The sequence below is a fragment of the Oreochromis niloticus genome, linkage group LG7, assembly GCF_001858045.2.
Source record: "Oreochromis niloticus isolate F11D_XX linkage group LG7, O_niloticus_UMD_NMBU, whole genome shotgun sequence".
NCBI lineage: Eukaryota > Metazoa > Chordata > Actinopteri > Cichliformes > Cichlidae > Oreochromis > Oreochromis niloticus.
This window is the reverse complement of record NC_031972.2, coordinates 35,551,234-35,623,322: the sequence shown is the minus strand read 5'-3', so window position 1 is coordinate 35,623,322 and position 72,089 is coordinate 35,551,234. Positions and strand designations below refer to the sequence as shown.

General features: G+C 41.8%; 2 protein-coding genes, 2 long non-coding RNA genes and 1 pseudogene across 4 annotated transcripts in view; 3 read left to right on the top strand and 2 right to left on the bottom strand.

Moving 5' to 3' along the window:
* Positions 1-2,917: 2,917 nt before the first annotated feature.
* Positions 2,918-3,772, bottom strand: LOC109202862 (uncharacterized; annotated as a pseudogene).
* A 9,470-nt stretch (positions 3,773-13,242) lies between these two features.
* On the top strand, positions 13,243-18,441 carry LOC109202992 (uncharacterized). The gene is made up of 5 exons (XM_019362009.1): positions 13,243-13,310; positions 15,235-16,167; positions 17,245-17,819; positions 18,090-18,226; positions 18,418-18,441. The coding sequence occupies exons 1-5, from the start codon at positions 13,243-13,245 to the stop codon at positions 18,439-18,441; spliced, it is 1,737 nt and encodes a 578-aa protein (XP_019217554.1).
* A 3,807-nt stretch (positions 18,442-22,248) lies between these two features.
* Positions 22,249-23,287, top strand: LOC102082663 (uncharacterized). The gene is made up of 4 exons (XR_001223491.3): positions 22,249-22,328; positions 22,440-22,659; positions 22,774-22,864; positions 23,243-23,287. It is a non-coding gene; the product is annotated as an uncharacterized LOC102082663 (long non-coding RNA).
* A 12,563-nt stretch (positions 23,288-35,850) lies between these two features.
* Positions 35,851-43,486, top strand: LOC109202875 (uncharacterized). The gene is made up of 2 exons (XR_002062851.2): positions 35,851-36,778; positions 39,401-43,486. It is a non-coding gene; the product is annotated as an uncharacterized LOC109202875 (long non-coding RNA).
* A 21,869-nt stretch (positions 43,487-65,355) lies between these two features.
* Positions 65,356-72,089, bottom strand: part of LOC100700790 (high mobility group protein B2) — a 9,930-nt gene continuing 3,196 nt past the window's right edge. Inside the window, exons 3-5 of the mRNA XM_003459248.5 lie at positions 68,235-68,386; positions 67,719-67,893; positions 65,356-66,251 (exon numbers count right to left, since the gene is read on the bottom strand). Of these exons, the coding sequence (XP_003459296.1) occupies positions 66,126-66,251; positions 67,719-67,893; positions 68,235-68,386 (453 nt within the window). The 3' untranslated portion in view covers positions 65,356-66,125. The remainder of the gene's footprint in view (positions 66,252-67,718; positions 67,894-68,234; positions 68,387-72,089) is intronic.

Genomic DNA, 72,089 nt, shown 5'->3' with positions numbered 1-72,089 from the left:
ACTATATGCTTTAGCAAAAAGGAAAGTTTGAAGCCTAATCTTGAAAGTAGAGATAGTGTCTGTCTCCCGAATCCAAATTGGAAGCTGTTTCCACAGAAGAGGGGCCTGAAAACTGAAGGCTCTCCCTCTCATTCTACTTTTAAATACTCTAGGAACAACAAGTAAGCCTGCAGAGCGAGAGCGAAGTGCTCTAATGGGGTGATATGGTACTACAAGGTCATTAAGATAAGATGGGGCCTGATTATTTAAGACCTTGTATGTGAGGAGCAGGATTTTGAATTCAATTCTGGATTTAACAGGAAGCCAATGAAGGGATGCCAAAACAGGAGAAATATGCTCTCTCTTTCTAGTCCCTGTCAGTACCCTTGCTGCAGCATTTTGGATCAGCTGAAGGCTTTTCAGCGAGTTTTTAGGACATCCTGATAATAATGAATTGCAGTAGTCCAGCCTGGAAGTAATAAATGCATGAACTAGTTTTTCAGCGTCACTCTGGGACAGGATATTTCTAATTTTAGAGATGTTGCGCAAATGGAAGAAAGCAGTCTTACATATTTGTTTAATATGTGCATTGAAAGACATGTCCTGGTCAAAAATGACTCCAAGGTTCCTCACAGTGTTACTGGAGGCCAAGGTAATGCCATCCAGAGTAAGAATCTGCTTAGATACCATATTTCTAAGATTTTCAGGGCCGAGTACAATAACCTCAGTTTTATCTGAATTAAGAAGCAGAAAGTTAGCGGCCATCCAGGTCTTTATGTCTTTAAGACATTCCTGCAGTTTAACTAATTGGTGTGTGTTACCTGGCTTCATGGATAGATAGAGCTGCCTGTCATCTGCATAGCAGTGAAAATTTATGCTATGTCTTCTAATGATGCTGCCTAAGGGAAGCATGTATAATGTAAACAGAATTGGTCCTAGCACCGAACCCTGTGGAACTCCATAATTGACCTTAGTGTGTGAAGAGGACTCTCCATTTACTTGAACAAATTGGAGTCTATTAGATAGATATGATACAAACCACTGCAGTGCAGTACCTGTAATACCTACAGCATGTTCTAATCGCTCTAATAGGACATTATGGTCAACAGTATCGAACGCAGCACTGAGGTCTAGCAGGACAAGCACAGAGATGAGTCCACTGTCAGAGGCCATAAGAAGATCATTTGTAACCTTCACTAAAGCTGTTTCTGTGCTGTGATGAGCTCTGAAACCTGACTGAAACTCTTCAAATAAACCATTTCTCTGCAGATGATCTGTTAGCTGTTTGACAACTACTCTTTCAAGGATTTTTGATATGAAAGGAAGGTTGGAGATTGGCCTATAATTAGCTAAGACAGCTGGGTCTAGAGATGGCTTTTTAAGTAAAGGTTTAACTACAGCCACCTTGAAGGCCTGTGGTACATAGCCGACTATTAGAGATAGGTTGATCATATTTAAGATTGAAGAACTAATTAATGGCAGGACTTCTTTGAGCAGTTTTGTAGGAATAGGGTCTAAAAGACACGTTGATGGTTTGGAGGAATTAATTATTGAAGTTAACTCAGAAAGATCAATTGGAGAAAAAGAGTTTAACTTAACATCGATGGTACTAAAGGTAGCTGTAGATAATATTACATCTGTGGGATGATTATTGGTAATTTTTTCTCTAATGATAAAAATTTTATTTGTGAAGAAGTTCATGAAGTCATTACTAGTTAACGTTAAAGGGATTGTTGGCTCAGTAGAGCTCTGACTTTTTGTCAGCCTGGCTACAGTGCTGAAGAGAAACCTGGGGTTGTTCTTATTTTCTTCAATCAGTGACGAATAGTAAGATGTTCTGGCTTTGCGGAGGGCTTTCTTATAAAGCAGCAAACTATTTCTCCAGGCTAAATGATGATCCTCTAAATTTGTGACACGCCATTTCCTCTCCAGCTTACGAGTTATCTGCTTTAGGCTATGTGTTTGAGAATTATACCACGGAGTCAGGTACTTCTGATTTGAGGCCTTAGTTTTCACAGGAGCTACAGTATCCAGAGTCGTACGTAGTGAGGAGGTAAAATTATTAACAAGATAATCGACCTCTGTTGGAGTAGCGTTCAGATAGCTGCTCTGCTCTATGTTGGTACAGGGCATTGAAGATGATAACAGTGGGTGGATTATATTCTTAAACTTAGTTACAGCGCTTTCAGAAAGACATCTACTGTGATAAAGTCTACTCTCCACTGCTGTGTAATCAATTATTGTAAATGTAAATGTTATCAGGAAATGATCAGACAGCAGAGGGTTTTCAGGAAACACTGTTAAATGTTCAGTTTCTATGCCATATGTTAAAACAAGATCTAGAGTGTGATTAAAGTGGTGGGTGGGTTCTTTTATATTTTGAGAGAAGCCAATTGAGTCTAATAACAGATTAAATGCCAGCATCAGGCTTTCAAATGAATTAAAAGTCTGTCTTGGTCTTTCGTTAATTATTAGGCTGGTGTGAAAAATTGCTGCCACACCGCCCCCTCGGCCTGTGCTTCGAGATTTCTGGTAGTTAGAATGACTCGGGGGTGTTGATTCATTTAAACTAACATACTCATCCTGCTGCAACCAGGTTTCTGTAAGGCAGAGTAAATCGATTTGTTGATCAATTATTAAGTCATGTACTAACAGAGACTTGGAGGAGAGAGACCTAATATTTAATAATCCACATTTCACTGTTTTACTCTTTGGTTCAGATGTGGATACTGTATTGTTCTTTCTTTGTGATTGTTTATGTTTAAGTTGTTTGTTGCTGGTTTTTGGTTTGTTTTTTGTCTTTTTGGGAGCTGACACAGTCTCAATGGAGATGGGTTTTTGGGGGGGGTAGCAGGAGGAGAGAAGCTGCAGAGAGGCGTGTAAGACTGCAACTCTGCTTCCTGGTCCCAACTCTGGATAGTCATATTTTGGGGGGTTTAATAAATTTGTCCATATTTCTAGAAATGAGAGCTGCTCCATCCAAAGTGGGATGGATGCCGTCTCTCCTAACAAGACCAGGTTTCCTCCAGAAGGTTTGCCAATTATCTATGAAGCCCACATCGTTTCTGGGACACCACTCAGACAGCCAGCAATTTAAGGAGAACATGCGGCTAAACATGTCACTCCTGGTCTGATTGGGGAGGGGACCAGAGAAAACTACAGAGTCCGACATTGTTTTGGCAAAGTTACACACCGATTCAATATTGATTTTAGTGACCTCCGATTGGCGTAACCGGGTGTCATTACTGCCGACGTGAATTATGATCTTACTGTATTTACGTTTACCCTTAGCCAGCAGTTTTAAATTTCCTTCAATGTCGCCTGCTCTGGCCCCTGGAAGACAATTGACTATGGTTGCCGGTGTCTCTAGCTTCACATGTCTGAGAACAGAATCACCAATTACAAGAGTTTGACCCCCGGCGGGTGTGTCGCCGAGTGGGGAAAAACGGTTAGACACATGAACAGGTTGGTGGTGTACCTGGGGCTTCTGTTTAGGACTATGCTTCCTCCTCACCGTCACCCAGCCGCCCTCTTTCCCCAGCTGCTTGGGGTGTGCCGGGGAACAGCTAGCGGGGCCTACGCTATCTTCGGCTGCACCAGCTACAGGCGCCTGGCTAGCTACGGGTGAATGAAGGGTGCGAAGCCGAGTCTCCAATTCAGTAATCCTGGCCTCCAGAGCTGCAAATATGCTACATTTGTTACAGGTATCATTACTGCTAAATTAGGCCGAGGAGTAACTAAACATCTGACACAGTGAGCAGGAAAGTGCAGGAGGGACAGGTGAAGTAGCCATGGTGCTAACGAGTCGGCTACGAGCTAAGCTAGCGAAACAGTACAGAGACAGTGAGTGAATACTTTGGCTATAAATTAGGTAGTGAGTACAAAGAAAGGGTGATTCAGATGAAGCACGTTAAGATTATACTATGAAAAAGGGATGTATCAAAAGATTTAAATTAAATTGCTAAGCAGAAAAGCTACTCAGAAACACCACTGTGTTTGAGCAGGAACAGGAAGTGATACTCTACCACAAAGCGAGCGAACACCAAGTGACAGCGCCACCAACACCAGGAAAAGAATTGTTTAGCGGGAGGCCGATCTCCCATACACATACATATACATACATATATATATGTATGTGTATGTATGTATGTGTATATATGTATGTATGTATATGTATATATATATATATGTATGTATATGTATGTGTATATATGTATATATATGTATGTGTATGTATGTGTGTATATATATATGTGTATGTATGTATATATATATATATATATATACATATATATATATATATATATATATACACGTATGTCTGTGAAGGTTCTCATTCATCCAGGTCATCGTAGTCAAAGGAGTTTGCAAAGAAAAGCGTCTGGACTTCTTTAAGTTGCTTGAAGACGTTTCACCTCTCATCCGAGAAGCTTCTTCAGTTCTAAGGTCAAATGGCCGAGAGTCCCAGATTTAAACCCAGTGGGCCCCACCTTGTCATGTGAATTCACATGACAAGGTGGAGCCAGGTTTCACAATGAGCTCACCCGAAACCCTGGCTGATTAGGTCCCACACCCGCTTTCACACCTTGGCGCATGTGATTAGAGGATCACCAGGGGGTCCTTTGTCCCTCCTTGGGGGGATACTCCCACTGGGTTTAAATCTGGGACTCTCGGCCATTTGACCTTAGAACTGAAGAAGCTTCTCGGATGAGAGGTGAAACGTCTTCAAGCAACTTAAAGAAGTCCAGACGCTTTTCTTTGCAAACTCCTTTGACAATATATACACACACACACACACATACGCAAAGCCGTCAAGTTATAAGGTGTTAACTACAGCAGCCTTTGATACCTTAACTCTTGCTTCAGCTAAGGTAAGCGCCCCCCCATCCCTTATATTTTCTGTGTGTCTTCAGCTGATATCTAGAAAATAGATGTGTGTTTAGCGCTGGACGCCACTTTATTCCAGAGCTTTCGTTTGTAATTAAAACTTTTAAGACTCGATGGTACAGTGTTTTTACTCCCTTCCAAACAATAAAGTTCCATTGGAACAGCCTCTTTGTCTCTCACTAGGAAAGTTAAACCAGACAGTACAAGGCTACATTCCACCTTTGCAAGCCAATCAGTTTGCTAATTGTTCTTGTGAGATCTGTTTGAAAAGTTTAAGGTGTTAAGTAGAAGCTGTGAACATCTGGGTCTGCTTGCTGCTGGCATTCTGCCAGAGCCCCAGCAACAAGACCGCCTCCCAGCAACAAGACCACCTCCCAGCAACGAGACTGCCTGTCAGCCTTGCAAGGTACCCAATTTTCCAATTACTCTATAACAAAACTGTTGTGGGCAACAAGACCGCCTCCTAGGTTTGCAAGCCAATCACTTTGCCAATTGTTCTTGTAAGATTTGTTTGAAAAGTTTGAGGTGTTAAGTAGGAGCTGTGAACATTTTGCTTGCTGCTGGCATTCTACCAGAGCCCCAGCAACAACACTGTCTCCCAGCTTTGCAAGGTAATTACTTTCCCAATTACTGTACACCAAAACGGAGTAACTGCCGTGGTCAACAAATCTGCCTCCCAACTTTCAAGGTAATCACTTTCCCAATTACAATATACAAACTGTTATGGAACTTTAATTAACAAAGCCTTAAGACCGGGTAGTAGCACTATCAACATGTCTATTTAAAGAAAAGAGATAATTTTTTTTCTTCTTGTAATCATCTTGTCTATCAATGTACCAGAGGGTTAAAATAACAAATTGCTAGTATACATCAGAAGTAAACAGTCTTTTGGCTACCAATGCAGCTACCTGGTTATTATGCTTGACTTATAATGAAAGCTGGGTCTGATCACATGCTTGAAATGCCAACAATTAATATTATGTTTTTATGCTGACATTTTACCAGATGCCGAGAAAAAATAAAAGATCCCAGGCACAAAAGAAGCGCTGGAAACCACTTGACCTTGTCGATCCTGCTGTCCCAATGCTTACTGGCCACAACCAAGATGAGGCAGTCAGTAGTTTTCCATCTGACCAGGTAATGAAGATATGGTAGTGATCACAGACAGTCGAACAGTTTTCGAAACACGTTTGAGATAGTTTAGAACACCCATACAGTTGAGGGGTTTTTTTTGTTATGTCACACAACTGCCATAACAGTGCATGGTATGCAGGGCATTTAAATGAAATGAATGTGTCAGGTCACTTAATGTCATTCTATACCCTTTTTCCTGGGTTAGCAGACAGCACCAGCCAGGTTATCCGTGGAAACACAGGATAGACCCACCTCCTTATGTTCCCCAGATATCAAGGTAAATATCAAAAAAATATTCCTCCATTAAGAATTTAGAGCAGACAATTACACTACAATTACATGTTATAGACATATTCATGGTTACATGTCAGCATTATGCAAACAGCAAGGATTTTTTTTTTTATTGCTTTGTAAGTTTAGTAACCACTACTGTTTCATGTTTTCTTTAAAGTATCCAATGTTCCAGTCTGTTTCAAATCTGTTAGTAGGTTTTATAGTTTTTACTAACTGTACATAACCTCTTATCAGATTTCAGACACACGTCCACTAGCAAAACGATCCTGGGGAAATGATTTCCACACGCCATCAAATTCTCCACCTAAAAAGGTATGTGTATAACCAGTCTGTATATATCTGATCTTTGGTTTCTAATAACCACGGTTGATATGTAGTCTTTCACTTAAAGCATGTTTGCTAACTCAATTTTTGTCTAATTTCTATCCAAAACAAAAGACAAATATGACAAAAGTGTTTTTTATAGCTCTGAACAGGTAATCCTGATGTGGTAGTGAGCACATACAATAGATTATTATAACACTTTCCCATACAGTTGACCATTTCTATCTTGTAATGTTACCCAACTGGCATAACAGTTCATGCTATGCATTGCATTTTAAAGTGAAATTAATGTGTCAGGTCACTTAATGTCTTAACATTATATACTGTTTTTCCTGGGTTAGCAGACAGCACCAGCCACATTGTCCTTGGAAACGGAGAATAGACCCACCTCCTTATGTCCTCCAGGCAGCAAGGTAAATTTAAAAAAGTATTCCTCCATTAAGGATTTATAGTGGACAGTTACATTACCATTAAATGTTAAAGACATATGGTTTAGAGATGGACCGATCCAATATTACGTATCGGTATCGGTCCGATACTGACGTAAATTACTGTATCGGAATAATTACTGTATAGAAATAAAAAAAAGTAATCCAATCCATTAAATATCAAAAAAGCACCTCACAAAACGTGCGACATGGCGTAACTCGGCTCATAACCGTAGCAAGTCGGAGCAGTATGCGTCACGTGATAGAGCGCCTGTGTGTATTTGTAGCCTCGCTACCAAACCGGCCTTTCATCTCCGAGGACGTTATCCCAGAAAGAAGTAAAGCAAATGTGTAAGTTCATCTCTGAGTGTTTGTAAAGCATTCCCACGTTAAGCTTAACAACCGATATATGGAGCGACTGCCTCTTCTCTCTCCCTCCCTCTCCTGCTGCTACTTCAATCATGAAACTGATTAATGATCAGCTGATCGGCTTTTCTGTTGCGAGTCCGTCTCTCTTCTTTGTTTTTGGCCCACTTTGCACCACAAAGAGGAAACCAGCGGCTGAACAACAGCAGCACGTTTAACCTTGATAAGCTGTTGTTAGAATTTATTTAATATTACTTTCTGGACCAGGATCCTTTTCTACGTAGCTGACCGCTGCTAACTGTGCAGGGGCGGATCTAGCAAAGTGTAGTCAGGGGGCCGATAGGGCAAGAACAGGGAAAAGGGGGCACAAAGACATACTTTTCTTTCTTATTCTCATTTAAAATGTCTAGCTTTTAATAAATATTTATCTGAATCTTACACCCAAAGTTTTAATCTTATGTAAAATATATAGAAGTCCATTACTGTATATAGTAACTGTTAAGTCTAATTTACCCTAGTAAACTGTACTACTTTTTCTTTCGGAAGGTACCATCTGTGCAGTCTGCAATTCTGTAGAAGAAAGATGTTGAATCTATTTAATTTTTCTTGAAAAATAATTGATTTCTGTCCATTTTTTTCACCCTGCATCAAATTAAAGTTGATTACGTCGATTAAGCATCATGAAGTGGAGGGTGGGGGGTGGTTCTCTATTTTTTTTTTTTTTTTTTTTTTTTTTTTTTTGCTGGTAGTTTGCAACCCTATTAGTTAGATTGCTTAATATTTCTGCTAAGTACTCTTTAAAATACCAGAATAGGGAGGATGGTGCAGCTTTAAGTTTATTAGATTGATCAGTATTGATGAACTATTAAATATTTTGGGTGCTGTGTATTTTTTACATACAGGTATAACAGAACAGCTTTAGTGTTGTTGTTTATTTAAACTTGAGTATGAACTTATACAAAATGCAGCAAGATATTAAAAAACAGTTTTATTGATTGAAAAACACACTATATCGGATTCATATCGGTATCGGCAGATATCCAAGAAATAAAAAAAAGTGGTATCGTGCCATCTCTGATATGGTTACATGTTAGCATTATGCAAACAGCAAGAGTTTTGTTGTATTGCTTTTGTTAGTTACGTAACCACTACTGTTCCATGTTTTCTTTAGTTTCTAAAGTTATACTCAGTTTCAAATCTCTTAGTAGTCATGCAAACAGCTGTGATTTTTTTATTGCTTTGTAAGTTTAGTAGAATTAGAATTCAATTAGAATTCAACTTTATTGTCATTGCACATGTCACAGGTACAGGGCAACGAAATGCAGTTTGCATCCATCCAGAAGTGCTTTAGTGATATAGATATATTACAATATATATTAGCAATAATATAGATATGTAAGTATATTACAGAAATGGGTCTATTATGGTATGTTATAATGTACACGGTATGAAGTATGTTGTGAATATTCTATAACTATAGGTATGTACAGGCTGTAGTGAGTACAAGCTATGTACAGGCTATGAACAGGATATAAATATGAAAAACTATACAGAATATGAAATAAATAACTTTACAGAAATCTGAGTTATACAGCTATACAGAAATGGGAACTATGCAAGTTGTAAACAGTTGTAGGGTTAAAAATTATTGTATGTACAGAATGATTATTTACACAGAGCTATACAGTAGTGCAGTTAAGATAAGTGAGGGTGTGTATAATTTCTACAGAGGCTATATAAAGTGCTAGTGGTTGTGAGTGGTGGTTCAGTCCATGTTATTATTGTGTGTTTGAGGGTACGGTTGTCCATTGTGGGTGTGTGTGTGTTCAGTCCATGAGTTTAACGTGGGTCAGATGTCAGGAGGCAGAGTTCAGGAGTCTGACAGCTGTGGGGAAGAAGCTGTTCCGGTACCTGGTGGTCTTAGTCCGGAGGCTCCTGTAGCGCCTCCCAGAGGGCAGGAGGGTGAAGAGTCCATGTGATGGGTGACTGGGGTCTCTGATGATTTTCCCAGCCCTTTTCAGACACCGCTTCCTGTAGATGTCTTTTATGGCAGGAAGTGGTGCTCCGGCGATGCGCTGGGCAGTTTTCACGACCCTCTGCAACGCCTTCCGGTCCGAGGCAGAGCAGTTCCTGTACCAGACTGTTATACAGTTGGTCAGGATGCTCTCGATGGTGCAGCGATAGAAGTTCACCAGGATGTTTGAGGACAGGTGGTTCTTCCTCAGAGTCCTCAAGAAGAAGAGGCGCTGGTGAGCCTTCTTGACCAGCTTGGAGCAGTTGGTCGTCCAGGTGAGATCCTCGGAGATGTGGACTCCCAGGAACTTGAAGCTGCTCACACGCTCCACAGCCGTCCCCTTAATGTGGATGGGTGGATGTGGGTCAGCATTCCTCCTGTAGTCCACGATGAGCTCCTTGGTCTTCTCGGTGTTAAGCAGCAGGTTGTTTGTGTCGCACCACTCAGCCAGACGATCCACCTCCTCCCTGTAGGCGGCCTCATCATTGTCACTGATGAGGCCAATCACCGTGGTGTCATCTGCAAACTTAATGATGGTGTTGGAACCATCAGCAGGTCTGCAGTCGTGGGTGAAGAGGGAGTAGAGGAAAGGGCTCATCACACAGCCTTGTGGTACACCGGTGTTCATTGTGATGGTAGATGAGCAGTGGTTATCCAGCCGGACATGTTGGGGGCGGTTGGTCAGGAAGTCCAGTAACCATTTGCAGATGAGGGAACTGATGCCCAGGTCTGTCAGTTTCCAGATGAGTTGTGAGGGGTGGATTGTATTGAACGCTGAACTGAAGTCTATAAACAGCATTCTGGCGTAGGTGTTGTTGTTGTCCAGGTGTGAGAGGACAGAGTGCAGTGCGATGAAGACTGCATCCTCTGTGCTCCTGTTCTGGCGGTATGCAAATTGGTGGGGGTCCAGGGTGGGTGGGAGACAGGATTTGAAGTGTGCTAAGACCAGCTGCTCTAAGCACTTAGTGATGATGGGGGTGAGTGCTACTGGGCGGTAGTCATTGAGGCAAGATGGGTTGGAGTTTTTGGGTATCGGGACGATGGAGGTGGATTTGAAGCAGGCCGGTACCACAGCGTGGGCCAAGGACAGGTTGAATATGTCTGTCAGCACTCCTGCAAGCTCCCCAGAACACGCTCTGAGAACACGCCCGGGGATACCATCAGGACCTGCAGCCTTGTGGACATTGATCCTGCTCAGCACCGCTCCTACATCGGTGGGGGAGAGAGTCAGAGGTTGGTGGTCTGGCGTCACATCTGCTTTGGTTGTGGTTGTGGGGTTCCCTCGCTCAAAACGAGCATAAAAGTTGTTGAGCTCGTTGAGGAAGGAGACATCAGAGGATGTGGGGGAGGGTTTGGTGGTCCTGTAGTCTGTAATGGTCTGGAGTCCTTGCCACATGCGTCGAGGGTTGGAGTTGGAGAAGTGCTCTTCTACCTTCTTTTTGTAATGGTGTTTGGCTTTTTTGATGCCCTTCTTTAGATTAGCCCTGGCTGTACTGTAGGCGTGTGCATCTCCTGACCTAAAGGCGGTGTTGCGGGCCTTCAGGAGGAGACGAACATCACGGTTCATCCAAGGCTTCTGGTTGGGGTACATGGTGATCCGTTTCTGGGTGGTGACACTGTCTGTGGTTTTGGAGATGTAAACCAGTACAGATGAGGCGTACTGGTCCAGGTCTGTGTGGGTGAACATATTCCAGTCTGTGTTTTTAAATCTGTCCTGGAGCACTGCGTCTGTCCCCTCTGGCCACACTTTAATTGTCCTCACAGCAGGTTTCACACGTTGGATGAGTGGTGAATACCTAGGTGTGAGGAACAGGGAGAGATGGTCCGATTGTCCAATGTGGGGGAGGGGTGTGGCTTTGTAGGCTCCAGCCAAGTTGGAATAAACATGGTCTAAAGTCTTGTCTCCTCTGGTGTGGCAGGAGACATGTTGGTGGAATCTGGGGAGGACTGTCTTTAAGTTGGTGTGGTTGAAGTCGCCAGCAACAATAAAAGCAGCCTCGGGGTGTTTATTCTGGTGTTTGTTAATGGCTGCAGAAAGTTCTTTCATGGCCAACCTAGCATTAGCGTCAGGGGGTATATACACGACAGTGAGTATGATCGAAGTGAGTTCTCTGGGGAGATAATAAGGTGTGCATTTGACCATTAAAAACTCCGCATTAGGTGAGCAGTGACTCTCAGTAGTAGTGGAGTTCATGCACCAAGCATTGTTAATATAAATGCACAAACCTCCACCTCTGGTCTTGCTGGAGTCATCTGCTAGCCTGTCGGCTCGGTGTGTGTGGCATCCTGCTAACTCGATAGCATTGTCCGGGCAGCTGTTGTTCAACCATGTTTCGGTGAAAAACATGACATTTGATTCCATAATCCGTCTGTTGTTAGTGATGGAGAGCCGTATCTCATCCATTTTGTTTGCAAGAGAACGGACATTGGCGAGGAAAATACTGGGTAAAGGCAGCCGGTGTGGTGTTAGCTTTAGCTTAGCCCGTAGCCCTCCCCGCCTACCTCGCCTTTGTTTACGATCTCGGCGCCGTCTGCGTGCACTTCCTCCCGGCCGGGGAGAGTGGGCAGCCTCCGGTGTTCTGGAGATCTCTGGGATGAGTCGGAGATCGGCGATAAAACTGTTGGAGTTATGAGTCCAGATGTCCAGAAGCTCTTGTCTGCTGTAGGTCAGCAACGCACAGCAATTCTGGACGAATAATCCGGTTAAAAGTAGATAAAAAACCGCTAAATAGCAGATTCTGGAGAGACACTGAGCCTCGCGTTGTTCACGCACCGCCATCTTGGAACCATCGTGCCATCTCTAATATGGTTACATAGTAACCGCTACTGTTTCATGTTTTCTTTAAAGTATCCAGTGTTACACTCTGTTTCAAATCTGTTAGTAGGTTTTATAATTTTGACTAACTGTACATAACCTCTTATCAGATTTCAGACTCGCATCTACCAGCAAAACGATTCTGGCCAAATGATGATTTCCACACACCATCAAGTTCTCCACCTAAAAAGGTAATAAATACAGATATTTGTTTCAAAACGTAAAAGGTTGTCAGAAAAATAGCACTCAAGCAAAGTACAGATACATTAAATATTTTAATTTTACTTTACTAATTTTTAGTCATCTGTTCTGTCACTCTATCACTCTGTTTCTGTCGCTCTCTTTTTGCTTGTCTCTTTATGGCCTATCTGATGCTGTTTATCTTCAGATTATGCTATACTATGATTGACGAGTGATATAATTTGGATTAATTTGCCTGAACATTGCTTAATTATTTTAACATAATTAAAAATGGTAAATGGCCTGTATTTGTATAGCGCTTTACTTAGTCCCCAAGGCTCCCAAAGCGCTTAACACTACGTTCAGTCATTCACACACTGGTGAATGTCGTTGCCACTTAAAAAATCAAAAAAACAACATTTCTCTACATTATTGCAGCAACACTTAAATGTATTTTATTGCTCAACCTTGAAACACATATCATAAAATGTTTAACAATAATATGTGTCACCTTTGCATTTCTTGATCAGCCTTTCCATGACACAAATGAAGACCTACTGACGGAGGAGCTACAGAGCAACACAGCTCAGCCCTTTTGGAGTGTCAGTACAACTCATTGTCAGAGTGATGAAAGGTACACAGAATTCTCTCGAAATCATCAGTGCACATGTAATGCCCTCACATTCCTGGCCTACCTTAATGAGGAACACCAGTTCAACACAGCCCGACTTGATAAGGTGCTTGAAGAGGGAGATGCACTCTACTGTAGGATTAAAACAAATCTTCAGCAGGAAAAGCGTTATACACAAGATCATCTGACCATGGTGGACCTGCCCAAAGAAGTTCATGCTGACATAAATGTCTACAGTGTGAAAATGGACAACATAAGGTATGGATACCTGAAAGCAGCAGACAAAACTTATCAAAGAAAAGAGTGGTGGTTGCCTCTTGCTAGTCGCCTTGTATGTCTGTCAACAGATGTGAACTATGCTTTGCTCATGGTGTCACCTCAGTGCATTGCAGTTTTCCGTGACAAATCAGGGAGGTATGGATTCTTTGATTCACACTCAAGAAGTGCAACAGGTTTACCCCAGCCAAATGGAACAGCAGTAATGTTCACTTTCACTCATCTGAATGACCTGATCACCCACCTGCATAACCTTTTTCAAAATCAAGGCAAGTATGCAAGTTATGAGTTTGTGCCTGTTTCTTTCAAAACAGCACTCACACGGATCCCCCTGGACAGTCAACTCAGTCAACACCAGGAGCTACAGCTACATCATCAACACAAAATGATGAACCACAAATCACGAATCCCACTGCGCAAATGCTTGAACCAGAATCAGCCCAAACCCACATGACGATGTTAGACAGTACTTTAAACTCACCACATGACAAAATGGCTAACACCCCCCAAAAAGCAAGGAATGTGAGCAAATTAAATAAACGACGATGCAAGAAAGCTATTCGTCAAGCTCAAAGAAGTCAGAGGGAGTATGTAAAAGCTAAAGCCAAATCTTCAACTAAAGAAGTGGCAAAGAAGACACGAAAGAGAACGATATGCCTGCTGTCGTGAATTTCGAATGAAAAGATTACAGACTATGAAAACTCAATATGCTGAAAACTGTCATTACTGTAAACAAAGACTGTTATCAGCCAAAACTTATTATGCAAATCCTCATATTCAAGAAAAAGTAAAAGCCCACAAGGTGAAGAGATACCAAAGTGATCATCATTTTCAACAAAAAATGAGAGACTACATTATCAGAAGATATACTACGGATCCCGACTTTCAAATCAGACAGAAAAAATATGTGGTTCAGAAGTACAACACGGATGCCAGCTTTAAAACCAAACAGAAGCAGTATCTGGTCCAAAGGTACAACACGGATACTGACTTTCAAACCAGACAGAAGCAATATCTGGTCCAAAGGTACAACACGGATAGACTTTCAAACCAGACAGAAGCAATATCTGGTCCAAAGGTACAACACGGATACTGACTTTCGAAGCAGACAGAAAAAATACATGGGCCAGAAATACAGAGAGGATGATGTCAGAGAAAGGAAGAGGGCATACATAAGAACAAAATATGCATCTGATCCAAACTACAGGCACAAACAACAAAAATCAATTCATGCCAGGTATCGTAATGACTCACAATTCAGACTGCACCATATACAGCGCTGTGCCCAGTACCAGAGACACATAATGGCTACCGATGCATCTTTCGCCATTTATAAAAAGTTGTGTGCACAGAGAATAAAGAAGAAATACAGACGACTAGTAACACAATTCCAGCAGGGTCCACAGTCTGAAGCACAGCCCCAGCTTGTAGTGAATAGTGTGATGCAAGCAGCCACATTAGCTTTCCGTGAAACAATTAAGTTAGGACCCACCCATGTCTGTACAGTGTGCCAGAGAACTCTGTTTCCTAATCAACTTAAACACTGCAAAAGATCAAAGTATGTTAAAAATAGTCACATTGTTGACATTTACTTGACAGGAAAATTTGTCCATGTTTGTGATAGTGAATGCACAGCTAATTGTACCTTTCCAAAACAAAGAATGCAAGAGTGGATTTGCTACAACTGTGACAGCCACCTACAACGAGGAAAGATCTCTTCCATCGCAGTGGCAAACAATTTAGCACTAGCACCCATTCCAATTGAACTGAGTCAATTAAATGTACTAGAATGACAACTGATTGCTAAAATTCTCCCGTTTGCCAAAATCATTGCATTACCAAAAGGACAGCAAAGAGCTGTACATGGGGCTGTTGTTTGTGTACCGTCGGTAAACTGTCTTCCCAGACCTAGCAATGATGCCCAGCTCCTGCAGGTACAACTGAAAAGACACATCAGATTCAAAGGATACCAACACTTCTACACTGTGAACATGAAGAATGTGTTAGCAGGCTTATCAAAGCTAAAAGAGGTGCATTCAGAATACAAAGATGTACATATTGATGATGACGCTACTTTTGCTGATCCCACAAATAATCAGATAATCGAGACGGAACATGACACTGCTGATGCAGATATTCAAGATGCACTGCCCAGAAACTTCGACAAACAAATTGTACCAGAAAGAAGAACCACTGAGGATACAACAGCTGGAATACTTGAGCCATGTCATGATGTAAACGAACTATTGGAGCCTGAACAGTCAAATGGAGAGCCCTTACAAGATACGGAGAAAGAAAAGGAAGAACTTCGCCCTGGTCTTGTTCTAGACACCTGTATGCAACCACCAGATATAGCACAGGACATTTTATCATATGGTGAAGGAATATTTAGCATTGCACCCGCCCAAGGAAATAGACCTGTTGGCTTCTTCTCTGTTCCTAAACTTGAAGCCATGGCCTTTCCTGTGCAGTTCCCAACTGGACAGAACACATTAGATGAAGCCAGACAAGTCAAACTGTCCCCAAGCATGTATTTTAATACACGGCTGTTCTCTGCAGATACACGGTTTGCAACTGACCAAAGCTACCTATTCTTTGCACAGTTTGTAACAGAAACACACATGGCTACAAACAGCATGTCCATCCAATTGCGCAAAGGTAAGGCAATCACCAAGGATGGACGTAGAATTTGTAACAGAATGCTTCAAAATAAAGACAAAGTGGAGAGACTGATAAATAACAAAGATGCAACACGCTTCATGAAACCTCTGAGAGGTACTCCAGCCTATTGGGAGAAGGCACTGAAAGATCTCCATGCTATGGTCAGACAGTTAGGAAAGTGTTAAGGTTCAAAAATTGGAGAAAAGGAGTACGGAGGGCTCACAAGCAAATAACCACTCTGGTCCAGAAGATGTGATCAAAGCAAAGATTTATTGTTCACACGCGCGGAGTTCCACCACTGGGCAAAGTCAGTGATCGAACTAAACTTACAATAATTAGACAAAGGTTTTATATGGGTAAGACAACAAAGCCCCCCCTTTTGCAAAGCAGACAATACAACATACGTCAACCCAAACCACAAAATGTTCCTGCTAACTTTTAACATAGTTTTAAGAACATTGCGTCTCATCTCCATCCCGGTGTCGCACCATGAACGCAGCCTTATCTCCCAGAACATCAGGTGCACTTCCTGTAACCATCTGACAGTACGCCGACAGAACTTGCACTTGCAGCAAAAACACATCTTAACTTTTTACCTACTAAAATGAATCTACTATGGTGTGTACGTGTGTGTGTGAGTGTGTGGGTGTCTGCTGTATACTCTATGTGTGTGTCATGACCTCTCCGGCACCTCGGCTCACCTCACACCTCTCATCCTAGCCAGACATAAGGCCTGCGCTCGTACACAGCTGAACTATGTGTGGCTTCTAGGCTAAATGTCGCACTCAAAAGATGCTCCTCAACCCATGAAGGAAACTTACTTAAAATGAACATCAAATGAAACTTAAACTTACTCAAAAGGCTATAAAGTATAAATGATAAACTTAAATCTTAGCTCTAAAGGATATAAGTAATAAAGATAAACATCACTCTAGGGATATGTCATGTAAGCAGGTGTATTGCAATTCCTTTCAGAGCTCCGGTCATCCCCACCGTGTGTTGGCTGATCATTAACGCCCGCCAAGAGTTTCTGACCTTCACTTGACCAGGAGCCACAGCTCTTTAATAAGCTCAAATGCAATCATGTATAAAAGATTAAAATCATTTTCATAACAAAGGTTCTCTCTTCTCACACCTGCCAATCTGTTTGCTCGTCTCTACTACAGTTTACTCATTGAAAACTACACTGATCAGCATACTATGTGGAAGTTACAGATTACATAATGGCAAAAGCATTTTGTCAGACCCCTCAAAAGCCAACTTTTTTCCTGACATTTTCAGCTGCTGAAATGAGATGGCCTGAGGTTGTTGAGGTCATAAAAACTCAACAAGGTGAACAAGTGGATTTTTCACAACTTGACTGGAACACAAAGTGTGAAATTCTCCGAAGCAACCCTGTGACTGTGATGCGATTGTTTGATAAAAGAGTCGATGCACTAATGACAACACTAATCCTGTCCCCAGCACAGCCCATCGGTGAAGTAGAAGATTACTTTTATCGAGTGGAGTTTCAGGCCAGAGGTAGCCCTCATATCCATTTACTGGTTTGGGTCAAAGATGCACCTAAATTTGGAAGCGACCTTGAAGACCACGTGAACAAATTTATTGACAAGTACATAACATGTAAGATGCCTGACCAAAATGCCGATCCTGAACTTCACAAAATTGTGTCTGAGGTTCAAGTCCACAGCAGAAATCACTCCAGATCCTGTAAAAAAGGTAATGTGTCATGTAGGTTTGGGTTCCCCAAACTACCCGTAGACCAAACAATGATCACTTTCCCAAGCCCAGATGATGACCATGATCACAATGATGAGCGGCATAGCACAAGTAAGTAGAAAGGCACAAATGAAAAACAAAAGCAAAAAAACAGACGAATGGCTCTCGCAAAAAAACAGAAAGAGGCCAAACAAAAACTCCAGCCATTGAGAGATTTGCTCTGTGACCCAAATTCCTCGTTTGAAGACTTGTCTGAGCTGCTTCACAAATGCAAATTAACTTATGAACAATACTTGGATTGTGTCTTCAATTTAAGCAATGGCCATGTTATCCTCTTAAAGCGTGAACCTAATGACTGCTGGGTGAATGCATACAATGCAGATCTGCTGAGGGCCTGGAATGCGAACATGGACATCCAATATGTCATTGATGACTACAGCTGCCTGATGTACATGATGTCTTATGTCTCTAAACCCGAATTTGAGATGAAACAATTTCTTAATGGAGTCATCCAGGAGGTAAAAAAGTCCAATGTCAATGAAAGAGATGAAATAAAACAGATAATGCAGGCATATGCTAAACACAGAGAAGTCAGTGCCCAAGAATCCGTGGCAAGGACATGCAGCCTGCCACTAAAAAAGTGTTCACGCAGTGTGGTGTTCATACAGACTGATGATGATGCCCTGAAAATGAGTCTCCTGATGAGCAGGTTGCAGAGCATGGCACCAGATGATGAAAATGTGTGGATGTCCGGATTGCCAGAAAAATATGCAAACAGACCCAGAACACCTGAGTTTGAAAGAATGTGTTTGGCTGAATTTGCTTCAGAGTACAGGATTCTCTACAGCTGTCAAACAGAGTCAAAAAATGCCATCCCTCTTTTGAATAACATGGGTTATATTCAAAAGAGAACAAGAGGGAAACCTGCAATAATCAGATATCCTCGGTTCTCAGAAAAGAAACAACCAGAGAAGTTTTATAGCAGACTACTAAAACTTTATTTTCTACATCGATCAAATGATGACCTTAAAAACACAAAATACCCTACATCCGAACAGTTCTACAAAAGTGGACGAAAACATGGTTTTGCAGTACGGCCAATTGTTACCTTTAACAAAAAGCGTTATGAAAGCCATGGCAAAACAATGGAAAGGGCACTGGAACAGATTGAACAACAAGGCCCACTTATCAATGCATGGAACACCTTTGCACCTGAGGTTGAAGTAGATCGTTTAGAGTGTGTGGCCCAACGACAATCCAGACATGACAATGACAAAAATGAAATGGACATTGTTCCAGACTACCAAGTCAGTGGAAGCAGCAGTGGAACCATGCCAGCAATCATAGCACCAAAGCTGAGCCCTGACTTTGTCAGAAAAATGTACCAAAGTCTGAATGAAACCCAAGCATCTATATTCTACGCAGTGCATGAGTGGTGTTTCAAACTTGTGTGGGGTCACTGTCCTGAGCAGTTCTTTTATTTTGTCTCTGGAGGAGCTGGCTGTGGAAAATCACATGTTATCAAGTGCATATATGAGGAGGCAACAAAGATTTTGCACCAACTCCCCAGATTCCGTGACCAAGCAGACATGTCCTACCCTGCAGTACTGCTGACTGCATTTACTGGCACTGCAGCTTTTAACATATCTGGGAAAACACTGCACTCTCTGCTAAAGCTGCCAAAATCTTTAAAACCGCCGTATCAGGGACTGGGGAATGCACTGGATGAAGTGAGAGCTTCACTTTCAAATGCAGAGATTCTGGTCATTGATGAGAAATCTATGGTTTCTAAAGACCTTTTTGCCTACATCCACTGGAGACTGTTAAGGTTCAAAAATATTGAGAGAGGGATCTAAAAATAACACAGATCCAGCCTGGTGTACTTAGACGGCATTTTAATAAACACATGTGTGAGCCCGACCGCTGTGCAGATTTCAGCGTCGAACTGCACTTACAATCATTAGACAAGGTTTTATAGGATAGGACAACAAAGCATACGTCACTCCAAAACCACAATGACTTTTAACATAGAACATCATCTTCGCGTCGACGGCAGAGGCTTCCTGTCTCCATCCTGCCCAGGCTTATCTTCCTGGAACATCAGGTCCACGTTCATGCAGGCACAACTTTGCAGTTATAAACTCTTACCTACTAACTGAGTCTATCTGTGTGTGTGTGCACGTGCGGGGGCGCGTGCGTGCTGTGTACTGCGTACGTGTCGTGACCTCTCTATTTGTGCCTGTGTGTGTGTGTATGTCTCGTCTGTCTGTGCGCAGATGCTCTCTGAACCTTAGTTGACCTTAACTCAAGCAACCAGGCTCAAGCCATCCTGTGTGTAATGATCTTAACTTCTCTTTAACTTTGCAGTTAAACTCTGGTTTCAGTTTCACTTCTGCAAGAGCATGCAACTTCAAAAGCCTATAACTTCCTGTCCCTGCAGTCTACACAGAAACCTTTAAGATTATCAAAGCATTAGAAAAGCATTTAAAATTATAGATTCAACTCAACAGTTTGAAGTGGTTCTAACTGGACTTGTAATAAAGACTTAATTGGGTGGCCATACGTTTAAACATTTGAATGCAATATTAATACCTCTTGTATCAATACTTCTTGTATACATATGCTTGCTATATGTTTATGATGCAACAGTAATGACAGTAATCCCAATAATAACAAAATAATAAATCAAAATGACAAAACATAATACTTCCTTCTCCACAAGACTTCAGCAGATCAAAGGAAACAAGAAGCCTTTTGGTGGGATGTCTATCCTTGCAGTAGGAGACTTTTACCAGCTGCCACCCCTTGGAAAAGCCAAACCACTTTGTGTGTACGAGGACAATGTCCTTGATCTCTGGAAAGACTATTTCCACATGGTCAACCTGACAGAAATCATGCGACAGAAAGATGATCATTCTTTTGCTGAAGTTCTGAACAGGATAAGAGTGAAGCAAAAAACAGATTCTCTTGAAGCCAATGATAAAGCCTTGCTCACTCAGGCTATCCATGACCTAAAAGACTGTCCATCTAATGTATTACACATTTATGCTACAAACAAAGAGGTCGACAAACACAATTCAGCAACTGTAACTGGTCTTCATTCTGATATCATAAATATTCAGGCCGAAGACTACAGAAAAGACCCACGAACGGGTGAGATGGTCCTCCTGGCAGAAATGATGAAAGGCAACAAAAGAGATTTACCTGATAACATACAAGCTGCACCTGGAGTGCGTGTTATGATTATTAGAAATTTGGATGTTGAAGATGGGCTTGTTAATGGGACATTCGGAACAATCACGAACATTGTGACAACCACACAGGATGGACCAAAAACTGTGAATCTCATTGGACTTACGCTGGACAATCAAAATTCTGGGCAAAAATTTCGCAGAAAAATACAAGGATCCTCAGACAACCTGGTATATATTGAGAAATGTGAAGAATCTACAAGTAAAAAAGGAGTTCTTCGCAGGCAATTTCCAATGAAGTTGGCCTTTGCATGTAAAGCTCACAAAGTACAAGGCATGACAATGGAGTCAGCAGTAGTATGCTTGAAGCGTGTTTTTGAACCTGGAATGGCCTATGTTGCACTCAGCCGCACAACCTCACTTAAAGGACTGTACATCAAAGACTTTGATGAAAGGAAAATCTATGCTGATCCTGCCATCACAGATGCACTCAAAAATATCAGACATGCATCATTTGAGAATGCAAGACCACTGTTGCAATTCTTAAAATCAGTTGTTCCCACAGTCCCCACGTTGACAATTATCCATCACAATGCGCAAGGTCTCCCAACTCACATGGAGGACATGAGATGCCACCATGAACTCAGCCTTGCTGATGTTTTATGCATAACAGAAACTCACTTGTCTGGATCATCTGTTTCTCCCTGCTTCCAGCTGGAACAATACAACATGGCCACACACAACAGACACGTCTCTTACACAAACCATACAGACATGGCAAAGGTAAATGGCGGTGGAGTTGCGATGTACTACAAAACAGTTCTTACAGCAGAGTCTCGAAAATACCTGCAAAATGTGACTGACCTTGAATTTGTTGTTGTCAAGGTTGAATCGCCAGTCACAGCTTTGATAGCAACTGTATACAGGCCACCAAATTACAGCCACGTGAGGTTTTTACCACAAATGCAATGTCTTTTGGACTCATTGGAAATAATGAATTGCCAACCAATTATTGTTTGTGGAGACTTCAATGAGGACCTTATGAGCACAGCAAAAAAAAACATCCAAGAACTGTTTCAGTTAAGAGGATATTCACAACTTATTACTGCTGCAACTACCGAAAAACACGCATTGATTGATCACCTTTACATATCACAGCCATACGCCTGCCTCCAATCAGGTGTTCTGAATACCTATCACAATTATCACAACCCCATTTATTGTGTAATTCACTAACACAAAATGACTGCCCATTCCTTTCTACCCTGTGTGAATGACGACCTGCTGTCTCAGTGCAGCGTGACAAAGACCCTGCCAAATGAAAGGAAGATTGTACGCCATTTAAACACTCCCTATTGGCCTACTGTCGCCTAGAAGTCATACAGATGGACCTAAATATGGATATCAACATCTACAGCAAGATGTACAGGTGAGTCCTCTTGTGACATTCTTTAATGTACTTCTATTTTATTATTAATTCCTATACACTCTGAACCAAATTTGTTGAAAAATAAAGTCAATCATGTTCTCTTATACGCAGACACAACAGAACAGCAGCCTCTACATGTTGCGAAGCCTACTGCAACAAAAACGTGATCTTACTGTCTTTGCAACTGAGCACACTCTACCAGCAACACTGACAGCTCACCAGTGGGAGCTGATAGATAAGACTGCTCATGTGCTCTCATCCATTGAAGAGCTGACCAGAAACGTGAACAGAAAGACTGCAACTGCACCTGATGGGATCCCTGCCATAACAGGTAATTGTATTTTTGTTTCTTACTTTATATTGTAACATTTGATATTGATATTGTTTGAAACAAACTATAACCTCATCCATTCATTAAGTCATCCATTCATTCATAACTCCTCAGATGTGTTCTGTCCAGTGAAGGCAGTGGAGAAGCCCTACACTGATGTTGAAACTGTGCCACTCTTCTAGAAACCAGCTACAAGGATGGGCAGGTATAGTGAAATTAAAATGCACCTTTTGTTCAACAGGTTTATATATACAGTCAAGTGATCAAAAGACACCAGTATTAAACCCATTTAAACCAACTACATGCTTGGATTGGAACTGTATACAGGCCACCAAATTACAGCCACGTGTGGTTTTTACCTCACATAGCAACTTACCTCATTAAAAGACACCAGTATTAAACCAATTTCTTTTTTACTTCCTTTTTAATTGAGTTTTGGGTAATTTAGTTCTAAAGTTACATTTGTTTTTGCAATTATTTATTAGAACTTCATTACTTGCCAGTTCACTAACTGAAGAGCTGCGCTTTGTGATGTCTCTTGTTTTATTTTTTTAAATTGTGTTTTACTTTTATCTGTTTCTAGCTGTTTTCGCAAAGTCAGCCAACCTCTTGCTTCCAAATGACCCTTATCCAGAAGTATCCGTGAGTACCTCATCAACAGAAACTAAAGTGGAGACCTACCTCTCAGAGGAAAAACGCACACATAAGAAAAGCCGACCCACTTCAGTACTGGGAAGAACATCCTAATCTGTTTCCCTCTATGGCTGCTGTTGCGATCCCAGTGTGCCCCCTGTAGCTCTGTGGACAGTTTTGGATTTGTTTACATCTCACCCCAACCGGTCGCGGCAAATGGCTGAACCTCCCTGAGCCTGGTTCTGCCGGAGGTTTCTTCCTGTTAAAAAGGAGTTTTTCTGAACACACTCTACCAGCAACACTGACGGCTCACCAGTGGGAAGTGATAGATAAGACTGCTGATGTGCTCTCATCCATTGAAGAGCTGACCAGAAACATGAACAGGGAGACTGCAACTGCACCTGATGGGATCCCTGCCAAAACAGGTCATTTGTATTTTTTTTGCTTCTTACTTTATATTGTAACATTTATTGATATTGTTTGAAACAAACTATAATCTCATCCATTCATTAAGTCATCCATTCATTCATAACTCCTCAGATGTGTTCTGTCCAGTGAAGGCAGTGGAGAAGCCCTACACTGATGTTGAAACTGTGCCACTCTTCTAGAAACCAGCTACAAGGATGGGCAGGTATAGTGAAATTAAACTGCACCTTTTGTTCAACAGGTTTATATACAGTCAAGTGATCAAAAGACACCAGTATTAAACCCATTTAAGCCAACTACATGCTTTGATTGGAACTGTATACAGGCCACCAAATTACAGCCACGTGTGGTTTGTACCTCGCATGGCAACTTACCTCATTAAAAGACACCAGTATTAAGCCAATTTCTTTTTTAATTTAGTTTTGGATAATTTAGTTCTAAAGTTACATTTGTTACATTTGTACATTTTAAACGACTCAAAACTGTAAAATCTAAATTGTAACTTCTCTTGAACACCTGAGACTTAAGCATAATTTATTTTAACTACTTTTGTAATCTTGTAACTGGAGCATCTTTCTCTCATCTCTGTATGCTGCATATAACAGAGATCACAATACAGCTTACTTTGCTTTAACTTGAAAATCAGCTGTATTCCATTTCCCTCCCTCTTGTGGTATAAATAGCAAACTATGCTCATGTTGCATATTGCTCCCTCTAGTATTATAAATGGCAACCAGCACTAATTGAACCACATTAAAGGCAAAAAACTACACTCATTGGCAGTAGCATAGGCACACTTAAAATTTCTTCTGAAATTTTCGCTTTCTAGTTTCATTTTACTGCTCTTAATGTAATGGTACATTCTAATTATACTTTATCAGACTTAACCAAAATATATATGCTTTCCTCCCTTTGCTCCTGCTTTAAATCAAGAAACCTTAGTCACTTCGACAAGCGTTCGTTGTTCTGTAACTGCATTTTATATGATAAGACTCATGTGGAGCTGCATGTGTTATCTCAATATTTTACATGTCACACAGTTTCATTACAAGCGAAACTCCTATTCAGTCCCTCTTTTCTGTCACTTGTTGCTAGGCCAGGCTCAAATTCAGTTAGAAGCTAAGTGAGTTTGAGGCCTTTGGCCTGAAATCAATACTGTCATGTGTGTTTATGGACTCTATATGTCTGTAAGTGTGTGCGGCCTTCCATGGTCTGTTATCTTGCACAATAAATTGCTTGGACATCGCGCCAAACAAAGCTTCTGACCTTCATTCATTGACTTGAGCAACATTTCCTTAATAGGCACAAAATACAATGTGTATGAAATCATTTCTATGTATGTTATCTATTCATTTGGGTCAGCGACACTTTTAACATCCTCATAAAAAGCTCTCCTGTACCCTAGAAATAAATTTATTTAATATCTGTATGTGTAATCCTGCATTATAACCTTATTCTAAAAATCAAAAAGAAATCAAACATTTTCTACTCGTAAAATCTTCGCTAATTTTCCCCATTATTATTATTATTCCCACAGTTTCCCTTTAAGTTTGGTGTACAGCTTCTTATGAACACCGGCATTTTATCTTCTAAACAGAATTCAGTTCCTTTATTTAAAAATAACAATTTCTGCATCAGTGCTACCATATCTAAATTATCAACAAACCCCAAAATGTCCTTAAATGATCCTAAAACTCATTTCAATCCCCCCTTTTTTATTTGAACACATCACATGTGTGTCCAAATAAAAACTCAAAATGCATCACTCGGGCTTAGGAAATTAAAGGAAAAAGGTTAGTCTTATCATCTCTCCAAACACTTCAGCCATCCTCCTCTCAGGTATATTTCTCCGGCCCTGAAAACCTGTGTTTAAGGAACAAAATCAATTTAATCATCATGTCACATCTCCTTGAACTCCTCGCTCCATCCAGAATCTGCATCCTTGGAACTTCCTGGAAACAAAACCTGTACTTTACATTTCATACTCAACTCTCCCCCCTTATGATCCAATCTGTTATAACAAAGAAAACTTAAAACAGAACAGTTATCAATCATGTGTTTCTTCAGTTAATGGTAACATGAGTTATATCAAAAATGTTTCCCCTTTAGCATTTGGCATTCTCCCAACAATATAATGTAATTCCATAATCTAACCCCAGTCAGTAAAACAGAAATTTTCTCAAAGCAAACATCAGCAACTCAAAAATCAACATCCTCTTTCTCTTGCTGGCATGACAAATTGTTTGTCCACATTTATTCATCCCAACCTTGGTCCAGTCACACACATTCACTCACCTACAGTCACACAAGATATTTGCTGATAGTGGAGCCTCCCGCACAAATAATCAGATGCTCAACTGATTATAAAAAGATTCAAAAATTAAGGAAGGGATACAGGAGGGAATCCAAATAACACACTGACCCTGTCAGGTGGAGTCAAACGATGATTTTAATGAACACATGCGTGGGAGATGCACCCTGCAGAACATCAGAGGTGGATCTCCCAAACAATGCACAAAACAAAGGTTTTATAGGGTTGGGGTAATACAACGCCCCTTCATGCATTAAGCAGATATAATACTTGCATACGTCAAATCAAAACCACAATGACTTTTAACACAGTTTGAAAAGATCATCTCCATCTCCACGGTAGGTGCTTCCCCACAACTCGCCTTCGCTGTCGCTTATCTCTGGAACAAACTGTCACGTACGCAGGCACAACATGCAGTTGCAAGCAAAACATGATTAAACTCTTACCTATAAATGAACCCACTAACTGTGTGGTGTCTCGTCCTTAAATGCTCTCTCATCTCACCCATTGCACTTCTGACCTTTCACCAGAACATTGGCGCCACCTACTGTTGTAAAAGTCACCCTGCAACATTCACAAAGGGCAAGGGATTCTGGGTAATCCTCAGAATAATGGAGGATTCCCGCGAAGTAAGGAATGCGCAAATGTCGTGGGGAAGAAAACTCATATTGCAGGTTGTTAAAGTAATACAATCTGACCCGATTATTTTTTGTTGTTTATACATCATTTGTTGCGGGTCATTTCTCCAGTCTTTATGTTGAATTGAGTGCACGTTTATGTGAGATTTCTTTATTGGGAAGAGAGGAAAAAAATGGAAGCATAGTTAGCTTACTCTGTTGTTGCTTCCCCATTTAGATCTTGTGCTGATTGCCCACGACATTAAAAGAGAGCATTCTAACCATTGCCTTTTTGTTGCGAATGCAGGTATGTGACTGTGCCACACTGTTTAGAGAATTCACATTGTTTCATGTACAGCTTTGAAATATATTTCTATATTCCTTTCATTTGGGAAATGTAACATGCAATGTTAATGATGAGGTTTTTCTATTTTGGTTGTATAAATTTACCACTATATGATCGCACTGCAAGTGGAAATGTAATCCTCAGAATAATGGAGGATTCCCGCGAGATCTTGTGCTGATTGCCCACGACATTAAAAGAGAGCATTCTAACCATTGCCTTTTTGTTGTGAATGCAGACCAGAGAAGACACTACACAGAGGTCACATTGGTGCCGTGACTCGCTCATGACGCTGCTGGATCGGGCTGGTGTCTTCTCGTCGCAGCATCATCGTGGAGCATCAGCTTCCCTATTGTTTAGACTGTTGGGTAACTTTGGGGACTGTTGGATATACTTTCATATTGGCTTTGTATATTGCCATATTGTACTAAGCCCGTCTTAGCTCTTTTCATATCCTGCTAGATATGGATCTGAGTGACTCTGATGACACCCCAAATGTGACTCCCCTTGGTGTGGGTAGGGGTAGAGGGTTCACAACTGTTCCTTTTTCACTGGGTGACTGTCGGGTGGGGCAAACAGAAGCAGATAGTTCTTGTGGGCTTGTGGCTGAGTCGCAGTCAGTACAGTACACTAAGGCATCTACCTCAGACCCCCCAATAACTGATGTGAGTCTAGTTGACCAAATAAACGACATTGTGCAGCAAATTGGGCAACGCCTGGCTGATAGCATTCTGTCACACCTGACTACGCCACACACTTCGAGCCCTGCATCTGCTACATATACATGTCCTGAGGTGGAGCATGAAACAACAGATCTCCCCTCCAGCCGCTCACTGGATCTCTCTCAAGTCCAGCTGGTGGCTCCACGACAGGTTAAAGACCCACCTGTGTTTCGGGGGGAGAGTTCGGACTCATTGTCTGTTGATGAGTGGCAGGAAGCCATGCAGAGTTACATAAAGAAGAGTGGCATTCTCCCGGAAAACCAAGCTGAGGAGATTTTGATGCATCTGAGAGGCAGGGCAAAAGATGTTGTGAAATTTGGCGTGAGGAATGGTGGAATTGATGTTCAGCATAATCCACAAGCTATCTACAGACTTCTGCACAAACATTTTAGTTCCACCCAGTGCTCGTCTGTGCCCCTGGCTGACTTTTATTCCACCCTGCCGAAGGACCGGGAGGATCCATATGAGTATTGGCTGAGGCTGAACAAGGCTGCTGATGTTGTTGGCAACTGTCTTAAGGAGCAGGGGAAATCTTTTGAGAACTCTGGTGTGGAGGTTGCACGTAAGTTCATCAGACACTGCCCCTGCAGAGACTTGGCAGCTGGTTTTGGTGCCGTTTTTAAAGAGTCAAAACATTTTTGAGGTATTTCAATCTGGTTTTAAAGCACTTCACAGCACAGAGACTGCACTTTTGAGAGTTTTAATGATATCTTACTAACTGCAGACTCTGGGAAGTCTGTCTTACTTGTGCTTTTGGATCTCACAACAGCTTTTGATACAGTAGATCACAATATTTTGATTTCTTGCCTAGAACATCATGTTGGAATTAGAGGCACTGCCTTGGAGTGGTTCAAGTCAGACCTGTCTGACAGAAGTTTTTGTCTCACTTGGTAAATTTCATTCATCTTCCGCCCTCCTCCCATGTGGTGTACCTCAAGGATCCATCCTTGGGCCCCTTCTTTTTAGTATTTATTTACTTCCCCTTGGCCATATTATTAAAAACATAGTCTCATTTCATTTTTATGCAGATGATTGTCAGATTTATCTCCCCCTGAAACACAATGAGCTCCTCAGGCCTATTCCTTAAGACATTCTTAAGGATATCAGAGCATGGCTGGCTCTGAATCTTTTAAACTTTAATGAAAAGAAGACTGAGGTCGTTATATTTTGGCCGAGTGGACCTGGTGTCCCTCCATCTGACTTGGGTCCTCTTATATCCTGTGTCAAACCAATTGTCACCAACCTTGGAGTAAAATGTGACACAGCTCTTAAAATGGACAAACAGGTAAATACAGTGGTGAGAAAAAGCTTTTTTCAGCTGAGGCAGCTCTCTAAAGTCAAACCTTTTATTTCTTTTTGTGACTTGGAGAGAGTTTTGCACACATTTGTGACCACTCGCCTTGATTATTGTAATGGACTTTATATTGGTATTGATCAGGCTTCACTATCACGCTTGCAAATGGTCCAGAAAGCTGCTGCTCGCCTGCTGACAGGGACATGTATACGTGAGCACATTACCCTGTTCTTGCCTCCTTACACTGGTTTCCATTTTAGAATCATTTTAAAATGTTATTGCTTGTTTTTAAAGTTTTAAATGGCTCCTTCTTACCTGTCAGACCTTCTGCACCGATACACTCCACAAAGGTCTCTCAGATCATCTGACCAGTCACTCCTTGCTGTCCCCATGTCGAGACTGAAACACTGAGGGGACCGAGCTTTCACTGTTGTGGCCCCCAAACTATGGAACAAACGGCCCCTCCATGTTAGGTTGGCCCCACACTTGAAATGTTTAAATCACTTTTAAAAACACTTTTTTCAAAGGCTTTTTAGGAGTCGTACCAGAGTCAGTTTGTAGTCAGTTTGTAGTCAGCTGTCGGCCACTCTTAATGCTTTTATTTTGTTAATCTTATTGTTTATTTTACTCATGTTTTAATATTTAATTCACAGACTAATTTATTTATCTTCTTTTTCATTTATGTCTTTATTTTATTTATATTAATTTCATTGTTTGCTTAATGGATGGTGTTTAACTGCTATCTCTGTTTTATTATTGGAATCACTTTGGTCACGTTGTTGTTTTTAAAGTGCTGTATAAATAAAGTTGGATTGGATTATGGGCTGTAACAGGCTGACTGTGTTACAGAGGATTTCATCCTTTGTCCATCAGGACAGTCAGACAGAAATCTGCTTCCTGTTCCCAGTGTGAGCATTTGTCAGCCTCACTGATAGAGGACGGCTCTCTCACAGTGTGCAGACATATAAGATAAGATAAGATAACCTTTATATTTAATGAGTTACTGCTAACAGTCACAGTTCAGTTGCAGCAGCTGTTTAATATGGACGTGAAAGAATCAGAGATCCAACATGTCCTCTGATCTGGACCCACAGCACTGATCACTGATCACAGAGTCTGTTACACAGACTGACCGTTCTGTGGTCAAACATGAAGGCATCAACGTGACCTCTGACCTTTATCTACAGTGTTTCAGTCTATTTGAACTTTTTACATTGAGCCTCACGATCACTGTGATAACATGTGATCATTCAGCCCCACGAGTTCATGGATATACTGGAGGAAATGCATCTTTATTAGAAGGACCAGACCTCAGACCTCACACTTCCTTTCTTCTATTTGTCTCCAAACACCTTCTCACATTCACGTCTCTGTTCTAGTGTCCATGTCCCGCCCTCTCTCTCTTTGCTCGTTTATCACTTCCTGTCATTGTAACCAGGGAGATCTGCCTGACCCAGGATCAGACACTGAACCTCAGCCTGAGGAGCTTCAGCAGCACGTCTCAGTGTTTCTACAGGACAAGGACGGCCTCTCCCAGTCACCACGGGGGAGAGGTGGGCTTCCCCTGGACAGCTCTTCAGTCTGTCGCAGGGCGCTGTAAGACTTATTTAATATATTTAAAGTTACAGAAACTGATGCCCTGCTTCATATTTTCCAAAGCTGTCCAATGGGCTGAAGTCTTTGGCCGATTCTGGTCCCCGGGCCTTATGTTTGACAGCTCTGCTCTAGAGGAGGCTGACACTTTAAAAACATTTAGTGTTGCAGAGTTTTCATTGGACCTATAGGATCGTGGCCACGTCCTGTAATGTAAGCCGAGTTAAGGCAGCAGCACAGTTACACTAACAACAGTGTGAAACTACAGGCTCAACAAACACAGTCACGCAGCAGGTTCACACACACTCAGTATCTGCAGCTGAAGGCAGCGTATCAGGGCTGCAGCTGGACTGTGGTTGGCTCCAGAGAAGAAGAGACAAACACATCTTCTCTTCCTCCTGAATAAATCTCAGACGCAGCAGGAAGCAGCTGCTCGACCTTCTGCACAGTTACACGACTTCTCAGGGTCACAATGTCAGCCAGGGCCGTGCAGAGACGTTTATAGGGGCGGGTGCTCAAAGCTAAAAAGGGGCACATTGAACCAGGCTGAATAACAATAACACACATTCATCAAGAATCTAATATGGGATCGCATCATACTATATCACTGTTGTGAGGCAAAGCAAACGTAGCCTATATTGCTGCTGCTCCTGCTGCTCATAGTGCTGGAGGGCAGGGCTGTGTTGATCTGTAGACATTAAAAAGTCCATAGGAGAGATGGTAGCTGACTAAACAAGTGTCATGAGATAATAACAAAATGCAAAGATTCTTCTCCTTCTATTTCCTCATCTCATCTATCACTCTCCACTTGCTGTCCATCTGAGAACAAGGCACAACTTGCTATTGCAATAAACTATAATTTAATTATCCACACTTAACAACTCTTACACTTAATCTATAACAAAATGATGACAGAAAAATGTTATAGAAGCAAAACATTTCAGTTGTGCTTATTATTATTTTTATACTCCAACAACTGGTACATGTGTTAATGTTACCTGTGCTCTTTGTAATCCAGCTGCTGAGGGATTCACTGCCTTTAGTAGCCTCACACAGTTCCTACTGTTTCCTCCTCATGTCCTTACCAGCCATGTCTGGATAATGTTATATCATGAGTAATAATTTAAAAAATCCATATACATAAAACACACACATGCATGCACACACAGTGACATTTTAGACCTTCTTCAGAATACTGTATATACTGTGGGCACAAGTTTGCATCGTGGTGCTGATCCAGAATCCTTCCCTTTATTACTAGAGCTACAATAATAAAGCAATGAGGGAAAAAAAGTAATAAATATGAAATAATGTATTTATGATGATTCCATTTGTTTCACTATCCACACTGTAAAATGTAATATTGTGTTTAATTAAAAATATTAAATAGGCTGAACTCAATTTTTATCAATTTGTTATTAGAACTCAATTTAAATAAGTTACCAGTACTTTTTATGCAAAAACGCTGATAAACTCCATTTATTTGAGTTGTCTTAACTTAGAAAAACTAAGTAAGCTGGAAGTTTTGCTTCTCAGTGCGGAAGGATGAAAGATGTGTTTTGAAAATGCCACGTGACTACCGTCCTCCTCCCTCGCGGATCAGTCCGCATGTTCATGGTGCATTTTTTATGGAATATGTTGAGCAAACCTGGAGAAGCGTCAGCTCAAGATATTATTGTTGTCATTGCTGTGGATCTTTACCTGATACACTGACTTGGTGAGTAAATGTTTACTCTTATTCAAACTGATTTTGTGGCTTCTCTTAGTTTAGCACCAGGTTTAAAATCTTGCTAGCTAGTTAGTGTTAGCCTAGCGTTGCTGCTGCCGCTGGGCTCGTCTTACTTAAAAATTAACACCACAGCCTTAAAAACCTTACATAAAACTATGTGGTGAAATTTTCTGTTGATTGTTTGAAATAAGTGAGATAAGAGCCCAGACAAAATTCTTCGGGAGGTGCAGCCGTTAGGGGTGGGGGTGGGGGGTGGATAACAGAGCTCTCCGAAAACGTGGAAGCACTTTTGCAAATATGTGATATTTTGATAAATTAAGTAGATATTTGAGCATTACACAGCTACATTGTCGCCTGAAAATATCTTAAAAGGTTATTTTGTGACCCAGAAAGGGTAGTCTGGGGAAAAGGAGGATCGCATTTGTCGGCCACGGTTGTCGGAGCCTGTGCGTACTTGTAAGCGCGGCAATGGCGGAGGAGCGCCGCTGAAAAACTTATTACTTTTTCTGGGTCACAAAATAAACTTTTAAGATATTTTCAGGCGAGAATGTAGCTGTGTAAATTTCACATATCTGCTCGATTTATCAAGACATCACATATTTGCAAAAATGCTCCGACGTTTTCGGAGACGTCTTTTTTTTTTTTTCATGCTTTGTGGCAGCTTTAGAACATCTGTGGCATCTATTAATGTCAAATCTAGCCTTTATTTAACATCATAAGCAAACTCTATGTTACAATGGTTGCACAGCCATTAAGGATCAAATCAGTTTCTGAAAAATGTTCTGTTTTTTCTCCCTCTGCTTGCTTCTTACTGTCTTTGAGGCTCGGGACCAGCACTCCTGTTGTTGGACAGAAAGACATCAACTCAGTGGTAAGTATTTTGGTTTTCCAATATATTAGCAACTGTCAGTGACATTTATATTAATCAGGCTGAACTTTAATCATACTTTAGATCAGCCTGTTTTACTTGTTGTTTTATTTGTGCTTTGGTTTGGGGAAGTTGTTTCTTTACTGATCTTTTCCTGTCTTCTGTTGTTAGACTTGAGATATGACTGCACTATGCTGTTGCTGGTGACCACAGTTAATTCTACAAGACATGCTGTGTAAGTAAACAAACAACAACAGTTTGGTCTGCATTTCTTGAAAGATCACATCCCCCAAACTTAGTTTAGAGGGTCTACACTGTATATAGTGAAGTCTGCAAGTTTTCTAACAGCAAAATCTGTTTTGTGCCCAAAATCATTTTGCACATCATTACAATGAAAGTTATTGGTAAATGGCCTGTATTTATATAGCGCTTTTCTGGTCCCTAAGGACCCCAAAGCGCTTTACATATCCAGTCATTCACCCATTCATACACACATTCACACACTGGTGATGGCAAGCTATGTTGTAGCCACAGCCACCCTGGGGCGCACTGACAGAGGGGAGGCCATGTTTGCATAGCCCTTTTTTAAAATGATGCTTTCATGACATTATTGTGTGTTGGGTGGTGGTCAGGGTTATCCAGACTGACAATTTGGGACATTGAATGTCACCTCTCCGGTGGGGAGGGAGCCTGAGATTGTCTAAATTGGAGTCTGTTTTATACCAAATGCAGAAAAAAATGTTTTAAGAAAGCAATTAAGTTCATGTTCCAAAAAATATGATTGTTTGCTTGCAGGACAACAGGAGAGATGAGTCCTCCGTCACAGATGGTGTGGTCAGTGAAGATGGTCGCCTGCAGGTTCAAGCTCATTGCATCTCCAACCCACATCCACTGCCACTGTACTTAAGGGAAGTTAAAGACTTTCTTCTGCACTTACATTTGGATCACCTCGATCCATGACAGTCATTCAGGCAGTAATGCCTGGACTGGAAACAAGCATCCTTAAAATAATACAACATTCCAGCTCATGTGTTGGAATGGAAAACAAATGTGTTGTTTAAATTAGAGACTGCACTTGTGACAGAACAACAAATATTTTATTTTGATTATATAAGTAATGTAAGTACAAAACAAACTTGTGGTAGGCCTAAACTTATTTTCAGAATAATTAAATCTGAGACTTTGTTTCATTGTAAGATTATAACAGTGATGGCAATATAATTGTTTGTTGTTCAGCAGAACAGTGTCCAGTATGTTGGCTGTTATACTTTGTTGTGTTTGAAAATAAAAGTTGGGCTGATTTTAACATCATTACAAAAATTGTTGTTAATTATTTTTTAAAAATATTCATGGTACCACAAATTGTTTTTTCATTTAGTTGAACTTAACATGTTTGTCAGTAGGTAAACAATTAGTATTGTACAGTCAGAAATATCAAGTTATTGTTAATACTGCAAGTCTGCAGTATTATGTCTGTTAGGACAACTAATGTATAAGTTGTCCTAACAGTCATCTTAAGTAAGCTTTACTTAGTTTTTTTGAGGCAACGAGTTTCCATAATTTTTTTGAGTTCTGGGAACTAACAAGGCTGTACAGTGTACTCAAAATGAGTAAGTTGCCCTAACTTGGTCATCTTACGTAAACTTGATCCAATTTTTTTGAGTTCTGGGAACAAATGAGCTTGTACAGAGTACTCAAAGTAAATAAGTTGTCCTAACTTAGTCATTTTTAGCTAAGCTTTACTCAATTTTTTTGAGGCAACGAGTTTCCATAATTTTTTTGAGTTCTGGGAACTAATTAGATTTTACAGTGCACTCTGTGTAGGCAGAAAGCTTATTACATTTTTAAACTGTAGAGATACAATAATTTTGCTGCTGTAAAATCAGCATTTTGTCTTATTTAAAATATAAATCTAATATAATCTGTTTCTTAATGTATGTTCTTTAAAATACAGCGTGTTTTTTAAATATTATAATTATAATAATCCATAATTATGTGGACATGCATATTAGATCGTTTTTAGTGAAATATAATCCCTCCAGAAAGGCAGGAAAAGCTCTGTAACTTACTTTAAAACTAAATATGTTCCCTAAAACGGTGACAGAGCTACACACCCATGACAGCCTTACCCAGTGAGCCAGCAGCTATGACCAGCACTACTTGTGCAGTTAAAAAAAGGACAGGGTCCTTCGAAGGATGCAGCCGACGTTTTGGGACAAAGCTACAAATTACCTCAGACACACAGACTGATGCGACAAAACCAGTAAGTAGGTGTACAGCGTACACTGTAGTGTATAGCACACAGGAGTATTAGCTTATCTGAATTAGCTTATTAGCTTAACTGAAACAAACGAGCGTGCTGTGTGTGTAACAGCGCGACAAACATTACCGGCTACGTGGGCCGGGTCCTTCGAAGACCGAGTGTCGGGGTTTCTGGGTCGTTGACCCAGTATTTTCAGTTCACTTTCACAGTTTCTCTACTGCCGGTTCCACTTCCTGTTTTATTGTGTTAACCTTGGTCTGTGTTCATTATGTTCAGCCCTCTTCCCATTTATCAGTGGTTCTTTATGTTCAGCTGTTCGTTCACTCACCTGTCACCTATCAGTCATTATTCAGCCAGCATATTTAAGTCCTCAGTTCTCTCCTGGTCTTTGTTAGAGTGAATTGTTAATGTTCGTCATTTTTATGCTTGCCATCTCTACATTGTTTAACTGTGGGATGAAAGCAGTTCCACAGTCCCCCTCCCCAGATTCTTGAGTTTTTGGGTGAGGGGCTGTAGGTTTGATTACAGACACATCCTATCTGGAAGGTCTGTTTGATGTAAGCTTCCTGCCCAGCAGGAGGACACACACACACACACACACATATATATACATACAGTGCCTCGTCTTTGTAACCAAGGGGGGTTAAGAGGGGAGGTACGTGTTGTAAACTATTGTGTGAACTGTAACAGTTTGTCAATAAATAGCTGCGAGGGAAGCTGCTCTTTGAAGGACTTTGGGCTGGAGACAGGTTAGGAGCGTGAGCTCCAAGAGCTGGTTCTTGACCAAAGACTTCCCTTGCGCAAGTAATCGATCGAACACTGTTGCCTTGTTTTTCTTTCATGGGAATAAGTCCTGGATACAGCGGGGTCTGAGTTTAGACCCAACATTTATTTGGTCCTCCGAGCCGGATCCTAACACATCGCATTCACCGAGGAGAGGGAGAGGACGCCACCGCAGTCTGCTAGCAGCCATCGTCTGGGACGATTGACGAAAGCCCTGGTACTTTGCTTTGTTCCGGGCCGGACAGTTTGCGCCTGAACTCCCCTCGGGATGGATGGCGATTGACGGGAACCAGAGACTCTTCCCATGAACGGAAACAACACGAACAGTGAGTACAGAAGGCCTTAGAGAGCGGCTACGTGCCCGTGCGTTAAAGCAGGTACGTGAGTGCGCAAGCTGTGCGTGTAGACGCAAGCTGCCTGGTTTCTCCGCCAGTGTTTTTGTTTGTTTTTAATCTTTTTTGATTTATTTAAGGAGGGTTAAGTCGGTTTCTCCACCGAAGGAGGTTTAAAGAGGTTTCTCCACCGAATTGAAGGAGGGTAAGGACGGTTTCTCCACCGAAAGGAGGATAGAGCTCTATAAAGATAAAAAAAAGGTTCTCCGCAGTTAAGGGCGTTGAGTGTATGGTTTCTCCACCAATGGTAAGGAGGAAAGAGCTCGCCGCGGTAAGGGGGATTATAGGCCTAAAAAGAGTGTGAATGAGCGTATATGTGTGTGAGTGCCAGTAAAGTGAACGCAGCAGCACAGAAGGAAACCTAAGTGGTGTTAACGGATTTCGGTGACCTGTTATGTACATGTAGCCTGGGTTTTGGTGTAAGTCGCGTTGCCTGCTGCAAACTTAAAAGAAGTCGGCCTTGAAAGAGGATGAAATACACTGCAAAGTTTTTATTGGGCAGCACGTGGTGTGTGGATCGTTGAAGAATGAAGTGAAATTGTGCGCTAAGCAGAAGTGAGTGTGAGCGTGTCTGACGGCGCGGTGTGTGTGAAAAGGTATCCAGCTGGGGCAGACGTGATTCTGCAGGTCACCTGCCCAGCGGACAAAGAAATAAAATAGTTGTGTGGTGAATGATAGCACGAAGAGTGTTTGGTGTTTCTCAGCCTGAAACAGCTGTAACGCTACTTTCTGTTTATGAGAGAGAGAGAGAGAGATGTGTGTTGTTTTAAGCAGTGACGAGAATAATGGAAATGTGATGAGAGATGAACACAAAAACATACAGAAAATGCATCAACCATACTAACCCTACATGCATACATAATAAATGATACTCATGAAGACCAGACAGCATCTTAAGCATGAGATTCTGTTTGTCATCTTGTCCAAGTCACTAGTAAGATGAAAGTGATACATAGACTAGTGGACTGAATATTATAGGAGGACAGATGACTGCATCATAGAGGAAAACAGAATGCTGATGAGGGGTTTTAAATGAGTGAGCTGAGTGAGCTGATTGTGAGTTTCTGGTGTGTGAAGAAGTTTTACCATGGCACACATTTGGATACATGAGAAGAAACTTATTATGTGACGAGACAACAGGGTTATGCTGTATGTTGTGTGTGGCTGATTGGATGAATGTTTGAGATTGATCTAGCTGTTGATTTGTCTTTTGTTACTAAGTTGAGCCTGCCAAATGGGTTGGTACGATTTATCCCCCTGGCATGAAGAACACGTGTCATGACTTAACGAGGCCTTTTTATTTTGATACTTTCACAGTGCACTGAAAGTTTTATTGATAATCTCTGTTTGAGCAGATCTGCACGATTAGAACGGAAGCGCTATACGACACGTCGTCGAGAAAATTGTTGCAAGTGAGTTTCTCCACATTAAAATGGGCTTGGGAGAGAGCCACTTATTTGGGACAATCAGAAAACAAGTCCCTGTCAAAACGGATTCAGCGAGGTAATCCAGTCTAAATTATTTTTCTTTTTTGAAATGACGTCATTGCTGGCAGTAGAAACTTGTTGCGTCACGAGAGCTTCTACTGTCACCAAATAAAAATGGGGAAAAACTGACTGACAAAAGCTGACAAGACTGACTGACTTAACACCATTGTGTGAAGTTAACCCCCACCTGACAAAGGTGTGGCTGTATCTCTGTGTGTGTCTTCTGTTGCAGGAGCAGAAGGAGATCACAGGAGGAAACTTGGGTCACATGACTATGTGAACTCTGCAGATTTAACCTTTTTAGTTTAAAATTTTCTCTGTCTGTGAATTCACCATAGGTGCGTTATTAACTACTTTGTGTTGCTCACAGAGATTACTGTGAGAAAGAGTGTATACAAATGCGCAGCGCTAACATTAACATTTCTTTTCACAGCAGATGTGATTTGATCATGTGATTTATAGCAGGACACATCTTAATGTGTTTTTCTACCACAGGATTACTGAGATTTTGTGTGAAGAAAACTGTGGTTACAGGCTGTGTGTTGGTGATTAAATTATACCGTGTTGGAGAAAATATGAATGTTACAAGGGAGAAGTGAATACAGTGTGACACTGTGTTTGAAACCAGTGTTACTTCTTTTTACAGCATCTCTGGAATCTGGATGGCCGACGCCTGACCACCAGGATGAACGTGTGTTTGGCTAATGTTTGTTTTTCCTTAAGAATGTTTGTAAAGGATTCAGCACAGACAGACAAGTGACAATTGAACAAATGTGCAGTGGTTACAGAATAGTTGAATATGGGGCTCATTAGCTGGCCACTATTGAGCTCACAGTGATAAAAATGAGTGGTGTGACATTGCTTAAGGAAAGTCACCGATTAAATTGTGGAATAAATTGGGATGATTCATGATTTGGGACAAATTATGATAATAATAGTGATTTAATGACTGGAGAAAACCTGCACATGATATTTGTCTTTTATGCTGAATACCTTATTACTCATATGATCTATAGTCGGTTGAAAATGTGAAGTTTGATGTAACAGATTTGTCTTCCAGGATACAGGCTCTAGGTGGAGCTGAGAGTTAGACAAGCTAAACATTTAATTGCTGACTAATGTTTTTACACAGGGTTACAGGTTGGAGTGAAGCTGCTCCAAGGGACAAACCCTGGAGATTGTTTTAGGGAGACTGTGCAACATTCTTGTACATGTCTCATTAGGGAGTTGACACAAGAGAGGAAGCCATGTGGCGAGAGGAGTGTCATTTTAATTTGCAGATGTCGTGAGATGCCATGACGAGAGAAGTGACTGAGAGGATCGTCCACAAGATGGAAGCTGAGGCCTGGAGAGAGTCTTCAGGAGGATCAGAGATCACCTTCAGCACAGAGAGCTGTGCTACTGGGCTTCCAGGAGATCGTCATGAGGAGACTCTGCACAGCAAAATCTTAAATAAGATGAAAGACTTTCGACGTTGACGTTGAGGAAGACAACTAAGGTGTACGACGTGCTCTGCCTTTAAAATCTTCAGCAACGTTGAACCATGAGAACTTGAGGGAGCGTGCCAAGCTCCAAAAAGTGACGGCGCAGAGGAGGTCCAGCGATGGACTTGTGGTTCTGTGAACAGCACAAATGCCAGGTGACTGTGAAATAACTAACAGCACTTTTTTTTCCACAAGTGAAGCCAGTAACTTACTATCCTAACAGATTAGCTCTAGTTGCTTGTGCTTTACCTCCATGCGTGAGATCAGTATGTGCAGCAGCTTACGCTGTACAATGTTTCAGGAAATAGTTTATTTCACCTTTTTGACACTGTTAGTTCCACACGAGGTAGATGTCTACTACTGCAGACTAAAATTACATTTCTGTCACCTACAAGACGCTTCTCTTTAATGTTACTGTTACTCTCATAACCATACATAACCATAAAGTGATGCACAATTCTGAATCCGTCAAACCTTTTGCCAACGAAAGAAGAGGGCACTTCTCATGAGTGTAGACAGCACGTAGAGAGGAGTGTAAGCCGAGGGATGACTTAATAGATGTGCCACTTGGTGAGGGAAAGGTTTGGTTTGTTGATGGTTGAGTTTTACAACAGTAGAGGGACAGACTAAAACAGGTTTTACTGTAGTAGATAATGGGAAAGTTATCTGTGTAGGACAACTAGCATGTTTCATATTTGCTTGAGCAGCAGAGATGCTAGCTTTAACGGAAGCGTGTAAAGCTGCAGAGAAACAGGATGTGACAATATACACTGATAGCCAGTATGCATTTGCTACATTACATTTCTTTATGATGCAGTGGGCAAGACGAGGTGTGACAGCCTCTACAGGGAAACCTCTAGAAGACGCCAAACTCTTGCAAAATCTGCTGGAGGCAGAGTTATTACCCAGTAGAATTGGTGTTTGCAAATGTGTAGCACACATGTGAGGGAAAGATCCAGTTGCATTAGAGAATGCTTTTGCAGATAAGATCGCGAAAGAAGCAACTTTAGGAGAACATGTTGTTAACGTTTTAGCAGTGCAATGCCAGCAGACATTGGCTATTATGCGGGATGCACTGGTAGACATGCAGGGCCACTCATCTACTGCAGGAAAACAGTTGTGACTTACAGTAGGAGCGAGCTTGCAGGATGGTGTTTGTTATCTGTGTGATAAACCAATACTGCCTTAGACTTTATATAGGACTGCTGCTATTTTGCGCCATGGGCTTTGCCATGTCGCAACAGGAGGGAGATAATGAGTAGTTTATACTTTAAGATTAAATACCCTTAAAAAAATTTTTTTGCAGGTCATGTATGATATGTTGCAAGCACAATTCTCGGGGTAATTTGAGACCTAAGAGAGGGAAATTCCCCAGACCCGGTCACCCATTTTAAGTTATTCACATGGACTTTATAGAGCTGTCCAACTGTAATAACTATAAGTACTGTTTAGTGATAGTGTGTCCTTTTTCAAAGTGGGTAGAAATTGTACAAACTAGAAAAGCAGATGCCATTTCGGTTGCCAAAGCAATATGTAAGAATATCATTTGGAACACGGGATTCCCGAGACCATTTATAGTGATAATGGTCCACATTTTGTAAATGAAGTGATTAGATTAATGGCACAACATTTAGGGATAACACTAAAACATCATTGTTTATATCACCCACAAAGTGCAGGGTTGATAGAAAGAACTAATGGAACAGTAAAGTTAAGACTTAGGAAGAGACACGCAGGACATGGTTAAACTGTATAGAATTAGTTAAGATGTATATGAATGTACATGAGGATTACTCCAACAGAGAATGGTCTGACTCTTTGAGATTATATATGTTAGAGCATTTGGAGTTCTAGTCTTCTGTAGTGATGATAGAAGAGCAGAAGAGAGAGCATATTAGCAGATGAGATGCTTAAAATGTTTAAAAACGAAGAAGTCTTGAGAACAAATGATCTGCCAGATGATTCTGTTCTCTGCAGGAGCAGAGTCTGAAGTCTGGAGATTGGACGTTGACAAGGCCATGGAGAGGAAGTGCTGGTCCAGTCCACGGTGGGAAGGTCCCTATCGGGTGCTGCTGACGACGACCACAGCGGTGAAGATTGCTGAAAGGAGTACTTGGATACATCAAGCGCACTGCAAGAAGGTGACGCACATCCAGGCCAGCTCGGGGTAAGTGGCAGGAAGACCGGGTACAAAGGGGGGGGAAAGCCTCCAGGGCCCCTCGTCTCAATCCGGTGAAGAAACCAACTGAGCCACAGGTACTCATCAGAATGGCTGGGAATGTGCTGTGCGCCTTCTTGTGCCTGTGGACCCAGAGTGGGATGACAGGAAGCGCACTGGGACAGAGCAAACCACACCCAGTACCCGCATGGGGTTCTCAACCAACTACCTGTGGCAGTTTGTGAACACAACCGCTCACATAAAGAACGAGACCAATGGCTATGCTTGTGATGCCACTGGTTACACATTCTTCTGGACTGTGGCCATATAGCATCACTGAGAGTGAGACAGTTTGTTGGTTGCCGTAGCAACACATCCAGGAGTAAACGTACTTGGAACACTGCCAACTTTTCAACTTCTGAACCTGAATGGACGGTTGATTCACCAGTAGCTGGGAAGGTGAACTGCTCTGGTATGACAGATCTGCTAGTCTGACTCCAAGAATCTGACTCGCTGCAGGACATTGAACAGCTAAATGAACTGGAAATAGGCCAGTTGCCTATGTGTATGAAGGGCAATGGATTAGTCCAAGTTGGAGATTTACCATGAAATTTGTGCAACGTCACCTATTCTTTGTGTCCTCTGTGAGAAGGATGCAAACAGAGAAGCCTTTTGTCTACATTTACATCATGAACACTTCTGTAAGCTGGTTGAGGCTTTGAGCCAAGAAGATCAAAACAGCTTGATCCAATTTCCTTTACAAAGCTTTTCCTGTGGTGACAACAGGACAGGAGAAGAGTTGTGAATGCAGATAATACACCAGTTGACTCTAACCCCCACAGGATGCCCACAGTGAGAAGGTTTGGGGGAGTTGATAGGAGTCATAAAGAAGGGTGTTGACCAGGCTACAGCTTTGAAGTTAGCTGAGAGCCACATGGACAAACAATAAAGTCAACTGATGTGTTTGAATGTCTGTGTCTGTATACAGTTGGATTGTAGTGACATTTGATTTTTGAGTTTGTTGATTCTTCTTGTTTGACTGTGACATTCAGTTGTTTACTTGCAGGAATACATAATGAATCGCACGACAGGAGTAGATGCACCACAAGGCTGGAGAGCTTGGTGAATGTCTGGTCCTTGGTGGCATCTTCTTTTGAAAATATTAACTCTTGTTTTTGGACTGTTGACACTTGATTTGCTTATGTATAGGATGCATTTTACCGTGTATAAGATCAATGGGAACTAAGATGATTTCTAATACATTTGTTGATTATGTACCTTTACAACAGTATGAATTGACTGAAATGGATGATATGACAGAAGCCTGTGTATAAATGACGCCTGCGCTGAAATTGTCAAGCAAGAGGTGCATGGCTAAGAACATACTACACAGGAATAATTTGGAGCATAAAAATCACAAAACAGGAGGGAATGTTAGAGTGAATTGTTAATGTTCGTCATTTTTATGCTTGCCATCTCTACATTGTTTAACTGTGGGATGAAAGCAGTTCCACAGTCCCCCTCCCCAGATTCTTGAGTTTTTGGGTGAGGGGCTGTAGGTTTGATTACAGACACATCCTATCTGGAAGGTCTGTTTGATGTAAGCTTCCTGCCCAGCAGGAGGACACACACACACACACACACATATATATACATACAGTGCCTCGTCTTTGTAACCAAGGGGGGTTAAGAGGGGAGGTACGTGTTGTAAACTATTGTGTGAACTGTAACAGTTTGTCAATAAATAGCTGCGAGGGAAGCTGCTCTTTGAAGGACTTTGGGCTGGAGACAGGTTAGGAGCGTGAGCTCCAAGAGCTGGTTCTTGACCAAAGACTTCCCTTGCGCAAGTAATCGATCGAACACTGTTGCCTTGTTTTTCTTTCATGGGAATAAGTCCTGGATACAGCGGGGTCTGAGTTTAGACCCAACAGTCTTTGTCGTGTCATTGATGTTCCTGTGATGTTGTTCCTGTCGCGTGTTCAGTTCAGTAAGCCAGCTAGTCTACCAGTCCATTAAGTTCAGCCAGCCATCCTGTCATCTTTTGTCTCCGTTTCCAATAAACCTCCTCATTCTGGGTTAGGGTTAGTTGTGGGGAGTTGTGGGGAAGCACCTACCGTGGAGATGGAGATGATCTTTTCAAACTGTGTTAAAAGTCATTGTGGTTTTGATTTGACGTATGCAAGTATTATATCTGCTTAATGCATGAAGGGGCGTTGTATTACCCCAACCCTATAAAACCTTTGTTTTGTGCATTGTTTGGGAGATCCACCTCTGATGTTCTGCAGGGTGCATCTCCCACGCATGTGTTCATTAAAATCATCGTTTGACTCCACCTGACAGGGTCAGTGTGTTATTTGGATTCCCTCCTGTATCCCTTCCTTAATTTTTGAATCTTTTTATAATCAGTTGAGCATCTGATTATTTGTGCGGGAGGCTCCACTATCAGCAAATATCTTTTATCTATCAGCCACAACTCTACTAAAACCTCAGCCAGTAATAGGTAGGCCAACTTTTGGACTGTCCAGTTGTCTGTATGACTGCCGCATAGAGACTTATGCGGCAGAGAAACACTTATCAGTGTTTCTCAAACTTTTTACAGTGTGTACCACCTGAGAAAAATGTCAAGCTCTCCCAAGTACCACTATGAAAGCATGAAACTGAAGTAAACTGAGTGCAAAACATGCACTCAGTTTACTTCTTACGCACTATGAGCATCATTTAAATAACCTTTATCAGGTTTGATGGTTTTGTTACAGACTTCTCAAAAAAGTGTTTTGCTTTTCTTTCACAAATGTGGGGGTTGTGTTAAAATGTACAAAACGGTGATGTCATGTTTTGTGACGAGGATCCAGGCACAGAGAGACTTGATGAATTTAAGAATCTTATGATTTAATAAAGAAATTTGCAGACTTGCACAGAGATGGTAAAATTATGATGACTGATAACGGAGATGAAGACAACAGACGATGAGGACAGGGAGGAACAGGGGTTTAAATGCACCAAGGAGACAGTCAGAGGGAACTAAAGCGCCTTGAGGCGACTTTTGTTGTGATTTGGCGCTATATAAATAAAATTGAATTGAATTGAATTGAATTGAATTGAACTCGGGACAACTGGAGACATTTAAGGATGCATGGACTCACAGAGACAGGGAAGAAGTCTCATCGTGACGTGTAAAGTTTATCTTGCCTGGCTGGGCAGCTCTCTGGGTGCTCAGCACCCCCAAAGCTCTGATCCTAGAATCGCCCCTGCTTTTCACTCATATTATACAGTATATACCAGAGGTGTGGACTCGAGTCACATGACTTGGACTCGAGTCAGACTCGAGTCATTAATTTTATGACTTTAGACTTGACTTGAAAAAAGGTTGTAAGACTTGTGACTTGACTTGGACTTTTACACCAGTGACTTGGGACTTGAATTGGACTTGAACCTGTTTACTTGAAAAGACTTGATATTTTACCCAAATCTAAAATTTAACATACATATTATATAAAAAGTGCGGACCATTAATTCACTTTATTCATTCATTCATTCTTACCACACTCCGTATGTATGTGAGCGTGGGCTGTAGCACAGCCAATCAAATTAACCAGATTTGAAAAAAACAAGAACAAAAACGCTCGAGCCAAAAATGCTCCCAAGAGTAATTTCTTCCGGGTACATAAACTACGAAGTAGTCAACAAAAAACGAAATGCAATATGCAAAACATGCAAGAAGAGAATCACAGACGGAGATGGAGCAACTTCCAACTTTGTCCGACATTTGAAATTGCTTTTTTTTTTTTGCTTTTTTTTTGTTGCTACGATGAAATAGCTGACTTAGCTAACTTCATCTTATTAGCAAATGTTCTCCGGGCTACGTTGATGATACTGCTTGGCTTTAACAGGTATGATATGTTTGTCATGCTATTTTAAATCCGGTCCTGCAAGCGCATCCAAGAATAACATGCAACTTGTTAGCTCAGAATTGTCGGTGAATGGTGAGCAGGGTCCGTTTCACAAAGTGGGTTCTGTAGCTGTACTCAGGGAAGAGAGTTTCTGTCCGTCTCCTCCCCATCATTAACCCCGTAGATTTAACCCAGTTTAGACTGACAAATATTTATTTTACCATCACATCACAATTCAAAATCACTGTGTTTAATTTGCAATTAGTGTATGGTCGTGTTTAACTTTTGCATGTCTGAGCCAGGGAAATTTTTTTTTGGTTAGAAAATCTGGCCCACCTTAGTGTGTAATTGAGTAGTCCTGCTATACATGGCCTTTTTCTTCTGTCATTTATGTCAATACATCAAATAAAATACTTTGATCTTATGTTATTAGCTGTTGTTTATTTGCAAAGGTTATTCTCAACAGGGATGCTAGACAAAAACGGCGTTTTCTACAGACAGCCTAGCATACGCTCTCCACTTGCGAGTGAAAAAAGAAAAACACCCCTTCCCCTATTGGTGTTAGAGTTTACCATGTCAGCCAATCAAAAAAATGATAAGGCAACATGTGACATTTGGTTGTTTAGGGAGAAGGGGAAGTTTTTAGGAGTGACACCCGCGACGGAAAGCGGGCGAGCGAAAGAAAGAGAGAGAGAGAGTTTTCATATGTGAGACATTAGTGACGTTTAGCGTGTTTGGAGGCTGTAGTTAGTTTGTTGTGTAGTTATTGTTTTGTATTGTGTGTCAGTTAGACTGCTGAATTTCATATTTGATCTAAAAAAGCTGTCAAAGGCAGATTCCAGTGTAAACGCTGTCTCCACATAGAAAACTGGACTGTTGCACTTCCAGTTGTCAGACCTGCAGGGTTTAGGCCTGTGGTGTTCTCCTCCGTCTTATACTGAACACAAACTACATTTTTTGGACTGGCACAAATTTGTGTGCCTTCTTATTTGATGCAGAACACCTGATTGTTCTGTAAATAGATTTAAATGGTTATATAAAAAACGCCTGAGGCCTTTGCTGCATTTTTAGGTAAATAGTACCATATAACTTTGTTGTTTACAAAAATTGTTCATAATTTTTAGAAATGTACAATTTCTATTTGCATTTCAAGTTATGAAAATGATTCTTTAAACATGTAAAAAAATATAACTTTTTTCTACTTGGATTCTGAATTTTTTGTCTGAATTTAGATCAACTGTGCTAATATAGTATACCAAAATGAAAAAAATAAGTCAAATTTCAGATATTTGAGGTTGTGGTGAAAATAATGATACCAAACAAGGCAAGAAAAACATATTTTAAAGGTGAAATATGGAGCTAAAATCAAAAGTAGTCAAGAACGGCCAATTATACCCGGGACCCCAGAGGGTTAAAAAAAAGACTTGAAAGGACTTGAAATTCAAAGTTTCGGACTTGGGACTTGACTTGAAGGTTGTCTGTCTTGACTTACGACTTGACTCTGACTTGCTTGACTTTACTTGAGACTTGACTTGTGACTTGAGGATAAAGACTTGAGACTTACTTGAGACTTGCAAAACAATGACTTGGTCCCACCTCTGGTATATACCCTGTAGCAGCGGCCCCCATGGACCGGTTTAATGTCAGACAGTATTTCCACGGACCGGCCTTTAAGGTGTCGCTGATAAATCCAACAAAATAAAATGATACGACCGAGACAAAACTGGTACATTTTTTAAATATAATATAAACACGAATTCACTGCTCAATTGTGTAACTTTATTAGCCTCCTGAAATGCGCCAACAACATTGAGAGTAACATCCTCTCTGGCCCTTAATGCTCTCTGGTCGCTATGGTAACGCGTAAATATTTCTTTCAAAATAAGACACAACTACAACACGAGAAAAGACCCAGTGAAACCGAGTTAACAATATAAACCCTGAAAACCATAAATTTCACACCCAAGCCTCAACTCTTGCGGCCCGGTACCAAACGACTCACGGACTGGTACTGCTCCGTGGCCCGGAGGTTGGGGACCGCTGCCCCAGAGTTCATGAGGAGGATGCAGAACAGAAGGATCCTAATGTTTTGATAACGTGAAAATGTGTAGTTTGTTCAAATACAACATGCAGTTTTTAGACAATAATTTAAAGAAAAAATATCTAATCATTTTTTTTCATTCTGTATTTACTCGACATATAATGGAAAGCACTGACCTGGGTTCAAGTCTGACCTACAGCCCTGTGATGCATGTCTTCCCTTCTCCCTCTCTCCTTACTATCGAGAGAGCTGGACCTGTATAGAAACAAGCTGCGGGATGTGGCCAGATGTGAAGCAGCTGTCTGATCTTGAGAATAGTCCAAACTACAGACTGGAGAGTCTGCTGTGAGTAGAGTGATGGAGTGAGTGGGTGGTGCTGTCAGCAGTATTGTACTAAACACAGTCAGTATGAAACAAAGATCCAGTGTTTCCTGTAAAGCTGCAGCTTCTCAGTGAAGCTGTGAGAGGAGAATGGTGACAGGCTTCAGGATCGGACACAAACACTTCCTGTTTCTCACCTTTATGGTCACCATAGTAACGGCTGACACGCTCTGCTCAAACACTGTCAACAACCAATCAGCTCTCTGAACAAATCAGCACGCAGACCAATGACTGCATTCATTTCCAGGTTTAAAGCAGTGAAGAACACAGTCTGTAGGTGAGGAAGACTTTAGTGAGAGCAGATGTTTGGATGGAATTCCTCCAGTTAACAGCTGGAACCGTCCATCTGGATTGTTGGGCTTGTTGTTGGGGTTCCTACAGAGCTCAGAGTGGACACACCAAGGTTCTTCTAATGAATGAAAGTCCAAACTCAAACTAGGAGGGAACAACATCTTCATCAACTTCAATAAAAATCCAAAGATTAGAAAAAGTGAAGCAACAATGAGTCCTAGTACAGTCCCAGCACTGAAGTCCCTGCTGCTCTTTATACTGGATGTGCTGCATCACTGACTGACAGCTGATGAAGAGTCTCTGGAAACACTCGTTTATCTCCTCTGCTCTTCCTTCTTCTCTCTGCAGGTGGAGGTCATGATGGTAAACAGGACGGTGTGTGTGCTGAGAGAGGAGGAGCTGTGTCCTGATGATCCAGAGAGGTTGAAGCAGCAGCAGCTTGTGTGTAGAGACGCTCTGACTGGGCCATGCTACTGGGAGGTGGAGTGGAGAGCTTCATCCAGCAGTGACTGACAGAGGAATGAAGTGCAGATGACTGTCAGTGCTGCAGAGTGAACTGCTCTGAGAACAGCTCCACTGTCAGACACAATGTAGAGTCCAGCATCATCCCTGTGTGTCCCTCTGGATCTGACAGAGGATCATCAGTGTATCTGGACTGCTCTGCTGCTGCTCTGTCCTTCTACAGTCTCTGCACAGTCTCTGTCTGACTCTGGCTTCAGCCCCTCCTGGTTCAAACTCACCTGGAAAGGCTTTCAAACACCTTTGAATGATAAACATCATGTTTTTATAAGATAAATATCATGTTTTCATGTGTCTGTGCAGTTTGAGCCTCAGGATGAATTAGTGCTTAATGTTTAATGTGGATACTAATGATAGTAAATGGTAAAATGGTAAATGGCCTGCATTTGTATAGCGCTTTACTCAGTCCCTAAGGACCCCAAAGCGCTTTACACTACATTCAGTCATTCACCCATTCACACACACATTCACACACTGGCAATGGCAAGCTACATTGTAGCCATGTAGCTGCAATGATCAATAAATGTGCTGATTGGAATCAAAGGAATGACTCGGACTGAAGCTGTTCCTGCTTTTCTGTCATGTGGATCTGATCCAGACCTCCAGCGTCTGCCGTCCACCTCACATTAGTCACCCAGCACAGCAGCTTCCCCATTAAAGCTCACACACTCTGAATGTAAGCGGTGTGTAAACAAAGTGTTGCCCTTTTCGGTTCACACAGTCGTATTTGTTTGAGCTCTTGAAGTGAGACAGGATTACATCACAGACTGTGAGGCTGTGGGTCACATGATCAGCACAGTCACCACTTTAGGTGAGCACCATTTGGTTTCATTATATTTAAGAGCAGGTTGCTGATGTCCTGAAAAGTGAAATAAGTCAAAATGAGCTGAGTGAAGGGATAAAGACAAAAACAACAGGCACAAAAATGAAGCCGATCCCTGCAGTTCCTCTCATGTCCAGCAGAGGCCCCTAGAGATAATTTCCCCCTTCATGTGTTTTTGTATTTACCAGGAGGTCAAAGTCACATGGCCTCTTTGTTGTTTCCTGCTTACAGCACACTGGACTCTCCAGGTGTGTGTTTGTGACATCATCACAGACACAGTGTGCATGTGCGCTGCTGTCAGAATTTGTCCGAATTCAGGGGAAGGATGCTCATAAGGACACTACCTACTGTCGGGAGTGCTGGAATGTTATGCTGCTATTATTTGCTGCTATTTTTATAATCATCATTACCATTTCATTATTAATAGTGGTGTTGCATGCGGATGCATTCAGATGTTCAAATATATTGGTATTATATTAGTCTTTATTGCAGGTCCAAGAAGAACCACTTTAAACTGTGGAGTTGAATCTATAATTTTAAATGTTTTTCAATGCTCCTATATAATAATCTTAAATGTTTCTGTGTAGACTGCAGGGACAGGAAATACACTCTGTGCCAAAATGAGACACACTGAAAAAAGAACCAACTTAATTGAATTATTTCAATTGGTAACACCTAATTTAATTAAGTTCTTTGAAATGAAGTTAATACATTAGATAAATCAGTTGTGCACTCGAATGTATTCACTTCATTTCAAAGAACTTAATTAAATTAGGTGTTACCAATTGAAATAATTCAATTAAGTTGGTTCACCTATTTTCTTTTTACAGTGCAGGAAACACTTCTGCAAGGCTTGCAGAAGTGAAACCGAAAGCAGAGCCTGAGTGTAAGCCAAGAGCAGGGTGTTTTATTATGCATTTATCGTTGATTAAGCTTTGAGTAGTTGTATTAGATTGAAACATTTGTTTTATACATTTTACATATAAGTCAAGATAGGCACACACAGGATGGCCTTAGCCTGGTTGCTTAAGCTGAGGTCAATCAAAGTGCAGTGTGAGGATCACACATGTACAGACATATACACATACACACACATAGTTTCAGTACATGCTGGCCTTCTGTCTGGTGGAAAGGTTACGAGGTTTAGCCGATGAAGTGAAGGGTGAAACAAAGGGCAGCAGAAGCTGACACATACATATACATATAAGTAGACTCATTTATATAGGTAAGAGTTTAATTATGTTTTGCTTGCGACTGCAAAGTTGTGCATGAGTGACAGTTTGTGCAGAACGTGGACCTGATGTTCCAGAAGATAAGCCTGGGCAGGATGGAGACAGGAAGCACCTGGGGTCGAGCCGAAGACGATGACTGTGTTCAAAGTTGTTGACAGAACGTTTGTGGTTTAGGCTGACGTATGCTGTACTGGATCTGCCTGACAACAGAAACCCTATAAAACCTTTGTCTGACTATTGTGAGGTAGTTCGACGCTGAAATCTGCACAGCGTTTGGACTCACACATGTGTTCATTAAAATGCCGTCTAATTGCACCCGGCTGGATCTGTGGTTATTTTTGGATTTCCCCTCAATATCTGAACCTTAACATTTGGGGGCATCGTCCGGTGAGAGGGGGAATTTTGGAGGTGTAGACGGAGAGATCCGGGGTCCGTGGTGATTAGACGGGCAGATACGAGTCAGTGGTTGAAAGTGAGTGACAAGCCGGCTTATCCAAAGGTAAGGCACATACCTGTTGAATTTTCCAAAGTGTGCCAGATCAGATTGGACATGACAAATTAAAGTCTACTCACTGAAAATTACTGGTGAATGTCTGTTTTGATTTTGATGGTAATGTCATGAGCATGCTGGTTGAAGTAATGATAAGTTATAAGTAAAAGTGAGTTAGAGTCTCACTAAAGGTACCAGGTTAAAGTCCCAAAGGAAAAGGAAAAAGAGTTAAAGTGAGTTAGAGTCTCACGTAGAAAGTAGGGAATTTGGTCAGTCTGTGGGTTAGAGTCCCATTGGTCACTGGCCCTATTCTGTGATGGTCATTTTGTGGGTTAGAGTCCCCTATGTCCACAAGGATAGGTCTGCCTAAATCTTACTCCTGTTTGGGAGTGTAGAGAGTTGGTTCAAATTATTCTAAATTCGTCTAGAACGACAGCGGCGTCTGTTAAGAAGCGCATTTTTCTCCTTGGTAACGCTTGCGCCTGGGCAGGACCCTGACCCTTGACCTACCCTGAAGAGTAGGGATAGTACCGTCGACAGCGGGGGAGGACTTGGGAATCTCCAAAATTGCTAGGAGTTAGAGTCTCCTATTTTTTGATTGGGCATGCTGGCAAATTGAGTTAGGTTTAGAAATCTGGACAGGACAGTCTGGGACTGCCCTGGTGAATTGAGCACAAAAAGTCTGGGACTTATCGGTTGGAGCCGTTATGTTAAATTTATCGAAATTTGTAGGAGCTAAGAGGCCGAAAATCTGTGCAGTTGTAATTATAAAGACGTCTCTGTAATATAAAATATGAGATCTATGTGTGAGATCAGTCTCTGTGTCAGCAGTGCCCTGCCGGATGTGCACTGATGGTGTGTGTGTGAGAATGTAAATGAGCAGCGGTGACGCGCAGAGAGGGTGGTTTCAGTTTCGAGAGTATTGAGCTTTATAACTATTGTTTGCCAATATTGCTAAATGCCTGTAATTAAGAGGCTGGTTTTGCTTATTACGAGAGTATAAATACAGTTTGAATATATTAGTGTGGATGTATAGTAATTGACTGAATTTTGATAGATGTATATATCTTGAGCCATAAATGCTGGTGTGTTTTATTTTTTCAGTTATGTGTGTGTGGTGAGAAGCTGTGAGAATGATGAGAGGTTTCAGTTTTTCTTTTTTCTTTTCTGTTTGACTTGCTCTTTCTGATTATGGAAGGCATGTTTAAAATACTCATATGAAAGCGTATTTTGAGGAATTTTAACCGTGTGAATGCTGTCAGTATTTGATTTGAGTGACTCTGCGTGATTTGTCTGAGTGAGAGAAAAGGCAGGGTGTGTGAGACGATTCATGGCGTCTGAAAGAGGTTAGAACGTTTAAAAAAGTGTGTATGAAATAAAGGAGTGTGAAATATATTTCTTTTGTGATGTAAAATAGGATGTTTTAGAGTTTGAAAGTGCTTTTAATTCAAGAAATCCATGAGTGATGGTATGAGAGGTTGAGTTTTTTTTCTCTTAGTTCAAAAACACATAAGTATATACACTTGGTACACCCACTTAAGAAATTATTGTGTGATTGATGCTACAAAACTGACCTAAAGAATGGTCATGTGTGTGAAGAAGTGTTAATTGTCCTGATGTGTGAAAGAGCTCTATTTAAATGTGTGAGAGTGAAATGAAGGTGTATTGTTTTTAGATCAAGATTTAGTAGAATTACTGATTGTTTGTAGACTGTGAAATTCAAAGGGGGACAGAGTCTGCCTGTTGCCTGCAGAAGGGCTCTGCAGAGTCTGAGAAACAGGAAGTGTGTGTGTGTGTGTCTGGGACAGGAACTGTGCATGCCCATAAAAGGGGAAACTCACGGTGACGCACCCGGAGAGGAGAGACAGACGAGTTAACTCTAGGCAGACGAAGTGAATGGAGGTTTTAAGATAAAAAATGAATATGATACTAATTCTATGTTTTAGTGTGCCAATACAGGTGGACTTCTCTCAACATTGGAACCTTGAGTACAGCGGCAGAACAATAGATTAACAGAATTGGGAGAAAATAAGCCAGTCTTTGGCTGGAAATGGTGCGGCTTGATCTCTCACTTTGCCCTTGACCCTGAGAAGAAACTCAAAGGACAGTCAATTTCCTGATGAAGACCGACAGAACATCGTGGACTTGAAGAATTAACTGAAGCTAAAAGACAGTGCAAGTGAAAGCAGTAACACTGACGACGACTGATGAGTCCAGCAGTATGAAAGAAAGCACGTGATGCAACATGCATGATGGTGAAGAACAGTGTGATATGTCTGCTTGAAGGCACTGACTCTCATATTTGCCAAGCTTGGAGCAATCTTGGAAGAGAAGACTGAAAAGATGAATGGAGAAGAAAACAGAGCAAATGAAAATAAGACTGAAGGCACTGAAGGTGATATTTTGCCATGCTGGGACTTAACCTAAAAGAAAAGACTGTAAAGAAACAGAGAAGAAGACAACAGCTGAGTTGAGCCTGTGTTTGTTGGAGCTTTGAAGCCCGAACAGGACACTGTGAATGAAAAAGGACCAGTGAGAGATGAAGCTGGACGAGTTTGACTGAGAGAATACAGGATATGATTGGATTGAAATTGAAGCCTGAACTCATGATTGTTTAGGGATGTCCACCACATCACAACAAAGAGGTAAACAATACAAAAGGTAAAGATAATCAAAATAGCTGACAACTATATTAATGAATAGAAAACACACATACACAAGTTGGTACATGTGAAATTATTTTTGAAATGAATCAGAAGGGAGATAGTTTGAAGCTAAAGCTCAGTGAAAAGATGCATAAATTAAATATGAATACATGAAAAAATGCAATGAAGAGCACAAATAGGATGCAATGAAGATGCAGCTTACACTTAATTAAGATGATCACATGGCATGCAACGAAGAACACAAGCTTACACTCAATTAACATGAAATGCAACGAGTAAAACACTTATATTCATATTCATGACATACGCATGACATAACTGGTATTTGTGACAGGAAAGAGAGAAAAGTGGGTCGTTTAAGCACTCGTGATAATAATGAAAATGTCTTAGTTTTGTTATTTTCAGGAGTAAAGCAGACCCGGACCAGTTCTCCAGATGCCGCAGTCGGAAGGAAACTGTAGGTTAACATCAATGGATAAGTTAAGGCAAGTTTCTGGTTGAATTGTTCACAGCATGATGTGTCCATGAACCTGAAAAGCAAGCCCTAACTCCTGGCTGAAGACCAGGAGGGCGGTCATTTAAAGTGGGAAATGAAAATTTGGGTTAGTAATTCGGGGAAAAAGAAAACTGACTGCTTAACTGGAGAATTGGGAAAGTGTCTGAGAGACTGCGAAGCCATAGATGCAAAAATAACACACACAAACAGAGAATGCATTAACCTTACAAAGACAAGCATATGCAAGGAAGATCAGCTTGCTACTTGTATGAGTGATAGAATGGTGTGAATGTTTAATAAAATAGACTTAAAGTTTGAGGTTGAAGTTGACTCAAAGAAGTTAGATGACAGGGGAGTGAGCTATGGAAATTAACAGAAGAAAAGGGATTAAAGTAGTTTTAAAAGAGTGACTTAGGAGTGCTCTCGTACTGAGTGATTAAAACCAGTGATTATTATAGAGAGAAAATGAGAAGAATTAAATAATGTGATAAGGTTTAAGTATGTATTTCTCTTGTCACGTTGACTTGTTGAGATGAATCAGTATGCAAATTAGCTGGAGTGACTGGGGACGAAGACACTTCCTGTGTCTGTGTGTCGGAGGCTTTCAGTTCAAGAGAGCGGTGGCTGTCGAGGATTGTTGGGCGACAAATGTAATGGTAAAGTAACAGGATAATTGATTACGGTGGTCAGGTCTGTTCAGAGGTGCAGATTGGGACAGGAAATTTATAATTTAGTGAGGATATGTTGTCGCAATGGGCTTATATCTGAGGCTGAGTCTGAGCCTGAGACATTGGTGTGTGTAAAACGGTGCAGCTTTTGACGAGGTTTTCAGTGCAGTGAAAGGGTGAACTTTGAGATTGTTTCAGATTTTTGAGGCTGTTGTTTCTATTTCGAGAGAGGGAGTTTGATTAGACATGGATATGTCTGAGAGGGGCCCAAATTTTTGTAGTAGTGCACTCAGAAAAACCTGTCAGGTGATTTTGTTTTGTACTTTGATGAGCTAATAATCAGCTCTCTTTTTTTTATTTTTGTTCTAAGCAGGCCTGGAAGAGAGTGAACTGACGGCGCTGACAAAATTACCAAGTACGAAAATCAGGTGGGCTTTACAGATTATAATTGGCTGAGGAGGAGACCTGATTGGCGGCGAGTCTCTGTCTACAAGGATTGCAGCGATTCAATCCAGTCAAAAGTATAGAGAACTATTTTCCTAAAAAGGAAAACGAAATAAAATAAATGATTGAGCTCATTTTGCTGATGTGGAGCATTTCATTATTTGCGTAGAAGGCTGCAGTATCAGCAAAAATATCATGTGTGAATGCATGTGAGTGAATGCGAGTGATTGGACCAATGGGGGAAATAAATAAAAGGTTGACAAACAGGAAAAGTGGAAGACTTAATTCTGGGGATGTTGATGTTTGCTTTGAGTAAATGTCTGTTTTACTGATTTGGGTTAGACCATGTTATTACATTATAAAATGCTAAATGCTAAAAGGGAAACATTGTTTGATGTAACTCAAGTTACCATTAACTGAGGTAACACATGATTAATAACTGTTCTATTTAAGTTTATTTTGTCATGACACAGATTGGATCATAAAGGGAGTTGAATATGAAATGTAAAGTACAGGTTTTGTTTCCAGGAAATTCCAAGGATCCAGACTTCGCAGGGAGCAGGAGTTCGAGAAGATTTGACATAATGATTAAACTGATTTTATTCCTTAAGTACAGGTTTTTAGGGCCGGAGCAAAGTACCGGAGAGGAGGATTGCTGAGCTGTTCTGAGAAATGATATGACTAACCTTTTTTCCCTTTTAATTTGTTAAGCTTGGGTGAAGCATTTTGAGTTTTTTGCCACATGAGATGTGTCAAAAAGAGAGGGATTTAAGGTTTAATTTGTTTAATTTGAAATGGGTTTTAGTATGATTTTATAACTATTGGGGTTGTTTGATAATTTAGATATGGTAAAACTGGGGCTGAGATTGTTATTTTTAAAGAAAGGATTAAAATGAATTGAATTCGGTTTAGAAGATAAATTGCTGGTGTTGATAAGAAGTTGTACACCAAACTTAAAGGGAAACTGTGGGAATAATAATAATGGGGAAGATTAGTGAAGATTTTACGAGTAGAAAATGTGTGATTTTTTTTTGACTTTTAGAATAAGTTGTTATAATGTAGGCTTTAGAAATAAATATTAAATAGATTTATTTCTGGGGTAGAGGAGAGCTTTTTATGAGGATGTTAAAAGTGTCACTGACCCGAATGAATAGCATTGAAGATTACATACACAGGAATGATTTCATACACATTGCATTTTGTGCTTATTAAAGAAATGTTGCTCAAGTCCATAACTGAAGGTCAGAAGCTTTGTTCGGCGCGAGGTCCGAGCAATTTATTGTGCAAGATGACAGAGCATTGAAGGCTGCGCACGCTTACAGACATATGGAGTTCATCAACACACATGACAGTATTGATTTGAGGCCGAAGGCCTGAAATCCATTTAGCATTTAACTGAATAGGAGTTTGCGTGTAACTAAACTGTGTGACATGTAAAATGTTGGGATAACACATGCAGCTCTAAATTAGTCTTATTATATAAAATGCAGTTATAGAATACCAAATGCTTGTTGAAGTGACCAAGTTTTTGTTTAAAACAGAAGTAAAAGGGGAGAAAGCTTATATACTTTGCTTAAGTCTGATAAAGTATAAATTAGGATGTACCATTACATTAAGAGCAGCAAAAATGAAATAAAATGATATACCAAGAACAGGTTATAACACAGGAAATGTGAGTTCTAAAATACAGTTAGAGTTCAGCTTTTAGCTATGATGAAATTTATTTAGGAGCAATTAACTATGTGCTTCCACTTAGTGATTAAAGTGGTTGTTTTTTCGTTGATCCTTTAGTAGAATAAGTGTTTATGATGATTTTTCTTGTGAAAGGTGACGTTAAGGGAGAGCTCCGTGCAGCAGCGACAGTTTTGTGCACAGGAGCAACAGGAAGCACATGCAGAGACGAGAAAAGCAGCGCTTTAAGAGTTTTACAAAATGATGAGGAATGTGGAATAATATATAGAGGTTCATGTTTTGAGTAATATTAGGTTGAATCAGGTTTGAATAAAGAGAGCAATTGAGGAACAGAGTAAGTTAGAGCCGTAGGAGGAGAAGGTGTTTTGTATCCTTTGCAGGAGGCCAGATTTCCACGAGAGAGGGACCGAGGAAGAACCTAATTTTACCCATGGAGTGTTCTTGGGGAGCTGGCATTTCTAGAGAGGGTCAGAGCAATGCTATAAGCGGTGTGGTGACCCTCTTCGAGGGCCACCACAAGAGAGGGAATGTCGGGAGTGCTGGAATGTTATGCTGCTATTATTTGCTGCTATTTTTATAATCATCATTACCATTTCATTATTAATAGTGGTGTTGCATGCGGATGCATTCAGATGTTCAAATATATTGGTATTATATTAGTCTTTATTACAGGTCCAAGAAGAACCACTTTAAACTGTGGAGTTGAATCTATAATTTTAAATGTTTTTCAATGCTCCTATATAATAATCTTAAATGTTTCTGTGTAGACTGCAGGGACAGGAAATACACTCTGTGCCAAAATGAGACAGGAAACACTTCTGCAAGGCTTGCAGAAGTGAAACCGAAAGCAGAGCCTGAGTGTAAGCCAAGAGCAGGGTGTTTTATTATGCATTTATCGTTGATTAAGCTTTGAGTAGTTGTATTAGATTGAAACATTTGTTTTATACATTTTACATATAAGTCAAGATAGGCACACACAGGATGGCCTTAGCCTGGTTGCATAAGCTGAGGTCAATCAAAGTGCAGTGTGAGGATCACACATGTACAGACATATACACATACACACACATAGTTTCAGTACATGCTGGCCTTCTGTCTGGTGGAAAGGTTACGAGGTTTAGCCGATGAAGTGAAGGGTGAAACAAAGGGCAGCAGAAGCTGACACATACATATACATATAAGTAGACTCATTTATATAGGTAAGAGTTTAATTATGTTTTGCTTGCGACTGCAAAGTTGTGCATGAGTGACAGTTTGTGCAGAACGTGGACCTGATGTTCCAGAAGATAAGCCTGGGCAGGATGGAGACAGGAAGCACCTGGGGTCGAGCCGAAGACGATGACTGTGTTCAAAGTTGTTGACAGAACGTTTGTGGTTTAGGCTGACGTATGCTGTACTGGATCTGCCTGACAACAGAAACCCTATAAAACCTTTGTCTGACTATTGTGAGGTAGTTCGACGCTGAAATCTGCACAGCGTTTGGACTTACACATGTGTTCATTAAAATGCCGTCTAATTGCGCCCGGCTGGATCTGTGGTTATTTTTGGATTTCCCCTCAATATCTGAACCTTAACACTACCTACGTCACAAGGTAGTGTCCTTAGATGGACGGGTAGTCAGGAAGTGAGCGGCTGTGGACAGCCCCCTTTTTTTCTCCATAGAAACTTTATTGAACAAACAATGAGTATCCAACATAGCAGGTGGGCTGTGGACAGCCTCCTAGCCTTCAACTCCGCCCTTACTTGCGTGTTTTTCCGCTGCGCTTGGCCCTGGAGTGTCCTCAGGGATAGAGGAAATTAGGACAGGAGGCCTAATGGAAGGCATCTGTCCTATCACCTCATCCATGAGGGCAAACCAGGGCCAAGCAGCAGCAGTGGGCTTCCCACTGACCCCCTCTCCTGAGCCTGGATACTTGCAACCCTAAAGGCAGAGGAAATCAAAAATGACAGCAGGCAAATAAAAACACCACAACAACTCTTAGTAACTGCACATTTATTAACTTGTGTTCTTAAGAATTATCTTCTTGATAACACACATACGTACTTTGTATTTTTTAAAGTTATCTCATGTCTTCTGGCCTGCAAGCGGGTGACTTTCCCCTGCAGGCCCATCTTCTCCAGAATTGTCCTGATCACACACAACAAATAAGAGAAGAAAGGAAACCAAGGCAACTATGTTAATCCCTAAACCCAAAGGTTTTCACAGCAGAACACCAGAGGAACACCGTCTGGACATCACAGGTTCTGTACAGCAGCGGTCCGTGAGTCGTTTGGTACCGGGCCACGAGAGTTAAATTTATGGTTTTCAGGGTTTTTATTGTTAACTCGGTTTCCCTGGGTCTTTCCCGTGTTGTAGTTTTGCGTCTTATTTTGAAAGAAATATTTACATGTTACCATAGCGACCAGAGAGCATTAAGCGGCAGAGAGGAGGATGTTACTGTCAATATTGCCGCATTTTCAGGAGGACGCTACTAATAAAGTTACACAATTACACAGTACATTCACGTTTATTATTATATTTACAAAATACCACAGTTTTTGTCTTGGTCAGATCATTTTATGTGGTTGTATTGTGGGGATTCAGAAATTCTTTTATTCCTACTATATAATCTGCATTATTATGATTGCATTAAGAACATGTTTTACGGCATTGTTTTATCAGTAATATTGTTTACAGGGTTCATATTGGATTGAATATGTTTGTCGTCACATTCATTCTATTCACAGGTTTAGTTCATTTTATACACATTGCATATCTGTGCTTGTTTAGAGTTGATGTTCCATCCAAGAGGGTTTTAAGCTTCACTGGTGAGAGTGTCCAGGTGATACATGTTGAGGGAAGATGAGAACATAGCAGGTTAATTGCATGCATGCTTACAATACACATAAATCTAGTAGCAGGCCTGAGCGAAGGCCCAAGTGTCTTCTGCTTCTTATTTGAGACCTGCGCCAATTCAGTTTACTTAGTGATTGATGACGAGGGTCCATTATTAGCTTTTAGAGACCTTGTAGCTCAAAGTTAGTTACCTTAAAAGGCAAGTGTCTTTGACCTTTTTGTAACCGGCTGCCCTTTTACCTACTTGGTAACAGATGACTGGAGGCGATAGCCAGCCCTCAGACACCCTGAAGGCGAAGGGTTATGACTTTGCATGAAAGGTGTTGCAGAAAAGAGAAGTTATATGTCTGTTTATAGCTATTGAAGATGTACAAGATATACCATTGACTGTACACGATGAACTTTTGACTTGTGTTGACGCCATGGGGGGGCGGATACCCCACTGCTTTAAAAGTGTTCTCAACATGTATTTTTGTCAGAGGACATATGCTGATATGTCTTCTCCTGTGCTAATAAACTCATCGTTTGATTGCACTCATCTGCCTCCGTAGCTTGTTTCCCTGGTCTGCAGTTTTGATTGATTTCGCGACAGTATTTATCCACGATACTTTAAAGGCTCCGTGTCTGACATAAACCGGTCTGTGGCGCAAAAAAGGTTGGGGACCGCTGCTGTACAGCATAAGTGTTAATAGAACCGTACTCATATGAATATGATGTGTACATTGATTTATTCTTGTACATCCACGCCGTAGCGGCCCAATTCTTTACCCCAGTGAAGAGGTGATCGTTTTCTTCTCGTTTTAATGAATTAAGCCGTTTGGTCTTTGTTCCCCACAACAATTCAACAAAATCTAAATTAGCTGTATGTAAGCGGCAATACATGAAAAACCGCGGGACCCACCATACAAGCTGGTTTATGGTTATTTAAATAAAAATAAAAAAAACATGTCTATGCAGATCCCCAATGCTTAACAACACAACCGCTATAACAATCTAACTTTTGTACAACCAGATGTTCATATACTTATATTTGAAAGTGTTTTCCTCTCCTGCTTCAACCACCATCGTTATGAGAAACAAATCTCCTCTATGACTCGCAATGAATCCTGGGATATGGTAGGACACGAAGGATACATCGGACCCATCCTTAAAATTTGGGGAAAGGTAGGATGCATTTGTCGCCGCATTTTGAGCACTCTTTGAATTCACACAGCCTACGTCGCGTCGTTGTGACATCATTGCATCCAAATGTGGCATTTTAAGAATACTTCCCCTGAGTTTGGACACAGCAACTGACTGACTGATCACATGACTCTGAGGGATGTTTCCAGCACCTCGCTGAATCTGAGCCATGAAGATTTAAGGCAGCTCTGAAGGCAAAGCAAGTCTGAGCCTGTGTTAGCAAGCTGTACCTAATAAAGTGGCAGCAAGGACTCAGTCAGTAATGATAAGAGCCAGCAGGGGGCATCACAGAGAGGTGAGGCACTTTCAGAGAAGCAGGCTGACATCAGACTGGTCATATTCCATCATCTATACCTGAAATAATCATCAAACACACGGCAGAGCAGAAACATGTGGAAACATCTGGAGCTCAGTCTCAGTTTGATCCTCAGAGGTTTACCTCAGTCCTGCTCCTCTGCTTCCTGTTTACAGCACACACATCATGCTGTGTACTGAGATGTGGTCAAAGCGAGGCCCTGGTACTCTGACAGAGAGCTAGCACAGTTATCCTAATGTGTGACATCACTTCTAACCAGAGAGCATTCAGCTTTCACAGCCAGCCAACATCCTGTCACACTGAGCATGTGCAAACTCAGCTTCCATCACTCACAAAGTCCACCCTCCACTTAAAAGCCCAGAACAAAGCTTGTGACCAACACAGCGCAGACAGAGGTGATGTTCACGCTCTGTTTCTGGGTGGGAAACTCACCTGTGGGTGTGGCTGTTCCTCCCCTACAATCTCTGATGTCACAGCTGCTAAATTAAAAAGCTGAAACATACAGGTGTTTGGACGTAAACACAGGTGGAAAACTAAGCAGCAGCCATGTTTGGAGGCTCATTGAAGTCCTCCCAGCTGACAATAGAAGTCTGATTTTTACTATGAAAACCACAAACATGTTTAATGCATCATTTTTAGAACTTAGATAAACTGTTCATGTCCAAAATCTTTCCAAACACAGCTCCACTCATGTGAAATACTAAAGTGAAGTAACAGGAAACTACTGAACTCTCCAAATCCATTTGACATCCAAATAGAAGGAAATAAAGTAGAAACTTCAAAGACAAAGTCAAACATCCAAACTCAGCCTGCAGTTCACTATGTGCACATGCACTTACAGATGGTCACATTCGAGCTGGGAGGAAACCATACTTAACTGTTTAACAGCAGCTTCAGTCTCTATGAGGCCTTTTCCATTAGTACTTACTCGGCTCGGCTCAGCACAGCTCCACTTGGTTCTTAGGGTTTTCCATCAGGTGCTAGTTCCTAGTACCAGCTACTGTTTTGGTACCTACTCCACCCAGCTCACAAAAGTGTGACATCAGCAGACTGCAGGCCACTGATAGGCTGGTCGGTGGTGTTACTCAATCAGTCTCCTTCACCAAAATCAAACCCCCCATTTTAGAAACTCGGCAACAGCTCAAACCCCCCCCCCCCAAAAAAACAAAAACCCAAAACCCGCTTGGGGGACGGCACAAGATGGGGGGGGGTTGAGGGGTTGAAGGTTAGGAGCTGGTTGAACCGGTCCCAGAACTTGGACTGTTTTCATCATTTCTCTGCTTTAGAAAAACTAAAGAAACACCAAAAGGTAATTACAGCCACTAAATCAAAGTGAAGAGGTACTGAATGCTTCCTTCACCGGGATGTGAAAAGAATGGTCATAGCGGACATTTCTACACGATACGGTAAAAAAAAAAAAAAAAAAAAAAAAAAAAAAGCAACACACACATGAATAAAAAGCAACATTTAATTGTTCTTTGGAAAATTAATATTGGTTAGAAATTAAGGTTAGTATGCCACCTGCCACTGGTTTCATGTTCCACATGAAAGGAGGTGACCACAGTTTTGTAAATATCAAGACTTTTCTGACTGTTTGGGGTGTTGGACTAAGGAAGTCCAACATTGTGCACAAAGCAGATCTGAAGCTGTCATCACTGTCAGAGAATCGCAGTTTTCTATGGTTTATGGAGTCAACAGTGTACCACACAGCAACATTAGATCATACGGCAGGGGTGGGCAAGTCCAGGCCTCAAGGGGCGGTGTCCTGCAGTGACATTAGGACACCAAGTGTGTAAATCCGTGACTCCATAAGCCACAGACTGGGCTCTCTTTAAAAGCTGGGGAGGAAATTCTCACTCACTGGGACACCGATCTGCACCACGGAGCGGTCCCATCAAAACATTATCTCAGGTTACCACGAGCAATACACTGGAGAGGGGAATCATAGCCAGAGACTCAACTTTGTCTCTTCTTTGTACTATTGAAGGGTCTTTACCTTACAAAGGAACAAAAACAGAAGGTAAAGAGGCGGGAACAACAATCCTGGGAGACTGCCAACAAACCGACTGTTTTCTGAAATCACACCCTGCACCGCACTTACAATCAATCAGTGTCTAACTGTTGTATGTCTCATCCTTTAAAAGACCATCACGACCAATAACAGAGGAATTATACTGACAGGCCTGTTCCTCACCCTGGTGGATGCAGAGAGGTCAGCTTGTTGTGTTACTTGTAGTGTCAGTGAGCTGCAGGGACCTTTGAACAGATTATTCCAAAGTAAAATGCTCCCATAGAGTGATGCTACTGCACACGTTTCATATGGATGTCATATGACATTAATATATGCTACACCTGCCTCTCAGCATGGACTGGTACAGCACTGTCCTACTCGACCAATCAAAGCACTGTATACAACATGCCTCACACACTACACGTAAGAGCTTCTAACATTCCCTGTTTGACATGCAGGCAGGAATCAAACCACCGACCTTGTGTTTAGTAGATGACCTGCTCCATGTGGAGTGCATGCCACATGGGCTCACTGTTAATTTGTTTGATCTGCGCACTCCAGATGCAGGTCAAACAGCTGGTGATGGAGGTGTGAACGCATTAGTCAGGTGTACCAAGGATGTTACAGCTGATCATTTCTCTCAGAACTGAAGAAACACAAATACAGGACAAAAGGACCCCGTGGAAAGTCACGGACTCAGTGATGAACAACGTATCAAGAAAGGACGTCCACACTGAAGGCAGTCCAGCTGTAGGAGGTGTGAGAAACAAAAGTAGTTCCTGTAGGTATTACCTGTAGGAGGGACTCATAACTTTAACAGTAACTATTTAACAAAATAAGGACAGAAACCTTAACTGTATAGGCTAAAAAACTAATGTCATGTGATCTGTTGATAAGACCAACACAAGTTTAAATCATCAGTGTGTTTACCACCTGAGGTAAAGAGTTAACCGCAGGTTGACCTTTGACATCACTGAACCCTGTTTTCTTTAAACTCAGTATTGTTGAGGTATTTCAGTCAGGTTTAAAGTATTCACAGTACAGTTTGCACTTGTAACAGTTTTTATTAACCACTGACTCTGCTGACTGTAACACTTTTGCTTTTAGATGCCACAGCAGATTTTGACACAGTACATCACAGTATTTCTGTCATTAGAGGAGCTGCCTCAGTGACTGAAGCCACATCTGTCTGACAGAAGTTTGTCTCTGTTGATAAACTTATCATCTGTCACACTCCCGTGTGGTATACCTCAAGGGTCCATCCTCAGGCCCTTCTTATTAGTATTTATTGACTTCCTCTCGGCTTTGTTATTAAAAACATTTCATTTGTATGCAGGTGACTGTCACATGTACCTGACATTTAAACAGAATGACCTCCTCAGGTCATGTCTTAAGGATATCAGAGCAGGGCTGGCTCTCAAGTTTTAGATTTTATATAAACCTATATTTTATATCGTTGGGACTCTGTTCCCAACAGTCAGGGCGCTGTGTGAGTCTCTCACAAACAGTGAGGATGAGGGGTTTATCCTACTGAAGAGACCTGGCTGCATGTTCACAGATCACAGGTGTGTGTGTGTGTCCAGGTGGGCGGAGGCGAGTAAGCACAGACTCTGGGTGGGTTTTTCCCTCAGGTGGTTGTTTTATTATAAAAGTTGAAGTTTCTACTCTGACAGTGAACGAAGAACAAAAACGTCCACAACATAAAAACAACATGATGATGAAGGGGCGGGGGTTTCCATGGTAACACACAGGAGGGGTGGAGGGTGCAGGGGTAACCATGGTAACAGTGAGAGGAGGGGGGTTACTGTACTGTCCTCTGCTGTGGGACAGTTTAACATCTGATGACCTCACACACACGTTACTGTAAAGACACACACATCCTGTTCTCACACACACTCAGTGACACACACACTCTCTCTGTGGTCCGGTGTGTGTGTTTCAGAGCACTCTGCCTCCCTCTGTGTCACCAGAACCGACACCAAGTCACATGACTCCTGTCAGAGTGTGGTCATGTGACCTGTGAGTCAGGCTGAGGCTGTTTAAATAAACATCTGTACCCAGGTGATGCTTTCAAACTCACCTGATGGAGTCATGTGATCTATACAGAAGCAGCTGTTAACCTCTGACCTCTCTCACCTGTCTCTTCTTCTTCTGTCCCTCCCAACAGCTGTAGCAGGAAGTGTTAGTGTGCTTCCTGTCAGGTGGAACCTTGTTTCTATCAGAGGGGGACTGTGTTTATAAACGCACCCTAACAGAGGAACAGGAAGTCTCTGAAACGTAGACACACCTGCTGTGAGGCTCCGCCCCCTGACCTGTACTCTGAAACACACACACCTGTTTCACTCTCTCTCTAACACTCTCTCCCCCAGCTGCAGCTCTTCGTCTCTACTCGTCATCGTCCTCCTCCTCCTCTTCATCCTCGCCCTCATCCTCGTCCTCCTCCTCTCCTCCCTGAGCTGAAGAGCTGGGGTTCCTGGCATACGTGCCGCCGCCGCGGTACGCCACCATGTCCTGAAACACACACAGGAAGCAGTTTATCCTCTGTGGCAACACATTCACTGAAGGATTACAAAATAAAAGCCTGACAGAGAGCTCAGTGCACGCACTCAGTAAAGGTTTACAAAATAAAAGGCTGACAGAGAGCTCAGTGCACGCGTTCAGTACAGGTTTACAAAATAAAAGCCTGACAGAGACCTCAGTGCACACGTTCAGTAAAGGTTTACAAAATAAAAGCCTGAGAGAGACCTCAGTGCACGCGTTCAGTACAGGTTTACAAAAGAAAAGCCTGAGAGAGACCTCAGTGCATGCGCTCAGTAAAGGTTTACAAAATAAAAGCCTGACAGAGACCTCAGTGCACACGTTCAGTAAAGGTTTACAAAATAAAAGCCTGAGAGAGACTTCAGTGCACGCACTCAGTAAAGGTTTACAAAATAAAAGCCTGACAGAGACCTCAGTGCATGCGCTCAGTAAAAGTTTACAAAATAAAAGCCTGACAGAGACCTCAGTGCACGCGTTCAGTAAAGTTTAATGTTTTAATACATTTCTCCATGTATTTATTTATTTGTCTGTTTTAAGTCTAACTGTATGAATGAAGGACCCATCTGCCCAGCAGCAGCATCAGACTGAAGGCTGGACCTGGAGGATCTCAGTCTATGAATCAGCTTCACTGCCACCTGGTGGTGAAATATTAAAATACACAACGCTCCTTTGAACGTCCATACCACACAGAAAATGCTGGAAGCCTGAAATAAAGAGGAAATCAGATGAACACTCAGTTTATCTATAACCTGTTGGAACGTGTCAGTTATGTGTTGAAGATCACCCACAGCTCAAACTATATGTAGCCATTTAACATGGGTACATGTTTCCATCCTCCTCAGCCTCAGCTCCAGAGGTGACATTAGGGCTCGAACATTATTGGACATGTGACCCTCCAGTCTCCAAACAGCTGACAAAAGCCAGCTAAACAACAACAGCAGCTGGTTATAAGCTAACATCATCCAGCTAATGTCAGGCTGGACTGTCCTAAAACACACTTTCCCATTCTTACATTGTATCAGAGTTTAATCACCAGGAGTCCAATTGTGACCATGTTAGATCCACTTCAAACAAACTTCCTCTAACAGAGGCTAATAGCAGCTAACAGTCATCAGTTAGCGTTGTTACTGACTTGTATTTAACTCCTGTCACACAGTTTGACAGCCTCCTCCAGAGTACACGTGGTAAACAGCTGACTGACAGCCAGACTCTGACTCTGGGGTCAAAATGTAAAGTATGGTGTGCAGAAAATGTGTTTATGCACAGACTAGGGGAACCATGCAGTACAGAGGGTTAGGAGAACAGAGGCTGATATTTCTGGGGACTCAGATGTACTCTGAGCTCCTGAAACCCTTCATACCTGCCTGTATCAGGACACACACTGTGACTGGTTTATACCCTCTGACCTGTCTGTGACCCGTCTGTGTGAATGAGTCTCACCCGGTCGTATTTCTCTCGTAGCTTCTGGGCCTTCTCCTCGTACGGCTGCTTCTCAGACTGGGACAGCTTGCTCCACATCTCTCCCAGCTTCTTGGCACAGTCTCCTATAGACAGCCCAGGATACTGCTGCTTCACACTGGGACGGTACTCACTGCAGAACACGAAGAACGCAGACCTGCAGACACAGACAGGCTACAGGTCAGAAGGTCTGGGTTTGATTCTCAAATGGAAACATGAGTTTAACACAGAGAGAGCAGCTCACTGTACAGCTGTTATTATTAATCACTCTGTCAGAGAGCAGCTCAGAGACTGGAAGCATGAGCAGAGTCCAGGATGAGAGCTGATCCAGGATCTGCCTCTGTCTCTGAATATCGACTCAAACATGAGAGCAGGTCTGTGCTGCCCCCTGCTGGCACACTCAAAACACACAGACTCACAATGTGTTTGGGGTCTTTAATCAGTACATCAGGTGTGTCAGGTGCTACCTGGACCTTCAGAGTGTGTTTGGGGTCTTACGGGGGTCTTTTGGGGGCGTTGGGGTCTTTCCTCTTGCGGCCCCTCTTTCCGAAGCCTTTGGGGGGGACGTAGTCTTTCATCTCACGGTTGTAGCGCACCTTATCGGCTTTGGCCATGTCCTCAAAACACTTCTTATCACTGGGAGACAGAGCCTGGAGGCAGAGAGCAGACAGTCAGTGTGTGACCTCTGACCTTTGAACTCTCGGGGTCACACTTACAGAAAACAATGCAGAATAATACAGAATCGATACAGGGAGAGGACCAGTTTTCCTGCTGGGAGCAGCTGCAGACGGACAGCTGAACACAGCTGGAATCCAGATGTTTCCATCAGCAGGTAACAGCAGCTGCACCTGTCTGCTTCAACCACAGCTGCACACATCTGTCTCGGGGTTTAACCTGAGCTGCAGTTAAGCACTGATCAGTGACTCCCTGCAGGTTCACTGCAGTGGATCTGTGCTGCAGGCGATGCTGCAGATGTTACAGCTGTTATCAGCCCCTGTTTCAGAGCTTTGTCTACACTGGAATGAAAAATGGGAATAATTCAGTCATGTGACCAGCACACAGTCTTTAGACTTTAATAACAGGAGAGCGTGAAACCTGACCAGATGTGTTTAACTTAAAGTGTTCACATGATGTACGAGTCCAGTACACAGGAAGTGATCATGTTGTTCTGTGGAGCTCAGTCTCATGCTTACATTAAAGGTTGAACTGTTTCTGTCCCTGACAGTTTACACCTCCACACACACACAGCTATCTTAGTAAGGACCTTCATTGACATAATGCTTTCCCTAGCCCCTAACCCTAACCACACACACACACACACACACACACAGTACTGTTAGCAGCTCGTAGACCTTCTCAGCCCTCTGTGAGGCCCTTAGCTCCTCTGAGCTCCTTCATCCAGTGAAGAAGAACATGTGATCTCAGCTCACACTGACTGTGCTGACTGATGCTCACAACTGCACATTTCACACATGCATCCAGATGTTGTTCTGTCCCAAACCTCTGGGCCCTGAGCAAACGGTCCTGATGATGGAGGCTCAGGGTTTGTCAGAGGAGAGCTCATGATTACAGCAGCCGACTGTAAGTGAACCTGATTATCTGTTGGGTGAGAGCCTGTAACTGTGTGTCTGTGACTCATGACTTTAATTAATTGATCCATCACACTAACGAGCCCCTCTGTGAATCACTACCTTATCATGGTGGAGGTGTTTGTGTGTCCGAGGGGTCCCAGGGGCTATGTTGTCGGGGCTTTTTTGTCCCCTGGTAGGGTCTCCCGTGGCAAATTTTGTCCTGGGTGAGGGGTCAGACAAAGAGTGATTAAAAAACCCCTATGAGTGTAAGAACTAGGGAACAGGATAGGGTTACCGGGGACCCATCCTGGAGCCCGGCCCAGGAGGGCGCCCTTTTATGGGCTGTGCAGTGTCTGCTGGGCAGCAGCCCAGGGCGGAGACCCTGGCAGACTGGCCCCCAGTTACCAAAGCTAGCATCAGGACATGGTCACCTCTCTGGTGGGGAAGGAGCCTAAATTAGTGCGTAAAGTTCAGAGGTACCAGCTATATATAGTCAGGCTTGCCTCAACGTACGTTCTCAGCAACACATGGTGGGGTGCTTGAGGGGCTCCACCTGGGGACTCTTGGTGTTCCCCCGGACAAGCTTGAAGAGGTGGCTGGGGAAAGGGAGGTCTGGGCTTCTCTGCTTAGGCTGCTGCCCAACGACCCGGCCCCAGATAAGTGGGGATGGACACTAACAGGCCAGTTACAGCTGTGTTTTCAGACACTTTGCTTCAGTGCTCACAGAGAGATGTGGCTCTGTGTGACCTGCTGAGAACTCATTTCTGCTCTTTCAGTCAAATGCACCATTACAGAGGAGCAATAAGTGACTCAGTGTGAGGACAGAGCTTTAACTCTATAAACCTGTTGTCCTAACAGTCCCAACAGCAGCAGCACAGCCACAGCAGACTGCAGAATTTCACTGCTAGAGTTTGTGCAGTTTGCAGTAAACTGTGCATCACACACTTTAATCACATGGAAATATTCTCCTCCTGAAAGTGACACTCTCTCAAACGGACTCTGAGCTTCTTCAGTAAATCCACCAGCTTGTTAACAAGGACACAAGCTGCAAACGTCAGTGGATTTGACTCCAAATCTTCCTCTTTAACATTAAAATCTTATATTTCACAGGCTGCCCTCCATAAAACAACAGATTAGAACACACTGGGGGCCATATGAGGAAAATCTAATATTGTGATATTTTTGGCTCTATCATGAAACACAAGATATATATCCTGATATGTCTTGATGGGGCGAGCTGCAGTTTAAGACTCCTTGAATTCAAGTTCATGTAAATATTGGCATGTGGCATCCACAGAAGCTAAAGGCTCATATAAACCACTTCTATGTCCACCAAACAGCAAAAACAACAACTAAAGGAGCAGTTACATTGTTTAAAACAGTGGATGACTTTCCAGCTGGTGGAATAAATTTGTGGTCGTACTACCTTTTGTGGCAATTGTTTTATGGCACGTTTTGCAGGTTACTGCATTTTGTTGGACACTCTTTGTGAAATCCAATCAACAGTGAATCTGAAACTCACGCTGTCGCCTTTATTTTCCCTGTCTGGTAGTATATAAACACGCATGCTCAGCCCAGTGTGCCAGGTACAACATTTTCCATGTGGGAGGGGGGATTAATGATACATTCAAAGGGTGTGGGAGAAAAAACACTCAGTGAATTACATTCATACAGCTTAATATGCCCATGACAACCTGTACTCGATGGTTACGATAAAACCATTTTAACCATCGTACGTGGAAAAACTTGCGATACATAGAGTATATTCGACATATCGCCTCTGTCAGTGCGCCCCAGGGCAGCTGTGGCGACAATGTAGCTTGCCATCACCAGTGTGTGAATGTGTGTGTGAATGGGTGAATGACTGAATGTAGTGTAAAGCGCTTTGGGGTCCTTAGGGACTGAGTAAAGCGCTATACAAATGCAGGCCATTTACCATATTGCCCAGCCCTGGGTAAGACCAGCATTCTGTAGTCCATCCTCTGACGTCACGTTCAGGTGAGGCGTACATAACACATCCTCTGCCCTCTTTCCTCTCCTAACTCCAAATCCACTTGTGACCTCGATGAGGAAAAGGAGACGGATGGAGTTTTGGAACACACCCCTGCTCTCACAGACATCACCCCGACATGTTCTTCTACGTGTTCCTCAAACAGCTGCTGTGTGCACTGCTGCCACCTCCTGGTTGTAGGAGCACGTTACAGTCCACCAGCTCATTTACAGACTGCAAACACACAGCAGCTCTGATTCATAATCAATCACATCACTGCTCTGCTGATAGACTCTAACTTTGCTGAGTGCTCAGACTGAGCAGAAAAGAGCTCTATAAGAACCACTGCATTTACCATGCTGTGCATGTGTTCTGATGGATTTATTCTAGAGTTTATTCATTCACATTTCATCGTGTTTCATTTACTTTAATTGTATTTCCTCCAATTTTCTGACTGTCATGTTACAGTGGGTACTCATGATTCTGTGATCATGTGGAGAGGTCTGAGCTCTTGTACTGAGCAGAGATGGGCAGTAACGTGTTACTTGTAACGTGTTACTGTAATCCGATTTTTACGAGTAAAGGGATTACTATTGCAAAAACGGTAATTAGATTACTGTTACTTTCCCGTAGGAACGCTGCGTTACTGCGTTACTAAAACCATGATTTTTTTTGTGAGAGTGTCTCATGACAATGATGTAAGCGAGTGCGACGTTCGTGACAACAGCTGTGTGCAGATCAACAATGGATAATATATCAAGTGCGGGAGAGAGTATGAGCATGCAGCGTTTA

Bases quoted from the DNA above. Each gene is read 5' to 3' on its own strand.
- LOC109202992 (XM_019362009.1), top strand. From the start codon at position 13,243: ATGGTGGACCTGCCCAAAGAAGTTCATGCTGACATAAATGTCTACAGT. The intron at 16,168-17,244 runs GTGTTAAGGTTC...GACCCCTCAAAA, and splicing joins ATGGTCAGACAGTTAGGAAA to GCCAACTTTTTTCCTGACAT. The intron at 18,227-18,417 runs GTAAAAAAGTCC...CCTGATGAGCAG, and splicing joins TTAATGGAGTCATCCAGGAG to GTTGCAGAGCATGGCACCAG.